At 39.6% G+C, this 71,930-nt stretch overlaps 2 protein-coding genes across 10 annotated transcripts in view; one reads left to right on the top strand and one right to left on the bottom strand.

The window, feature by feature from the left end:
- Positions 1–1,179, bottom strand: part of TECTB (tectorin beta) — an 8,498-nt gene extending 7,319 nt beyond the window's left edge. The window contains exons 1-2 of the mRNA XM_050975969.1: positions 1,145–1,179; positions 1–45 (exon numbers count right to left, since the gene is read on the bottom strand). The exon at positions 1–45 is cut by the window's left edge and continues 190 nt beyond it. Of these exons, the coding sequence (XP_050831926.1) occupies positions 1–45; positions 1,145–1,179 (80 nt within the window). The remainder of the gene's footprint in view (positions 46–1,144) is intronic.
- Positions 1,180–17,528: 16,349 nt separating this feature from the next.
- Positions 17,529–64,655, top strand: GPAM (glycerol-3-phosphate acyltransferase, mitochondrial). 9 transcript variants are annotated; one of them, XM_030240901.2, is made up of 23 exons: positions 17,529–17,876; positions 21,939–22,011; positions 34,887–35,040; positions 36,453–36,583; positions 38,520–38,642; positions 41,621–41,694; positions 44,571–44,684; positions 45,893–46,042; positions 46,684–46,780; positions 47,791–47,927; positions 49,237–49,336; positions 50,058–50,270; positions 50,652–50,765; positions 52,725–52,810; positions 53,725–53,840; positions 54,660–54,730; positions 55,876–56,140; positions 56,641–56,783; positions 58,108–58,185; positions 58,951–59,091; positions 59,816–60,005; positions 60,107–60,165; positions 61,344–64,655. In XM_030240901.2, exons 4-23 carry the CDS (start codon positions 36,482–36,484, stop codon positions 61,458–61,460), a joined length of 2,490 nt encoding a protein of 829 aa, XP_030096761.1. In that variant the 5' UTR covers positions 17,529–17,876; positions 21,939–22,011; positions 34,887–35,040; positions 36,453–36,481; the 3' UTR covers positions 61,461–64,655. The 9 variants fall into 9 exon arrangements, with proteins under 9 accessions (XP_030096761.1, XP_030096765.1, XP_030096766.1 ...); XM_030240905.2 differs by having other exon boundaries at positions 17,535–17,876; positions 34,887–34,988; XM_030240906.2 differs by having other exon boundaries at positions 17,535–17,876; positions 58,954–59,091.
- The last annotated feature ends 7,275 nt before the right edge of the window (positions 64,656–71,930 follow it).

Below are 71,930 nucleotides of genomic sequence, written 5' to 3'. Positions count from 1 at the left end.
TCTGGAAGGAAAATGATAGACCTGGAGTTATTCAGTAGTAATTTCCTTTCAAAGAGGTGGGTCCACCCACTTACTTTCCATTGGGCTTAACCTTCTGTGAACAGGGGTGTGTGCTGGAAGGTCCCCTAATGAGAGCAGCTTTTGCTACACAAAACAGACCTTTAAGTTGTTAAATTCTGTCCTCTTTGGAAGAGTTTAGCCTTTGCCTTCTAATCAATGCAGAACGTTGTGAAAATTTTTTATCTTTCTGGAATAGCCAATTGAAAAGCAGAAACACTGGTGAGAAACCTGAAGTAAAAAAGGACTGCACTGAAAATGTCTCATTAACTTATGCTGCAAAGCTGGCTTCTGTAACACCACTGACTCTGTAAAAATAATACTGGTGAGGTTGTTTGGTAGGATTTGTAGATCTGCACTGTTTTGTACTGGGGTATAAATCTTGGCCACAATAGATATTCTGTCTTTTCTCCTCTTGGACTGGCACTGTAGTGCCAGTACAACCTAAATTTTTCCAATTGTCAAGTCAAAAGCCAAGATTTAAAACTGAACTGAAGAATCTAGGCCTGCTAACAGCAATAGGAAATGACCCAAACTCCCAGCCCTGTTAACATCAGTGCTGTGTATTTCCAAACATGGTGATTGCTAATATACACATGAATGCTGAACATCATAACAGACAGACTGATAGCTTCATGATAGCAGAATTTGATATTTTTCACAGGCACAGCTAATTTGAATGTCCAGTGGAAATTTTAAGGGCAAATATTGACTAAGCATTAGTGACCTGAAAACTGGGGAAGACTTCCAATTACTACAGTGAGAAAAAAAGGTACCCTCCCTGGAATTATTCAGTTATTTCTTTTAAAGCCCTTGCCACTCTCATTTTTTTCTACTAAAAGCCTCATTTTGCAGCCTTTCCATGTCTGCTAGGGAATAATCTTGGAAAGTCAAGTAGAGACATTAACAATTTGCTTTTTCTGATTAACAAACCTTCAGCACACGCAAGCTGATTCTGCTTGTATTAATGCTCAGATTTAAAACTGGCAACTTTAGAGCTATGAAAATTCCTACAGTTAAGGGAAACTGCTTGTGCAAATAAAGGTACTGAAATAAATGGCTAGAGGGCCAAATACTTTAGATATACCATGAAATGACTGACAGCAACCTGACAGCAGTCATGCACTAAAAAGCAAACACTGAATTGAGGCATATCCCAACAGATTTCTAGAGCACATTTTGTAATTGTAGTGAAATCTGTTTTACAGGTCTGTCAGGCATCAGATCACTTCAGTTTCTAGGCACTAATCAGTGTGCAATTGGAGCCTTACCTTCAATCATTTTTGTAATTTTATTGCTTTATTATAACGGTTTGGTTCACGAGTTCAGCCCAGCACATTCAATCACCACTGGCAATCTGACTGTAGTCTGTGGGACTAAAACCCAGTTTGAGCAGCAAAGATCTGCTGCATCTAGCCTGCATCTAATTTTCTGTACTATTACAGAAAATTTCTAATTGTTTTTGTTCCCTTTGCTATTTTATGCTTTTGTGATTAACTTTCTTGCACGATGATTATTGCACAGGATTAGCTACATGCCAAATTCTTTGTGGGGTTAGGACTTGTATGGAACATTCTTTACTGTGCTAGCTCAAAGCAGGTCAATAAAAGAAATTTAAGGACTTGCTCTACAGAATCCACAGTTTAACTTTCTGAAGGAAAACCTTTTGATTTTGAATGAAAAAACCCTGTGGCATCTTAACTACAGGAGAAGATCTTAGGAGATTTAAGTTATTTTACCTGCTTTATTTGGAGTGCAAGGCCCTGCAAGAGCTCGAGCCAAGATGACCAGCAGATAAATAGCAAGAGTCACCATTTCTTGCAATGATCTGAGGACACAGGAAATAAAAGCTGAAAATGTCTTAAAAAGTGGAAATAAAAACAGTGCATTGTCTGCAGTCCTGAGCTTGTCCTAGCTACTGTAAAAATATCATTTTTGCAGAGAGAAAAAATAACATTACTGATATCCTGTCACCCAATTTAATTGCAACTACAGGGTAAATCTTTCAAAGACCATTGCTATAACTGTGACTATTGTGACAATTTTACCATTTCAGTTTAGTGGTGGCTTTTAATTATTCTAGTTTGGTTTCTTGCAAATAGTCTAAACCTGAAGTGTTACTATAACCAAATGAAGCAGTGGGATTTGAAAAAAGAGGGAATAGCAATTACTAGAAGAAATATGACACAAGAACATATATAATGTGCTTAAAATTTAGTGCTGAAACTATTCTCTGTGGAGATTGGTATTCTGATGCATATAAACTTAAGATAGCTCAGTTTTGGTGAATTATGCATTTTCTCCTTTGCTGCTAAATGTTGAGTTTTGAGGAAAACATCCATAGAAGTTATTTGCATTTACATTTTAGGCTTCCAACCTGAAAACTATTTCCCACATTGGAAAAACATATACAGCCTGTGGGATTGGGACTGCAGTTCTCATATTTTCCCTTTGAAGACACTCTTTAGTATCAGCCCTCATACACACATCACTAAGCAGACTGAGTCAGAAGAAAGAAATATCATTTACAGGAAAAAAAAATCATTCCAATTCAGTAATTCTAACAAAACCAATCACTCTCAACATTTTCACTCAGCCTCTATTTAAAAATATATAAATATATATGAGTTTATAAAAGGGTCTTAAAGTACATTTCAGTGACAATTCGTTCTAATTATCATCCTATGCATTCTACAAGAAATTAAGGGTTATACCTACGAGACAGGACGGAGGTAATTATTTCAGATTTTCATTCCAGTCTTATTCCAAAAGCAGCCCTGTCAGCTCTTTCCAAGATGTCCTCTTTCAAATGAACCCAGCTGGTGTTATCTTCGCTTTATATAAGCAATCTTGTAAAAGGAGCCCATCTCTGGTTAAATCTCAACCTGCCAGTATTGTCCAGTGTGAGAGGAAAAAAAAAAGAGTTATAGAAAAGCAGTTCTCTTCCCCTAGGTGAGTCTGCATTGCTGCTATTTGATTTTTACAAATCTTTCTACAGCGTTTTTTTACAGATATTGCAAACAAGTGAACAGAAACCTGCTGAAGGTACAATTTTTTTTGTTGTTGTTTGTGAGTTTATTAGGAAAATGTAGAATTTCTGGAGAGGTGAAGCTACAACTGCCTGCTAGAATTCTGTGAAAATATATTTATAGTAATTAGTTGCTTCTCTTAAATGGCTTATTGAGAATGTCAAGCTTTTGTGCCATACAAATGAACAAAAGTAATGGCAACAGATCATATACTACCTTTGGAGTTGGTTTTTTTACTTATTTTTTCCTAAAAGCTCAGGCAGGTAATCTGAGTTTAGGTAGGCTCTTCCATATGCCTTAGCATTATGCTACATAATAATAGAATATAATACTAAATGCTTGTAAGATTTTGTAATATACATTGAATATTAAACTATAGATTGTGTAAAATTTACCATTGCACAGAAAACTGGAACAAATTTACTCTTTGCATGACCACCAGTCAAGAAGATGCCTGTGAAAGTCTTGTCTAGCTGGTAGGATTTTCTGGTGCCCCATTACATCCTGTTTGTGTCAGCTTATAGGGAAAGGCCCAGAAAAAGTAGTGGGTGCACTACTGCTATTTTATACAGAATATGGGCTTTAAACAGTCTTGCCATGGGAGCTGCAGGCTCAGCTTTGGGCACTGTGTCCCAAACCCTGCCCAGCCCCGTGTGCTGTTGAACCACTCATGCTCTGATACCTGTCCTGTGTCCCTAAACACCTCTGGGACCCAGTCCTATGGGGCTCCTCACACATGGTCTGGGGTAGCTCCTCTTGTGCAGAACCTTGTTCTGCCCCATCCACAGCAGGACTTTGGTGTGGATTTGCCTTCTCTCAGGCAGTTTTTGGCATACAGGGTGGCACAGTAATAAAGCTGTACCAGTTGTCAGTAGTCTGGAGTTTTTGAAGGAAAGAGTGGAATGGAAGAGAACAGTGGCCCTGACCTAAACCTGAAATGCTCAACAAGGAGTTTTTAGCTGGCTTGTGAGTGAGATTTATAGGAACACCTTGAGGACAGCATTCACTACAAGAAGTGTCTCAAGCCAGAAGACCTGAGCAAAGCAGGGCCATGGGTGCACCTGCACTGTGAGGGCTGTTTGGTGATGGTCATGTGCAGGTGAATCCGCAGTGACATGAAGAATTAAGTGACCAGGGTGACTTCTGCTGGCAAACTGATCCAAAGCCCTAAGCAAAGGTTGAAAAGGCTACACATGTTGGTGCTTAACTTCAAACATCAAGTCTGAACCAAGATGTGAGGAGTTGATCTTATTGTTCTAATGAGCCTGCAAGCCACCACATCCTGATTTAAATGAGATTACTTAAAGATGGACACATGGATAAAATCCTCTGGGCAGGGTTTGTTGTTATTTTAATTGAATTAAAGAACAATCCACTGAACAAGAACCAAAGCTCATCAATCATTTGGTGTGATCTCCCTAACTAGAGATTATCCTCATCAGAAACCCTAGAGCAAGGAAGATTTAACTCCAGGTGTCTGTTTTATAGCCTCACCCCAAATCCTGCAGGGATTCAGGCCTAATTTTGATTTCCTAAGGCTAAATCTAAATATACACTATGTCAATGGGCACTATTTTTTGTCTTTCTGTGTGTGAGTGTGTATTTGGTCTGCAAGAAGAAACCAGGGTTTCTGGTGAGACTTTATGATCAACCCTGTTGACAAGAATATATAGCCCAGAAACCAGGGGAGGCCTGCAGGAGAGGGCTTGTGACTTTGGGCATGAGAAAGGAATCATGGCTGTGAACAAGCTAATTCTTCAAACTCAAGGAATCAGATTCATTCCCAGGCTTGGACTTGGCCTATCAAGCCTGCACACACAGGGCAGATTTGGAGCATAAGATATTTGGCTAACCTTGATTAGGCATAATGTAAATGCCTTGCTAAAAATTATGTAAGTGGTCCACCTCTCCATAACATTAACAAAGCTCTTGAAACACAGATTAGCTTTTTACTGATAATTTTTAGCAAATACTCTAATTAAATTATCATTGGTATAACAGTACAGGTTTCAGTGGAATTACTCCAAAATGGATCTAATCCCATAATTTGTATGAGAAAATGAATCTCTCACTATCTTCTCACAGAAAACTTATCTCCATGTACATAATACTCCTTTTAGGCAAAAGGTAGAAAACAGAATGAAAACCATGAAACAAATTTGGCAGTGGTGCCAGCTGGTGTATAGCAGTTTGCATTTGCATGAGAAACAAGCACAAAATGTACCTAGGCCAACCAGCATTTGATACCTGCACTGATCAGAGGTGAAGGCTGGGGAAGGGTTAGGTTTCTCTCAGTAAGTGCACACACAGAAAAAGGAAAGCCATTAACTTGCAAAGCAGACCATTGAGGATTGTTGTAGTTCCCTGAGTCTTTCCAAGACCATTGAATAATCTCAGCAACCTAAGTATTTGTACAGATTTCAACCAAGAGCAAATGAAGGCTTTATTGTGGATTCCACCTACAAGGGCAGCTTGTGTCTCCAGCCTTGTTCCTCACATTGTGATGGAAAGCTGTGTGAGTATCAACTGTCTGGCTCTTACATGAAGCAAATGAGGTTCTGCTGTTTGAACCTGCAAGGGATATTGCAACATCCAATTTTCATTGGTTTTGGACAAAACAATAAACCTGAAAAGTCCCTTAGCTATATGGAAGAACTTATAAGATAATGAGGATCAATGGAGAGAGGCAGCTGATTCCAGGGGAAGGCAGATCAGCTCACACTCATCTAGAGGCTGCAATGTGTAAATGATGGTGTTTCCATGTACCAAAACCTGGTAGACTCAGTTTTGTTTGAGATAAAGGATTTATTTATCCCACAGGCATAGCAGACATCCATGCTGGGTCTGGAAGCATAGCAGCTGTATTTATATTTGGCCTGATCTGAGTGAGTGGATCCTCTTGGAAGTGCACCACTGTGTTGGTACAATCAAATTTTCTTGAAGCCTGATTGAGCTGTGCTGTGTAGACTTGTTCCCTCAAGTCATAAATACCTTAGGGATTTAAGATTCTTTTGCCTTTTACAGTGTAAATACCTTTCCAGTGGTTTATTACTCATGGCACGTGGCTGGTCACTCACTTCAGCACATGACTGAGTCACCATCCCTGGAGGTACGTGCAGATGTGGCACTAAAGGACATGGTTAGTGGTGGTCTTGGCAGTTAGGACAGTTGGACTTCAAGATCTTTTTCCAACCTAAATGATTCTACAATTCTATTCTATGAATGTTTTAGCCTCGTGAGCAGATTATAGAGGAATGCATGTACGTACAGAGAGCCTGGGACACACAGATCTCCTGCACCCCAAGTCCCCAAGTGGCTGATATTCTTCAGTAACTGCACAAGACCTATCAGAAGAAGGGGAAATCAAAGGAAACTCTCATTGTGGAAAAGCCACATAAAAAAACAGAGATGGATGTTCAGGCCACTGGAAGAGACAATCTTCTGCTCTTGACTTACTCATGTGTTAGCTCTCTGTCTGTGTAACTACGCAACACTGAATCATAGTTTTTCAGCAATCACCTGCAGCCATGAGCTTGGTGAGACAGTGCTGCTGCCGGTACACGCACTCCTGGGGTAGGAGAGAGGACAGTCTCTCAGCTGAAGAAGCCTTCATAATTCTGCAGTTCAAGACTGATAGTTACAACAACAAATCTTGCTGAACGCAAAATTGTGGCTGAAGTCAAGAATCATATTTCATGTTCACTTGAATGCCTGATTCTATTGCTGTTTAGCTTTGCCAGCATATTTAATGTTCTTTGGATGCTTCTCCAGCAAAATCCTGCCTGTTTTGCAGTTTGTTGCTGTTGGAACAGAACTTCAGTTTGCAGCTGAGTTTCCTTGAAGCCTTTGTGTGGGTAAGTGCTTTTTTTGTTGTAATTGTTTAGGGGAGGTCTTGAAGCTGGCTAGTTATGAAGAATAAGGCTTTGGAGCTTGATTTAATAAAGACATGGTGCTTGATTTAATGAATGTATGAGACATGTAAAACAGGTCATGCGAGACCAGAACTGATGACTAACACTGGTCATGTGAGACCTCACTCTTCCTTGGGCTGCCTCTAGTTGGAGATGCCTAAACTTGCCATGTACTTAATTAATTTGTCTAAATGAGGCATGTATTGCATTAGCAAGTGCTGTAAGGTGGCCAAGATATCTGCACAGGTTTCTGTAAGGTGCCCAAGATATCCTGTGACACGGGACCTCTGGGACACTCAGGCACTTTTGGAGTGGGAACTGGAAGCCAAGGATAGTCAGGAGATCTTAAATGACACTGGATGTCTGTGTGTGGGCAGCTGAGTGGAGACCAGCCAGACACACTGCTCTGGTTGGCTTGGCATTCATTTTTGCTTGCCTTGGGAGCCCGAGCAGCCCTGCAAGCTCAGCAGCACACATGCCTGTGCCTGCTCCAGCACCCCCCAATTACTCACTGGGTGCCCAAGGACAGCTTCAAGGCAGAAGCTGGAGCACTTCTGGGGAAAGATAGCTTTGATCTCAACAAGTAGGAATTGCATCTGGGTCTCCTGTAATCCTGGGCGAGGGCTCTGACCACCAGTCTGCTCCAGTTGTTCTTTGAAGAGGGTGTGGCTGTGGCTGTTGGGCTCCACTGTGTCCAGAGCTGCTGTCCCATCTGGGATCTGTCAGAGCTGCTGAGAACACAGGGACTGAGTATTTTGTAATGGCTGGTTACTGCTGTGGAATAGCATTCTGTAATCACCTGCATGTGGCCTGAATGGCTTCTGAGGTACATAAGTGCTTTTTTGGATCTCAGTCATGCCATCCTGTATAACATCTTGTAAACCCTTTAGTTCTTTTTATCTCAACAACGGGTCTTGATCTCTTGGCAGTGTGGGTGAGGATCTCACCTCAGTGTGGGGGAGGATTTTAAGAAGAAGGTGAGAAAAAAGGAAGAATGGACTCTTTGTGACATTCATTAGTTTAATCTTCTCAGTTTGGCAGCTGGCTCTGACACAGTGACCATTCTCTTCTTGCTCCAGTAATGCTCTCTTTTCTGGGTATTATCCCACTGGTGCTGGGAAGGTTGCTGAAATATGCTGTTTCTCAGTTTGGGTTGGGGTATGTCACCCCAGCAGATGTCTGATCTTCTGCCTCATTCTTGGCCATGTGTGTTGGCCATAAATAATGCTGCTCACCCAGCCTGCATGCTTTGCCACTTAAAACCTGACAAAAACAGGACTGCAGTGCAGTGAAACATAAAGTGTATACTAAAGGCAAATTGATCCTCTGGGGTCCCTCAGTGGTAATTCCATTGACTGCTGCGAAACTGATCCTAAATGTATGCTGCTCATTTAAAAAATATGGTTAAGGAAGAAAAAAGCAAAACGAAGACAAAAGAAGGGGCTAACTGATAAAGATATTTCAGAAGCAGGAGGAATGCTGAATTACAGTAAAGAACTTGATTGCCATGTAGCTTGGAAGTGCCCCATATTCCCAAGCCCAGAAACCTTTCCTCAGACTTGCAATCTGTATCGCCCTGGGAGCCTGGAGTGCTCCTGCTCCCTCTTTAACCCCTCTACCCTTACCTGAGCAACAGAGCCCTTCTCCAGCTTCCTTAGTTCTCCATGGTCTGATCCAGCTGAATTATAAACCTGCTTTGTGGGATCCAGATAGAATTGCACACATGAAGGACTGGTAAAAATCATGTGTTTGAAATGCTCACCATAAATTCATATCCTTTGAAGAATTAAGATCCATTTGTTTTCCCTATGAAGTAAAATTTCAGTATCTGTAGTGCTGCAGTCTCAAATCAAACACAAACCTTTGCACTTCTATAAATGGCAGCTGCTGATTAAAATCACAGTTTTGGTTTCCCAAGCTACATAATCCTGCTAGTTCAATCTTAGACCTACTTTTCTCAGCACACTGTATCCATTATACCAGTGTTGTCCTCATTTTTGAAAGTTTGTGATTTTTGGCAGTCTGATAGCATCATCCTTGGAGACAGTCTCCTTTGCTGTGAAAGGGATCTGTTTGTTGTAAAGAGTTATGTGGCTCTGAGAGCTACATGTATCAAACTTAGCTGCATTAATTAGCTGGTGCTGTGCTTGTAAACTGATCATAATGATGCTTATCACAATCTTAGTACCGTTATCTCTGTTTTGCAGATAATGGAACTGAGCCACAGAATGGCAAAGCTCAGTGTAGGGTTCTTGAGCTGCCCATCCTGCTCTTACTTCTCCTTTGCCACTGAAACAGTAAGCAGCTTGGAGCAGAAAGTGTCCAAGCAAACTCTGGATGGGTTTGTCTGTGAATGAGAAAAGCTTTCTGGGAAGCTGTGGAACGATTGCTTGGAGTGCCAGGCCATGTTTTCTGGAACAGAGGACTCACATGTCAGAGGCTCTTTTGCCACCTAAAGTCCTAAACTCCATTTACCATTTACCAAAGGCCAGTTTACCATTTCCACTGGCCTTTATGGCTTTTTGACAATGATTTGGTGACTTGATTACCAGTTGAGTGTCTCAGTGGATTTGCCTCTTCTGATGCCATAAACAAAGCTTCTCACTTAGTCAAGACACATTCTTTAGCATTCAACCTCCAAAAAGGTCACTTTCTGAGACTTCTCACAGATAACAGACCAATTTTCAGATCAGTTAAAGGGTATTGTTTTCTTCAAATTGCACCAACACACAATTGATGGCATCCACTGAGATGGTTCTTTCCATTCACCATGTTTCATAGTAGAAGAGAAATGTAACCATGGAACAGAGCAGAGCAATTGATCTAAAAATTTCAGTCACTCAGTTGGGTTTTAATTTCCTTGTTGCATTAGGACTCAACCAACACCAGATAAAATCCAGATCTTACTTTTTTAATTGGCTGGATCATTAATTTTAATTATTATTAAAATTTTATCTTATTATTAATTTTAATTACTTCTTACAGAAAACACAGAGGTGGCAGTGGTACTGCCCATGTACAATTCTTCAGAGATTTTCATGGGCTCCCTCTGATAGTCAGGTTTGAGAAAGCTGACACCTCTGTGTTTTCTTCTGCTGAGCTGTAGATGGTGTTGTATTGATCACTCAAAATCAATTCACCCATCCCGGGCAAAAGTACTGTTTGCTAGCTTTTAAAATGACAGTTTCTCTCTTCTGATGTAGCTTCCAGTAATGTAATTGGAGGAAATACTCGGTCTGAAGCAAACCATCATTTTGATCTAAGCTGGCTGAACAGAGCATTGTGGTCATCTAAAAATGTTTGCAATTATGATACCAATGGCATTCATGTACTATTTCCTACAAGCTATTCCAGAAAGTATGACACTTTAGTTCCCTTTTATGAAAATCCCTTAGGAATACAAGAATGTGATTCCAAGGGATTCATAGAGTTGTTCTCCTCAGTAACCCACTACCGCCCAAGTACTCAATCCTCCAGGACAGACTGTGCTCAAGACTCCAGATTGATTATGCTGTTAATGACTCAGGATGCTCTGCTCTGTTTGTTTATTCTAAGATTAGCTAAAATTAGAAGTTGACCTTATGTTCCTGAATTAATTTAAAGGTAAAAATTCAAGTTACTGATTCTGATTTCTTTTCTGGAAATATGATCTTAAAAGCCAAAGCTCCTTCAGGTGTGAGTTAGTTCTTAAGTGATTTTGAAATGAAAGTAGTCTGGCCCAATTGATATATAGGAGCAATAAACCCTGAGCAATCTCCAAGGTAATACCTTTACATGTATACTGGGCATCTACAGATATATAGGATTTTGAAAGATCAAGATGTCAAATCCTAGTTTTAAATGCTTGAAAACAGCTGGATAAATTCAGTAAACAGCAGTCAGAACTGCTGACTGCTTGGATATACCAAAAGCACATGAAGTTGAGGAGATACTCTTTGCATCTCTGGATGGTCTTGACAGCTTAAAAAAAAAAAAAAAAAGAGAATAAGAAGAGCAGGGAATACTGAATCTTTTACAGCAATAGATTGTTAAGATACATTATTGATGTTTCAGAAAGTGTGTAAGGCTTAAAGTGCTCACTGCCTTTTTCTTAATATCAGTTTTGGTTTTTCTCAGAGGGCTCCAAAACAAAGTATACCTTAATACATCAGTTGATAGTCAGTTCTGAAAATGTAAGCTGATTTGAGAGTATTCTGATACATCTTCCTGGAATCCCTTTGGGAAAAAAGAATGTAGCTGGGATGCCCACATTCTACATCTAATTCTGGGGGTGAGCATGGTATTATTTTGGCACAGGTGAAATCAGTGGATATGAATGTATAGAAGAAATGGCAACAATGGCATTTTCTGTGATAGCAATACAATTTATTTCAGGCTCTCTGAGACCTCCGTAAAGATTTTAGTCCAGACACCAACTGGCCAGGAGATGGTGTTAGTGATGTACTATAGACAGACACAGGTGGCACAGAAAGGCAAAGTGACTCATGAAATCTGATGAAGACATCTCACCCTGCTCTGAATGGTGACCATCTTTTGGAGATTTCTTTGGCCTCTTCTGATTATTTTCATTGTCTATAATAATTATTATTTAGCGGTGTTGTTTCAATATGGCAAGCAAGCAATCATATAAGGGCAAACATAATTTTCTTGTTTCTTTGTCAAAACATTCATTAACTAATAATATAGATAAATTATTAACAGATAATTAAAAATAGAATAGATCAAAGCCTACATCACTCAGGAATAGCAGATGTGAAATAAGTTCAATCATCCAGACCTTTTTTAACTTCTCTTCCAAGCCTTAATCTTGCGGCTAGAAACAAGTCGTTTGTAAAGATGTTCCTCTATAGGACAACAAATGCTGAATATTTCTTTCCTTCTGCACCTCCTGTCAGGAGCCAGCTCAGCTGAGATCCTCAAGCCTTTCAGTCAGCTTTTTGAATTCCTGTACCAGTTCATTTCTCCACTTCCCAGTCTTCATATTCCTCATGTGATTGCAACCCTTATGGTCTGTCCAATATGCCACTAAACCCACAATGTCTGAAGGTGTTACTATGTAATGTCACCTTCTGGTATTCTCACCTTCCCACCTCTTTCCATATTTCCTGCCCCACCACCTCTCTGTGCACTTACCCCTTCCACTGAGCTCAGCAAACACTGCTGCTCAATCAATCTCCTTCGTTTCATGACTTTGCCCACGCTACTTAAATATTCCTGTGTGTGAAATTTTGGTTGTAAATCTTTCCTTCCAACAGTCCTTTGCTTTGTGCAGGGTTTCCATGGTGGTTTCCTGCTGGCTTTTCACCTCTGCTCCTCTCACCAGCAGTATGACATTGGCCAAAAATGGCTTGGGCAGGCAGGAGCTGGTGTTGGGCAGGCAGTGGTGGTCAGCTAACATGATTCCTTGGCAGCAGGCTGCTGCTGTGATCTCAGGCTATACATGCATGGGTTTGCACTTTTTAAAGCTCTTTTGATCATGACTATCCAAAGAGAAGGAAATAAAGTCTCTTGTGCTTCCTGCGTTACTGCGCAGTCACAGCCAGCCTGGACCCTTTAGTCTCAGTCTAACCAGGCTCTCTTGAAGTGAAGTGAGGAGGCCAGGCTCCTGGCCCCAGGAACTCAAAGCATGAAGAGGGAAACTGTGCCTTGATATTTCATTTCTCTGCCTTCCTCAGGGAGGTTTCTGAAGCTCACTGTGCAAAGGGAACCCTCCCCTGCCTTCCCTGAGGTGTGGACTGCCCTTTCCTCTCAATTTGCGCACAGGAGGGGCAGTTCCTCTGGTTCTCTTATCTCTCATTTGCCTGTCCATGCCAAAGTTGGGGGCATCATGACTAGTGGGCAGTGTAGCTCAGGTGAAGGGACAAGGCCTGGTATTTGTATCTAAATGCTGGATATAGCCATCTTATCTACAATGGTTACTATCTTTTAGATGTAACAGACTGGACAGAGTGTCCTGGATGGCTTGGGAAAAGAGCCATTGGGATTAAAGGCCACTGAGATCAATCATACTGATGATTTATTTAAGTGCTTGACAATAGTGAGTTTTCTGCTTGGCAAGTATGCTTTTTTTTTTTTTTTTAAATTTTAAATTATGTAATATTCTCTACAAGACTTCCTGTTTATGAGCAAATATCTTAGGTCTAGGGAGCCTGGCACTTAAATACCTTTTAAAAATTGATCTAAGAGATTAAGATTACTAACTCAATTTTTTAAAAAAAAGTTATTTAGGAATCTAAATCTAGTTATTTTCAGGATTGCAAAACTGATGGACTTTCCTCCACTATTATTAGCACTGGAAAAGTGTCTTCCTCTATATTTGCCAAATAGATCTATTGAATTTTGAGTTTCATGCACTACAGCTTTTTAAAAATTAACTCCTATCTTTCACCAAGTACCTTTTCCAATGACACTACTTTGTCTGCAGTGACACTTTACAATGAGGCGTTTGAGCTCACCATGTATTCTTCAGATTGGTCTTTATCCTGCAAGTGCAGAAGCCTCCAGCACTGCTAAGGGCAGCTTAGAGTTATTGCCCTGAGAATACTGGCAGAGAGGGCATTTGGAAAAGCAGTGTTCACTCTGAAAAGGGTCTGTTGCCCTTAAGTTACTTAAAAATGAATACTGGTAAGGAGATAATGCTCCATCCCAACAGGAAAGTATATCTTTAGGATATATCTATAGTTCCATAGAATTCATTATTTCCATTTTTATACCAAATTCTATAGAGAATGAATGTGGAAATATTGCAGTGCTCTTCAGGATTGAAAGTCTGGTATTTGATCATTTGTGCTTATGCATCTGAAAGTACTTCTTGTTCGAGAAAGTTTTCTCTGTCACAGAATTCTCCGAAGCAGAACCCTTTTCTCCCAAGAGTAATATAGACTGAAATTAGGAAAAACACACTTATTTAGTGTGTTTTTTCTAAAGACTGCTCTTTAAGAAATTGAAAATGCCTGAGAGTGGGCATAAAATTGTGTTTGAATACAAAGGACTGGTTAATACAAAGTGAATACAAAAGTAGAAATTAGTGTATGAGAATGTAAAGAAGCAGAAAATAGGCAAATGTGGTCAGGGTACACACATATATGGAATCCTAAGGAAAACAGCAGTAGAATTCAGGAAATATTTAATCAGTGGTTTGACCATACCTTTGGCTCAAGCTTGGTAAATATGTGACTACTCAAGGTAAGGATGCCAGAGGAAGAACATTTTTAACAGGTCACTGACTGTTATTTTAAATGGACTCCTATCTTCATGACTCTCTTAGATATAATGTTAAGAAATTCCTTGTGTGGAATGGCATCCTGTTCTGTTGAAATATTTTATTATGTTTACCAGGCTGAAAAATCTTTGATTGCAATTTAATTTCATACAATTTAATTGCTACTAGTAGGATACCCTTCAGGAGTTTACTATCCTCACTCTTGCTGGAATTCCTGTTGCTGTAGTGATGATGTTTTCCAAACATTGTTTTGGAAAAAGAAATCTAGGGTTATTATTAATATATAATTATGGTAATGAATTACCATAGCTTCAGTTTGTCTTCCTGTAACACTGTGTGTGCATAGCTACAATAACATAAGAGCCTTTAGGTAACATTTACATTAATTATATTAATTAGAGAGTTGTTAGGGTAGCATTACTACTTTATAGCCCTTGTACTCACTATTTTGATAGCCCATGTGCAAGGACATTGCTTCCTCTAATTTTGGTGAATAAGGACTATCCCAGTTGCCTGGGAAGAGGACTGTGAGTGCACCTGTGGCTGTGCAGCAGAGGACCCCATGTCCAGTCATCCAAAATGACCAGTTTGAGGGCATGGCAGCCTTTACTTTCTTCTGCATGCATGATGAATGTGAAATATATTTCTGAGAAACTGGAAGAAATTCAGGAAATAAAAAATAATTTGCATGTATTGGCCAGAGACATTAAACTGCGTAAGACCCCAAATAAGACTGTGCTTATGTTTTGCAACATTGTAACTTTTCTCATTTTTCTTTTTTTTCCAGTTTGTCTTTTAGTGCTCATAGTTATTGAACTTGAGAGTGTTAACTGCATCCATTTAGACAGAAATTAAAGTGAAAAGTTCTCTTCTTTTTCCATTATATTGATAAGTTCTTTTTGTCACTGTGATGGAGGGTACATATCTACATGCAGAATACATTATAATTTTGGAAGATGGAATTAGTCCATTTTTTATTCATTTCCCTCTTATTGATAGTGTTAAAAAGACTGCAGGATTAGCACCAACATTACAGTTGATTGAATGGCCTTGGTGGAACTTCAACCACAGTTAAAACAGATTCTGTTGCATGAAAGGCCAAGGATAGGAAATTACAGAGCCTGGTTTAGTGAAGGATTTAAGACTGGTACAGGTATGCATGGAGAACTAGGGTGCCAAAGCAAGCTGGAGAACTCTGGAGTGGTCTGGTAAGACAGAACTGGGATTCTGTCTGGTCTCCAAGACAGAACTGAATTCAACAGTTGTGTGCAAATCTTGATAGCTCAAAAAATACCATTTTTAAAATTATACAAAAGAAGTGTGGTTTCCTTTAATCATTATAGAAGGCTCTGAGACGCAGAGGTAAAGGAGAAAGGGGCAGGCTGATCAGTCCAGGCACTAATTAGGGCCAAGGTCTCTTTTGGAAGTTAATGAGTTTCTAAATAGCTAACAAGCAGCTGATAGGGATTGGAAGAAACTCAGCCTCTGCATCCTGCTTTTATTTCTGCCCAAAAATGAGAGATACCTTTGGGGGATACAGACAGTGTTTTGTGGTTAAAAGTCTTCTATAGAAATATCCGCTTCTCAGGTGAAAATCCTTTTCTTACACAATGCAAGGGATAATTTAAATACATTTTTAGTCTCCTGAGATTCTGAATGATTTCTTGAGTATTTATTGAGCCTTACTGCAGTGCTCAGGATAGGACTTGAGTGATTTTAACTTTTCTGGTCTCTCTGACCCTGCCTTTGTCTATGCTTCTGAAAGTGTCTGACATAACTGCTCTTGCTTGCACTTCTCCCTCATCCTTGTAAGCCAGATAGCTTTTGCCATCTTCCTGACCCTGCTGGGTAGACATTGCACTAACACAGCTTTTGCATAACATTCATTTGATCTTGAAAAACACTGAAAGGCAAAAGAAATGCAACCAGATAAGTGAATGAGAAAAAAGAAATAAAATGGGAAGCCAAGTGAGCACAAAGCAGGGGGGGATCTGCTCTTAGGGCAGACCAGAGAGGGTGTTCAGGCACTTCTTCAGTGTGTGCATGGCTGTGCAGACACGTTGTCCTGAGCAGAGCCAGAGGTGAGGTCTGGTGTGTGTGTGTTGAGCTGTGAATGTGATACACCCTTAGCTAAGCACCCACCTGGGATACAGCCATCAGGAATCAGCCATGCAGAGACAGTGGGGATTTACTCACTCCAGTTCCCAGCTTAGAAGGGTCTGGGTATTCCTGAACCACTTGTACAACAGATCAGACTTCAGCAATTTTTCCCCCCACAAGATTCTCTGCTACTCATGTCTTAATAGGTATTTAATAACATGCATGAGTTAAGTAGAATATTCTTTCATCTGCTCTAAGATTCCCTTTTATTTTCACCACCTTCCTGGATGTGCATCAGGAAAGACCAGTGCATTTCTTTGCAGTTTGAAATACTTGTCATTCCTGTGGTGGCTCTTTTCTGAGTCACAGCTTTTCTAACCAATATAGAAGTAATACTAATATAGCAACAAGTAATTAAAAAAACCTGGAATCTATTTGGCTCACACTACAATTGAGTATGATTCCATAGCTGTAATTAACCAGGCAGTGTCTGGAAGTGTGTTACATCCACCACCTGCCTCTCCTGAGCTATATTTCTACTCCCTGTGTTGTTCTTACAAAGAGAAATGAAAAGCAAGGCTTGGAACAGAGACATTTCTTGATTGAATGCCATGGAGGCCAGGAATCCTCTTGTGATGTGTTGAAATGTCTTGTGCTGTTCTTGAAACAACCCACAGGGGTAGCTTAAGTCCTAGGATCTTAACACTGAGGGCATTCAGCCCTTCCAAAATTGCCTGCTACCTACTTTTTGGAAAAAATTAATTCTCTCCCATGTGTAAAACAGGTAGCTGCTAATTCACCTAAAGGTTATAGTCTATTTTTATGTGATGACAGTTTTTCTTAGATGTAATGGCCTAAAGATATGGTTTTACTTATGCCACGCTCATCCCTCTCTGGTAACTGCTTTTGGTTAATAATCTTTGGTTCAGGACTCTGGTTAGTAGACAGTACACATCACAGCCAACACCTGTGTAAAGTGGTCATCTGAACAGGATGTAGATGTCTGTATGGGCAGAATGTGAACTTCTATATAATTCCCTTTAAATTGCCATATGAAAGGGAATTTCCAATGAGTCATGTGCTATTTGCAGATTAGTTCTATCCAGAACCTGGTGCCAAGGAAACTGACTTATTCTCTGTTATTACTTTGCTATTCATTACATTGTGCAATATATCAATTGCAAACATAAATACATTGTGTAGTCCATGGATAGGAATAAATCTTGTTATGTTCAAGTACGTTCATGCCAGGTGCTAGCCCTGCACAGGGAATCGCACACATTGTGCAGTTTCCTTGGATTTTTCATGTTCTATTCATAGTACTTTGATGGTTTGGGTTTTTTGGGTTTTGTCTGGTTTTCTTTTTCATTTGGCTGCTTCATTTTTGAACTCAACTTTGAAGAAATGACTTGAACAAAATATTTTGAACTTTTTTCTGAAACTCACGGTGCTCACTGAGGGTCTCTCTTTCAGCCTCTGGGTATCTTTGACAGCTCCAGAAACTTTTGGGAGGACGTAATTTCCCCTTGACTTTCCCACCAAGGTTCTTCAGCTGAGGTATGTTTGTTTGTATTGTTTTTTTGTATTGGTTTTGTTAGGTGTAGAAGACTGAAAGACTCTGACATATTATGTAGAATATATTTCTGTTTTTTACATCTTCTTGTGTTCAGAATGCAAGAAATTGTGGAACTTTGGGGTAGAACAAAGCCCCTTTCCAGATCAGTGTGTCCAGTTGAGGAAGGACTGGTGCTTTTCCTTGGATCTCTCCTAGGGCTCACTCCTGATTTGTGCAATGGTTTCTGTAAAACAGCTTTCTGATCCAACTGGAGACTGCTCCAAACCCATTCCCACTGCTCCACTGCTGTTTCCATCAGTCCTTGGTTGTTGCTGGTGGGATCAGTCATTTAGCAGCAGATTCTGCCAGCTGTGCCCTTGCACTGATGGTGAACTTTGGCTTCATGTTAATTTAGGACAGTGAAAGACATAATTCCATGCAACCCTTTTTTCCCCTACAACCTCTAGAGGCCCTGGGCACAGGCCAGCTGTGTCACACAGATATGGAATATCACCCTGTGCCTTTGGCTGCCCTTCAGACTCTGCCTTATATTTTTAGCTTTAGTCCTCTTACCAGGAGAATTGTCTCTCCTTACAATATTTGTAGCACGCTGGGTGGATTAGCAGTTCTGCTCACTCCTCCTCTGCTCTCTAGTAAAAAGCATTCAAAAATGACTCTTAATTTTGATTAAGGAAGAATTGTACTTCCTAACACTTCCAAAACATCCTTGTTTAAAGGACTTTGTTTGAACTGGCATCTAAACTTGGAAGTCTCTGTCACACAGCAGGTGCTTCAGATCACTAATCTCCTGCAGTCCAAGCTGGTATTTATTCCTGTCCACTCTCAGATCCTTTTACTTGGCATAGCAAAGCATACCATGCACCCCACAAATTGTGCTGGTGAGCATATTTAATTGTACATCAGCAGATTACCTATAATTAACTCCATCACAGTGAGATCCTTGAATATCCTCTTTGGAAGGATTAATGTCTTCTCCAAGGACAGAAGCAACCCTGCAAGTAAGATGGAGCTGCAAAGTTCTGTTGGCAGAGATTTGAGATGGTTAAAGCCTTTGATGATCACTCTGAAGTTGTTTATATTTCAAAGTCCAGGCTTTGACTTCCTTGAGCTGTAGCACTGGGTAACTACAAATATCTCAGGGTTTCCTATCAGTCCTGTGCATGTAGATAAACTCTTCCTTGATTTGCTCTAATACCAGACTGCCAAGGTGGTCAGCTGGGATGAGGTTTGGCATGATTAGAAGTCAGTGGTTTGTCTATGGTTGGAATAGTCGCTTAAATTTTATATTCAGTGCAAAGATACTGGGTCCTTCAGAGCCTCTTATGAGTGATGCACCTGGATGCTTGAGGCATCTGCTCTGGGATCAGAAGGCCTGTGGCCCTAGAAATGAATGTTTCTTCCTAGTGGGAGAGACAGATATAAACATCTAGGCTTGGCTGGGTAAAGCTCACCCAATGCGTTGGTTCTCCAGTCCAGTTCAACTTTTCCTTAGCCTCTCAGTAATCCTTCAGTATTAGCAGGACTCAGCAGGACTTAGGACAATTTTTCTAGGCTGTAGGAGGCACAGACAAAGCAGATGAAAGACCAAGGTGTGACAAATCATTTATATCATTGAGACCTGTAAGTCCACTCCAGTTAAAGTTTTTTTAAAAAAACCTCCAAATAAATTATCACCCCTTCTGACTGTACCAGAGCACCACCTGCTACCTTGAAGACCTTGTAGGTCTCACAGATGCCCAGGGAGGCAGAATCACAGCTCCTCTCAAGAGCTGGGGCTACAATTGTGGTCACAAGGTATGCAATATGCCCCAGATGGTTAACTCCTCTGGATTAAGAACCCACAATGGTTTTCTGTGTTGCTATTTTAGACTTTCCCACTTGATTAGCACCACGTCTGTTTTCACTCATCTGAGTATCTACTAGATATATCAGCAAGTGGATTTTCCTAGGTAATAGTACATAATAATCTAATTTCTTATAGGGATATATTTAAGAAGATTAAATAATGAATCTTCTGTATAGGAGTGAGCTGTGTCTATCCTCCTATTTTGTCTTTTATTGCCATTGCATTTTCAATCTTATTCTTTCCAAAATTAATATCCAGGGGTTGAAATGGAAATTTCAAAGGCGTGTTGTGAACACTAAGGCATGCTGATGTAAAAATGTAAGAACCCCTCATAGCTTTCATTCTGCCTTGCTTCCTCTCCATGGAAGGTGCTGGTTTGAAGTATGGCACAGCAGCAGCCACCAGCTCATCCCAGCTGCTGTGGAGAGACTGTCTGCTGCAGTACATTGCTGTTACACTGGTGCTGAATGGTTGTAGGTTTTTGATGCCCCCTCTGCTGGATAGCTAACATGTGTGTGTCTGTGTGAGCCTGCAATTAGGACAGCTGAAACCACACATGCATAATGAGCTGGAAGTAGATTTCCAGCCTTGCACCATGGCTCCTGTGAGTAATGCATATGTCACAGGCTTCTTCAGCATCACTGAAATTCCTCTCCTTAGAGGGAACCATTCAGCTCAACAAGATTGAGGGTCAGGACTTTAATTTGTATTAATATAATCTATTAGTGCTTTTCTGCCTCAAGCTGCCCTGCACGTCCAAACTTACTGGAAATATTGCTCTGTGTGTGTGCAATGGTGTTCATGTAAACAGAACAGAGAAAAGTTTGTCTGTGATCACAAACTCATCCACAGATTTCAAAGAGAGAAAATTGAAAATCTTTTCTATTCAGAAATATCACTGCAGAGACCTGGGGAGATGCATTTAGCTTCATGGACTCCTATCTCAGACAAAATCTCTCAAGGTGCATTATACCAGGGCAGATGTTGCAGAACATATGACAAAGATCGTGGCATGGAGAGGGGAATGAAGGCAGGATGCTACCTTTGGACTGCATCTCTCCTCAAACACAATAATATTGTTGATATCAAGCTATCACTATTAAACTGTGAGCTCATCCTCTTTCTCCATAAGCGTTGCAGTATTTCTGACCTGACATCTTCATTTTTCAGCAAGTGATTGGGACAAAATTGCCCATATTTTTAGATTTAAATGAGAGATGATTAAGAACGAAAATTCCCCATAAAGATTAACTTTATGCAATAATTCTATCCATTCTTTCGTGCAAAAATATCCAACCAGCTCTAGTGCAAGACACTATTAAAACCTGTTAAAAACACTTTTGATTTGGTTGGCTCCTACATGTGATTGCACCATATTAAGGTTAGTGCATTAAATTAGCTTTAAAGCTTATATTGGCTATTGGCTGAAACAGCCAAGATATTTCAGCATGAAGATATGAAAGGCTTTCCAAAGTCACCTGAATGGGTGCATTGTGTGAAAGTCTCTAGCATCGTTGAAATCAGTTCCAGTCCAACCCCCCTGATTTTCATTAACCTTGAATTACCAGTAAAAGTTAAAATGTATTAAATACATGCTGGAAACATCCTTCACTACATTGCTGCAATGGTGCTGCTGCAGAATGTGTCTTTGGCACATTTGGTGCTCTGAGACTTCATGGCATTTGTTCTTGTATGCTTTTTCCTTGGTGCCTTTATATAGGTTTTCTGAGGGTTTTTCTCTAGGTAGCTACAACATACCCTTGTAGCTTTAGAATCAAGAATAAAATGATATAAATTGTCTTAGTGAAATTATTTTAAAAGCATTATCATGAAGTCTGAAGCAAATTAATGCTGATTAAGCCTGAACTTGAATTGGCATCAGAGAATAGTTCGGGTTGGAAGGGAGCTTTAGAGGTCATCTAGTCCAGCTTCCAAAAGATGAGCAATATAGTAATCCACTGTATTAGAAAGATGGTAGTGGATAAAAAATGTTTGGATGGGACTGTAAAATGAGGTGTTTTAAAGGAAACTATGTCAACATATGGGACACATTACTTTTCATTGACAGGTGTTATCCAAGCTTGTTATTAATTGAGCAATCCAGCCTTGCTTGTTTTTTGCTGTAAAGGCTGCAGAGGTGATGACATAGGTGTGTGTTAATCAAGTGTCAGTGGATCACATATTTCTCTCTCTGCAGGACTTAACATTCATCAGTCTAAGAGCATCTCAACATAACAGCTAATTCTCCTACCCAACATCCTACCAGGCTGGTAAGTATTCTGCCATTTTACAGATAGAGATAATTATAAAAATACTAAAAATTTCTGACTGGGAATCATAAACAGTTGCATTAAGAACATTCTCCCTCCACTTGTGGTAAAGCATCTGTATAGAATTTATGGACTACTCAGCCCAGCAGCAATGAGTACCTTTACAGGAGAAGCTACCAGCTGACATCCAGTCATCAAACTCAACTTACATCACTCAGAATAGATGGTAACGTGCCAGTGTCCCATGCAGAAAAGTCACTGCTGGCTGCAGTAAATTAACAAGATCATATTTATATATTTATAGTTTGGGGAGGACTTCTTCATGCATGTAAACAGGGATTTTTTGCTTCCAAATCAGTTTCAGGTATAATGTTCTCTTAAAATATTAACATTAATCAAACTGTGAAAACCTAGAGGCATGAGTAGCTTAACAACATCTTCATCTAATTAGAATTTTATGACCACATGGACAATGGGGGAAATACAGTCTTACTCAGCACTCTGTGATTAAAATGACTGACTGGAATGGACATTTAGAAGCCTTGTTATGGAATATATTTATCTTGACAACCATAGTGGAAGGGCAGTTGTTGTGCACTGAAAGATGTTGCTGCAAGTCATTTCAGCTGCTGGTTCATGTCCAGTAACACTTCCAAGATGGGACCTCTTGACTATTTTTGTATGAATGCTTGAGAAACAATTGGATGCTTTGAGAATGAGGTTAGGTGATGATTTATATAGGAATGGTCAACAAACACCATCTACCTATCAAGAGCATGTGAAGCTTATGCAATGATCTTCTTCACACTTCTGACCCAGGATAACCCATGTTATCAGTCCATCCCATTTGAGTGTTGTAAGAACAGCTGTAGGTCCTTATATATTCTGGTATCACAGTAATGGGAGCTGTAATTGCTTCAGCAAGATAGATAAAATAGCAGAGGACAGAGATCATCCCTGGCACCTCTCCTGGGTACCTTCTCTCCGTGGATGAATCATTCTTTATCCAGGTAGATTTTCTATATGTCCTTTCTCATGACCATATACATTTGGGGCTGGATTGGCACTGGTTATTTTGCTGTATTTTTTTTGCATGAAAGAAAATACAATTAGAGGTTCCATACAGTGCTCAGGATACTTGCAGAAAATAAATGAGAAAATAAATGTTTCTCAGGTATCTTAGAATGGAGCAATATGTGAAACAGAACTGCGTAAATTTTTTCTGAATCACTGCCTGTTTACAGTTATCTTTTTATGTGTTACTTCTTTGCTATTTTTTAATTGAACACGAGAAATCCCTGACTAAAAATAAGTCTGTGGAATGATGTTTGTATGTACCTGTCAGTTAAAACAATACAATTAGGATGTTGTAGATGACAGACAGTTCTGGAATAACCAGTACAAAGAACACTTAAAAAATTAAGATATGAAGGTCAGAAGATGATACATAAATGCTTCATCACATTTCCCAGATTTTTTTCTGTACTCACAGATCCTTTAGTTTGTAAGTAGAGGTTTAACTGAGCATATAGAGATAAAATGGCAGTTTGCCAACAGTAGGCAAGGAAAGAAGCCATCCTATATGGCAGCACACTGGTTTCCAAACTGTAGGTGGTAGAAACCACTTTGGAAACCTATTTCATTAAAGAAAGAATGATGTTCCTGTCAAACACAATTACAGTGTTCTCAAGCATGGCTGAATTGGATGTACCTTGTAGCAATACTTCAGGAAAACACCTTGATCAGGAAAAAAATGCTTTGGTGATTAATTCCATTGCTATTACTATTGCCTAAAGGGTTCTGACAAATGCAATGTAATTTTAATTAGGGAATTAATACAAATATATTCTGATAAATCTAATTGTTGGCATGAAAACAAACTGGTTTTATATTTCTTTTTTAACTGGGAATTTAAATGAGAGAAAAGACGTGTTATCAGTATTTAAGCTATTTTCCTGTTTTTATTCCCAGAAAACAAAATTAAACCCCAACTTGGATAATGATGTGAAAGATGTACTTTTTAAAGCCACAATTTGACATCATTCTCCATGAAGTCTGTTTTCATTCTGGGGCTCTCCCTCCCCCATGTTTATGCTCTCCTTCAATAACAGGAAACAATGCTACTCCTCACAAGCAATGGGATGTGATTGTGTGAGCACAGCTCAGACACCTCTTGCAATGGCTCTGCTACTCTGCACAGCTCCTGCCCCTCCCTCACCCTTCCACTGCCACTGTAGTTGTTCCAGTGATGGTTGATGAGGACTTCCCTTTCAGGTGGATCATTTCCCCTCTCTAGATCACTGCACACCTCCGTGATGAGAGGGATATCTTTTGCCACCAGCATGTTTTAACCAAAAAATCCCAAGAGAATGGTGTGTTTTCTTGAGAAGTGGGAATAAAATGGAAAAAGTGAGCAAGGAAGGCTCAGGTCTTCTTAAACCTGGTCTTTGGGCTTTGTTGGGTAGGGTTTTCAGGGACTGAATGTATTTATTTCAGCATTTCCAAGTGATTGTTTTTGAAGAGATGGAAGACTAAAACAGGATACTGGACAGGGCAAATAAACTGGTGGGTTAGAAGAAAAGTTGGATGGGTGGATTTTTATCAGGCTGTGAAAAAGATAAACCCCAAATTTCTTTCAGCTCTCCTATCCCCTTAATGCAGTCCAACCCCGTCTGCCTTAGTTATCCAGCATTATTATTTTATTGCTGTTTAAATATATTTGATTCAAAAATGTCACCTCTTTATGAACACATCAGTCAAGTAAGCAAGCAATGCCATAGACTAAAAAACACCACCTGTGTCTTATCTGAGGCCTGATGGTGTTTCAAATACTTGAATGTTTTCTAAAGATGTCACTTAGTTAAACAGTGATAAACTACTCATCTTTCAAGTAGAATTTCTGACCACATTGTTATGTCTTGCCATCCCTTGCATTCTTCTTGGCTGAGGAGAAAAAAATCTACTTTTTTATAGCAGTGGAAATCTGGAGTCATCCCAATCTCTATTGAAGTAAAAGGGAACAGAGTCTGTCCCATATAACACTTTGTATAGCACTTCAACTTCTGCACTGTGAAGTATCTAAAGTGGGGCTTGGAATGCTCCTTTCATTAAAAATGTAACATATTTATCAAGAAATTACATCAGCTTTAGAAAATATTCTGAAGGTAGTGCAAAGATAACAGATACCATTTCCTGAGTTTAGAATAGAGGTGTGGATAACCATAACTGCCTGACTTTAGGCATACCCTGCAACCTAAATTAACGTCTGAGATTAAAGTATTGCTTGAATTAACAGTTTTAATTAAAGGACACTAATAAGTTTTGTGCACTAAAAAATGGAATATGTTCTGTACCCCTGTACTAAATTTGAGAAAGTTGCAGTGCCCTGGCACCATGAAGACACACTCAGACATCAAACTCTAAGTGTCTGAACAGTGAGTGAAAAATGGGATGACAGGAGGAGAGAGGCCCAAGTAACCTCAGTGCACAAAAGTATCTGTTTGCTAATGAACTGTTTGTTTTAGACCAAAAGTTTATTATTGCAGTCAGTAAAGATATGAGTTGAATTGCACACACATTTTCTGGCAGTGTTGGTCAAAGTTTGTATTAAAAGGTTTTGAAGGATAAAAACTTCACAGTGAAAATCCACTTTGCAGCAGACTATTCAGGCCACCAGCAACAGAACTACAGAGAATCCCAGGAAATGGATTTAACACAAAAACCTGTTTTCTGCAGGTAGAATTTATTTTCTGGCACTGCTTTGATGATTACTCAAGATCCTGTGTGTGCCATGGGTTTTCATCTGCCGGTGGTGTTTGCATTAAGTTGTGTAACTGCTTCTTAATGCCTGTTACGTAAGGATGCAGAGATTGCAGCTCCCTGAGGTGTCCTGCACAAGTCACAGCTGATAGTGCGAGCCTGCTTCCAAAGGCCACTCTCGGCCGAATGAATTTTGCATTAAGTGCTCCCTCCTAAGTTATGTGCTCAGTTAATACAGAAGTGTGGAGTATAAGCTCAAGTAGGGCTCAGAAAGTGCCTGTGGTCGTCCTGTAGTAGAGTACATAAATTTTGTGATATTTATACCATACACCACACTGTGATGCAGCTTTCCTGGTCAAGGGGGGAGATTTGCTATTGGATTTTTGCCATGCTATGATTTTACCCCAAGGATCTCATGCTATACCAGCTGAAATACAAATAACTTGTAGATAGAGAGGAGATCAGAAGACACACAACATTCATGGAACATTCAAAAGAGGGGGTTTAAAATTTATTTTATACTAAGTTTACTGTTTTAGCCTTTTTATTTAATTTTATATGGCTAAGTCAGGATCCGTATGGAGGAAAAAGAGTAAAGATATCTTGGACACTGCACTAATACAGAATGAAGTGTAAAATGGAAGAAATTAAGAGAATGCAGATGAGAAATCTCTGTTAAGCAAAAATGAAAGTTTAAATCAGAAGGATTGTAGACACAGTTGGAATTGAAAATGTTTTAGCTATAACATTACCTTCTTTCCTTCTCTATCCTTAATTTAACACCTTTCTAAATGATTCATTTGAACTCCCATAGCAAACACAAGTTACATTTAAGGCACTTCTTCACTGGAGGGCTCTACCAGGTTATATTTACTAGTGTGATCCTCTGAAAGTGCACTCCTTACTTTGTATGCAGCCTCTTAAAATTCTGAATATTAACTGACCACAGGGATATCACATATATCTATGGTCAGGAAACATCTACATAGGGTCCCCAGAGGAACAGAAAAAGCAGAGAAGCAAAGACACAGTGGATCATGCTACTGACCACAAAGTTGCAAAATGGCACACAGACTCTTTAATTGTGCATTATTCTGCTTCCAAATATTCTAAGTATAGACATGGATGATTTTTTTTCTCCACATCTGCCTTTTTACGGGATTTAAAAATACCTAGATTAGAAAATAAATAACATTTCAAAATATATTGGCTCTTCTTTTGAGGGCTGATCAGAAGCAGATAAGGTATCTATGCCAGTCCTTGAAGTATTAGTTAAAATATAGTAACCAAGTTATTTTTAGTAGCAGGTATTGCTTGGGTAAACAAGCTATGAAATTTTGCTTCATGTTTCATCATACTGGGTAGGATAACTGATGATACCTCCTGGTCCATACATACCAATGATCTACCAGAAAAGCTGAAACTGAATGAGGAATGGTCAAAAATGTCAGATGATGCCATAATGTAGGTTGGACTTGGGGCTGATTTTTGCAACATATCTCTTTTGGAAGGCTGCTCCAGAAATAACTTGCTAAGTGCACAGGAGCCTTCTCCAGTTTCCAATCTGGCTGGTGCTTCCCAAGTATTTTTTATGCATTAATTTAATTAGCACATTCTAAGCAAGTAATAAATACAAACACTAACTATTCACAAAATTGTATCTGAGCAATGTCACAGGTGAAAATGCACAGAAAGTTCTGTGAAACGTGAAAAAAGTTTGTGGGGAAACACAACTGAGCTTGATTGGAGAAGCTCAGTTTAATCTCAGAGACACTGCAGTAGCTCAGGATGAGAAGAACACTTTTTGCAAGGAAGAGCAATAGGCAAATTCATGCCCAGTATATTTTGACCACTAAAGCAGATTTCTGAATGCACATTCAAAGTGCACTGGTCTGCTCACTACTTTTTGTATTTCATATTATAAATATAACATAATTGTTGTTGTTGTTGTTATTGTTAAATTTACAAACTGAAAGAGGGGAAACTTTGTTTAGATATTAGGAAAATGTTCTTCACTGGGAGGGTGGTGAGATACTGGAAGAGGATGCTAAGGGAGGTTGTGGATGCCCCAACCCTAGAAGAGTTCAAGGCCAGATTGGATAAGGCCTTGAGCAATTTGGTCTACTGGGACATGTCCCTGCCCATGGTAGGGGTCTGGGTACTAGATAACCTGTAGGGTTCCTTCCTAACCCTTAAGATTCCATGAATCTATTACACCAGTATAGTCAATCCATGACATTAATTAAAAAGTTCTGTCAGAAAATGCACAAATGGTTACCTGCAGTTTGCTAATGTTTTTCCTCAGAAGAAATAAGACACTGTGGCTTCAAGAGGCTCCTGTTCTTGTCTTTCAGCCTGAGCTCTACTGCCTGTTAACAGCAATTCTAGTTTACCTGAACTACTGTGACGCTTTCAGTAAATCATGCTGATAAACAGGTGCTCAAATTTGCTCAATTTTTTTATGCTGGATGAAATGTTTTTTCTTTGTAACTTTGTGCCTCTGAAAGACAGGGCTTTTAAAGCCAAAAATCTGATATAATCTTCACTTGTACCTCAGGTAAAGTTGATGACATTAAGTTGATTACAAAGGCACCAGTCACTTCTCTCCCTCAAAAGACCTGGCTCAAAACATGCCTGTCCTACAGCTTGGGGTACTTTGCTTCTGGAAATATTTAGTCTCTCTTTGTAGGTAAAGGTAAAATAAACAAGAACCCTCCAGAAACCACTCTTGCTTTATTCATCCTGTAGAAATAATGAAAGGGGAAAGTGTAGTAAGAATAAAGTCAGCATGTATGACACACCATTATCCTAAATCTGAAAGAGCTGTGGGGTGACTTAGTCCACAAGCAGCTTTATGCATCCAGCCTGTCATGCTGTGACCCATGCAAGTTTCCTGAAGCAATGGCTGGTCATGTGTGAAATACCAAGATAGTAATATGTTGTGTTGTTTTATAAAGGGGAAAGACAGGACCTGACCTGCAAAAACATCACCTTCTAGAAAGTGATTATAACCTTTCCAAGGCCTCTGCCACCTCACGTGAACATCCTGCAATAACTATGCAAGATTTTAGGGTATACAAATAAAAATATTTGTGTTCTCATTAAGGTATAAGATACTTAGGAAAGTATTAGGTTATGCTTCAAACAGTGAAAAAAAAAAAAACTGTGTAAGATTTTATCATGATATGAACTGAATATCTGTAATTTAGTAACTGAAAAAGTAGACTTTTGCTGGGTCAGTTGGTATAGTTTTGGTCAAATGATCACCCACAGTTTTTGAAATCTATCATTGTAATACAAGTTCAATGGTTGGCTGGATCTTAGGACTTAAGGACATTTTTCTGCAGTTCCCAGATGCAAGAGACACATAAGTGGGAGTGGGAAAAATGCCTTTGGAAAACACACTGTGGGAAAATTGCTCAACATGATTTGAGTGTCAGAATTGGAATGTAACTGGTGTAGCCAGATTAGTGCAGAAAGAGGGCCAGAAGCAAAAAACTGCTTTTTGTCAGGGTTCTCAGTTAATTTTGTCATGCTGAGACATCATTTATAGTTTGCTTTTTGTTGATTGTGTTCATAGATAAAATTTCAGTTACATAAAATTAGTTATGTATATCTATGGAAAACTAAAGCATGGAGACCTTCTATTTTTTAGTGAAACTGACTTAAACAAAGGAAATACATCGAGACATCTATGGGGATTTTTAGTTCCTTTGTGCTTTTTGCAAAGCCAAAATCAGCAAATCTATTTTGTTTGCTTGGATAATCTGGGGAGCAGGGAGTGTTGCCCTTTGTAGGTGTCTCTCTGTTCATCTATATGAGATAATCACATAAGGGATTGGGAGTGTAAAGCCTTCATTGGAATATGTGGCAGACTGCACCAGGACCATTGCATCAGAGCAGAATGATGCCCAGACACTTTGATAACTCTGCCAGGTTGTTTCAGAAGATGTCCCCAAAATTCTGTGGAAATTTCCCAACCATCAGGTCTTGTGTCTTTCACTGCAAAGGCATTAAGACTCTTCCAGTATCCCTCCAGCAATGCCTTGATTATGGTCTCAAATACCTGAAAATGAGGGGAGGGGTGGGATATAGTCCCAAATACCTGAAAATGAGGGGAGGGGTGGGATATGGTCCCAAATACCTGAAAATGAGGGGAGGGGTGGGAAATCATATGACTCAACACCTGGGTCACACAATCTGTTGCAAAGCCTCTGGTGCACAGTTGTTGAAAGAGCTGTCTGTGATCCCAACCTGCAGTATCTACAGTACTTTACAAGATGTGACAAGTCCTTCTAAAGCCAACAGCTGCACAATAGAGCAAAACTGAGCAGTGAAAAGTGCCTCCTTTTGAGATACTGATGAAACACTTGCCTAGAACCTCCTATTAATTAGGGGGTGTGTTATTCTAGAAAAATTCTCAGTTCTGTTACTCAAGGATAACTCACAGAAAATTTGATAAAATCACAAATTTGTGATTTTTCTAGGAAATGCCATTTTTTTTCAAAATGGCCCATACTGCCCTTAGCTCTTAGATTTCTCCATTTTCTATTATATTCCTTGCTTTCTTTTTTTGGAAGGGTAGCAAGCAGTTCTGGATTCCTGGAGAGGGAACTAGATGAGAAGAAAGTCTTTGCTTTTTGCAGAGAAATTGACAAGAACAAGTTTATTTGGCTTGACAATAGTTAGTAGTGAAACTTGAAGTACCTGCAAATGCAATGTATCCTTTAAACACCAGAGTCCCCCACACAGATCAATTTTTAATGATTTACAAGTGGATAATAATTTGGAATAGCTAACTACTTAGGGCCTATATGCAGTAAATTATTTGCTTCATCTGTTGTTTTTTACATAAAATCAGCTCTTGGATAGAATGTCAGCTTTGCAAATATCCTCAAGAAACAAAAGTGGAAAAGTGGAACCACCCTTATAATACATGCCCCTTGCTCACAGCAGGCAGGGGGAAGCCTGTATTGTTATGGCAGATAATTGCTCAAGGCACAAGTATGGGAGAATCTTGTTCCAAATTCTGCCATTCCTCATTGCTAAATTTAAAATTTTGGCAAATCCCTTTGGATAGTTAGGATTTTCTGACTTGTACAAAATGCAAGTATGTGTGTAATTTCTTGACAGAAAAATGGTGCTAAGTTTAAAGTGTAAAAGTTAGTAATAATGGTTTTAATTCAGTTATAGCAGATCTTTTTGTTAGAACAAAAGCCTTTTTTGTACTAATGTGAGTAACAAGTTCAAGGGAAAAGCTAGGAGCAGCTTGGGCCAAAATGCCCTTATCTTTTCAAAATTACAGAAACACAATATATTTCATAGGAGAGAGTCACTGTACTCCTAATGAATTTTGTATTTGTTCTCAAGATAAGGGCAATGAAATAGAAAAGAAAAAAATCATTTGTCTTGAAAGGAGATATTAAGTATACCCAAAGCATTTTTACATACAATCTTATCAGCCCATTTTGTGGCCACTTGCCACTCTCAGATGCTCTTAATATATTGTATACCAAAGGCAATAATGCTGACACTGAGTTCTGCCACTGCCAAACTGCATATTCATTATTGTTCATAGTCATGTGAGGTCAAGTTCGGTCACTGCAAACAAAGAACCTTTGTCTGGATCTTTACTCCCTCCTCACACAGTTTTTAGTTTCCTAACTTTTGTAATGCTCCCCAAGTTGAAAGTTTCTTTTTAAAGAGGATGCTCTGTACTCTTTTGTAAACATGTCTCCATTACTAAAAGTGACATCATGGGAATCGCTGGAAATGAGCTCAGAGAACAGAGCCAGGGTAGAGCCGATGTAAAAAGAAGTCCCCTTGTCCCTGCTCCCTCCTCCTCTGCACAGAATTGTCCTGCAAACAGGTACTTTGTTGAACTCTGCTGGAAGCTTCGTGAGGAATTTAAACATAGGAAGGACTAATCATTATTTTAGAAAAAAGAGAGTCCTGCCAGCTCTTTCTCCTCTGCAGGCTGCTATGCACGAATGTGGTCAGCAGCTTATTCACACAAAGCCAGGGTTCTGCTCATTTGCCATCATATGCAAATCACCTCCCTGGACTCTTTGGCACGGCAAACACTTCAGTTTAAGGACTTTAAAAAGATGGATTGCAAAACACAGGCATGCTCCCGCTCCTACTGAGATCAGTGGCAAGCTTCCCATTGGCTTCAATGGAAGCAGGACAGAATCTCCCTTTTCTGAAGTGAAAACCCAGCAGTATCTGGGCTTTTTGGAGCACATGCAGCTCTGAAAGTCTGTTCCTTCAGGGCATTCCAAATTTTTTCCCATTTGCTTGATTCCATGGCAACACAACATCACCATCAAGCTTTCAATACTGAAATGAGATTTTACTACTAAGCCCGAGGATTTATACAAGTATAAAAAGAGCTTGCTAAGCTGCAATTCCCATTAGACCAATTCAGGATCCTTTTCAAGTGAGTGACAAAATTATCTCTGGATTTATTTTACAATAAGCCAAGATTTTTTTAAGGTTAGAAAAATGGGAAAATTGCTCTACAATCATGCAAGAAACATTCTTTCATTATTACACAGAATCAATATGTTTAAGTAAAACATTGTATCTATTTACTATTCTTTTCAAAACAGTCTAAAGAATAGCCTAAGCAGTTTTCTCATAAATGATACTAAAATCAGACTCTAGAGACTGCACAGAACTACAACAAAGCCACTAAGGTTTTTCTTCTGATTTTTGTGTTACTTATATCACAAAAATAACACTTGCAACCAGAAAAAAAAAATACCAGTGTAAAAGTGTACAATGAAAAAACATGCCCAAAGCTTCATGTTAGCTTTTAAATGTACTATAGTTCATATTTAATAGAGGGAAGCAAAGCTGGCTTTACACTCAGTGATTGTTTGCTCTGAGTTACACCGTAGCACACTGAAAACAAGTCCCCTCTTTGATCCCCTATTTTTATGAGTGGAAGGGGAAAAATCAATAAAAAAAATCTCCACACCTAGAGAAGGTTGTGTGTATGCAGTATTAAGGGTCTTTTATAAAGTACCTACTAAAAAACTCACAAACAACAACACAAATGCAGTGAAACAATTAAATTATTCAACATCAGGAAGAATTTTAAGGGCCTTATGTTTCCTGCATTTTCGTAGGCTTGATATATAATTTCCATCTCTGTTATATTCAGTTTTCATGTAATCCAGCTCTTGAATCATCTCCTTCAATGTCATTTCTAAGATGATTCAAGCTCTGACTCCCCTCACTGCACATAGACTCAGGCTGGAAGCAATGATCAGGATGTAGGCTGCAGCATTTTATTGGGACTTTGCTTCTGTGATCTGCTCCTTGTACAAGGAGAGTTACAAAACCACAGGATGTAACACTGGAATTCACTTTTCTGAGTGGAATTCAGAGCTTCCCCTTTTGATGCTTCCAACACCTCTGGGTCAAACCCTGAGTGTGGGATGTGGCCCTGCTGCTGATCACCAGATCAAAGACACAAATACTGGAGTGCTTATTGCCCAGAAATACAAACTTTATATGAGTTGTATATTTCATATTACTACATTTCATAGTTGTACACTTCTAGCCCATATCTTATTGTATTTTTTATTTTGAAAAGTAGGTGTCTTTTGTTCCAACACTCACGTTGCAACAAAATAAAGTATTTTTCCTTGCTAAAGGAGGAAAATTCAGACTCAAAATCCCTTCTGACCCACAAACTGCAGAGTGCTCTTAGTAAACTACCAGCTCCAATACTCCAGTGGTATTCCCTGGAGGCACTCAGCTGTGGGAACTAGGGCAGTTCTCCTATGCATGCAGCAGTTAGGTTTCTGTCTATCACCTCTTACGCATTTTCTTTTATGTGTGAAAGACAGTTGTAATTCCTACAATTCTCATTTGTAATAATTTCAAAACATCTAGTAGGAAGACCTCAAGGGGAAAACTAACACCTTGTACCACTTAAATCTCTAAGCAGAGTATTTGCATTCGTACAAACACTGTCTTTTATTTTGTCACTTTTTTCCTGTATTGCACTGCTGTGATTTGGACATTCAAAGAAAAAATGTAGGCACGAGCCTTCCTGCTGAGCTGTAACTCAAGCCACAGAGAAACTGTCTTTAAATAGCCCAGGAATGCCAAAGCCAAAAAATACTCTCGCCCTTGTCTGGTTACATGCAGCAATCTCAATCAACATTTACTTTTGCGCTCAGTAAAAGGCAAACTGGCACTGCTGCAAGGCCGGGTGGGGAGATCGATACCTGTCCCGAAACTTCCGCGATTGCTCGCAGCGGCAACTCTGAGTCGCTGCAAACCCATTTAAAGACCACTTCACATCACTTTTCCAGCGTTTTCCTGTTCAGCAGCTTAGATTTGAAAGCTAAACAGCCGTGAGTCGCTGCTCTCTCTGGGCTGGGGGAGGAGGGCGATGGAAGCAGTTGTTGAACCATGCGGCGGCTGCGCCAGGGCCCCGGCAGGGCTGGGCACGGCCGTGCTGCGAGGGCTCTGAGGGCGGCAGGGCAGCGCCGGGGCCCGGGGCAGGGCAGGGCCGCGCCGCGGGCCGGGCGCTCAGGAAGTCGCGTCAGGCGCGGCGCCGCCGCGGGCCCGGAGGGAGGGCTGGGGCAGCAGCGGAGCCCGCGGTGAGCGCGGGCCCGAGGCCGGCGGCCGTGCGGGGCAGAGCGGTGAACGGCGGGCAGCGCTCACGGGCCGGGCGGCAGCTGGAGGCGGAGCGGGCCGGGCCGCGCGGGCGGTGCTGCCCCCGGCGGCGGGGCGGGGCAGCGCAGCGGCTGCCGCGTGGCGGGAGGGGCGGTGCGGCCGGGGCAGCGCGGGGCAGCCAGCGGAGCGGCAGCAGCAGCAGCGGCGGCGGCGGCGGTGGCGGTGTGGTAGGGCGCGGGCCGGCTGAGGGGCGGCGCGGGCCGGGCGGCGGGCGCGGGGCCAGGTGGCCTTGGGGAGCCTCGGCCGTCCCCGCGGCGCTCCGGGGGTCGGTGCCGGCGGCTGCCTGCGGCCGGCGGCTGCCTGCGGCCGGCGCCCGCCCCTCGCGGCGGCCGGGGAGGCGCGGGGCGGCCCCTTGGCAGCGGCGGTGCCCGGGGCACTGCGCACCCCCACTGCGCTCAGCGCCGCGGTTTTATTTATAGCAGGTCTGGTGAGCGGCGGGGCTGGAGCCCGGAGCGCTGCTGAGAGAGCCCTCGTGAGCCCGGAGCGCTGCTGGAGCCCGCGGGGATGGCGGTGGCCGGCAGGTGAACAGCGCCAGCGCCGCAGCGGGCGCTCGGGGGGCGGGTTGGCTCACAGGTAGGTATGCGGCGGCTGCTGCTGCTGCTGCTTTTGAAACAGGCTTTTAATTGCGTATTTTTTAAAGTTCATATTTGTATATACCGGTGCAGCCAAGGTCACCTTGAGCACGAGCGGGACGCATTTCGGTTCCAGCATTTGAGGTCTCTCTAGGCAATTTTTTTTGTGTTTATTGGGAGGGTTACGTAGTAATTTGCCTGAGGACTAATTTAAATAAAAGGCGGATTGAATGTAACAGCCAGCAAAGATGAAGGGATGACTTCGGTACTTAGGCTGTGCAAGGATATGCATGGTCTGCACGGTTTCTTCTACTGGCTCCGACTCCAGGTTGTAGTGGAAGCTCTGCGTGCACGTATTACGGGATGGATTTGTGGCAACTTAGGGAGGGCACTAGGAAAGGCAAAAAAGGTGGACTAGAGTTTTAGGTCTTGCTGTTGCAGATGTTAGCTTAGGATGGGAATAATTTTGTTCCTGATGGCCCACAGCTTGGCCAGGATAGAAATTTCCTTGCAGTGACAGATGCAAGAAGAGGTATTGCCTCTTTACAGTTTCTGTTGGTGAAAATGCTGGGATTCTTATTTCAGTGGCTCTCAATAACAAAGCAGTTTAATTTGTAGTCTTTTGCAAATACACTGTACAACACTAAGTTGTTTTAGTATGTTTACTATTCCTTTTACCTTTGGCCAAGGGAGAATTATTTACTGTGCTCATTAGATGAGCTACAAAACTTCCATTTCAAAATAATTAATCAGGTTGAGATTTCTTTACTGCTCTTTAATCCCAAAAGACTGAAATGTCACTTGTCAGCAGCATTTTCACATTTGGAGGTGTGCTTTTTTATAGAGCACTCCTTCTTCGCAAGGAATTTGCAAACTGGTTTGACTACAGCTAGACCAGATACGAAATATATTCTGTGAGATAGGATTAGGTGAGAACATTAATGACAGTTTTTGTAGATCATAGGTGTCCTTGAGAAGCAAATTATGAAAGAGCAAGGTCAGAGTGCAAGAGAATAGTAAACTTAGGAAAGTGTCTGACATGCATATCCTTATGGCTTCAGGGTGTAAACCATGCGGTAAAGAGCAGTGGAAAATTACAAGTGGACTATAGTGACCTGTTAAGGAAAGAAGAGCAGGGCTAGAAAAGCATGCAGGATGCTGGTTGGTGTGCTGTGTTTTTGGAAGTCAAATGTGCTGGGATTTTTAGCATATTAAAATCATGCCAATTTCTAGCCTCAAGGAAGCATCTTTATAACTGAACTTTTACTGAAGGGTGAATACCAGTTTGCTAATTTATTGCTAGATGCCCATCACTGAAATTAGGTGTGTATTTCTGTGCATGCATATAAATACATGAATATACAGATAAAAAGAATATATATATGTATATGCACACATGTTATTATTTTGCAGTTTGTGATCTTCAGTCCAATTCCTGTGTCATGGATGAAACTGCTTTGTCCCTTGGAACAATAGATGTTTCCTATTTATCCACCTCAGCAGACTGCAGCATCAGTAGATGTAAGCATTCCACTGAAGAGTGGGTAAGTAAAAACTGGGAATGTTACTGGCCCTTTTTATCTAATTATTTCTTCAACCTGAAGGTGGACTTTTTATTGTTATGAAGAATGAAGATAAGGAATTATGTCTCTCATGCTTGATACAGTTTGGTTTTAATTTAACTTGAAACATGAGGAGGAACATACAGTTCAATTCTGTGGCAAAGAGTAATGTTGCTAGAAAAGAAAAATCCTGCCAAACTCTATTGATAGTCTTACAGTCGTCTGGTGTGATGTTGCTAATCATTTTATATAGAGAGAATCCCATTCTGGAGTAGCCAAAGTCAAACAGAAAGTCAAACAGGAAGCTTGTTCCTCTTCTGGGTGATGTTGTTTAAAGTGTGCAGGTGAAAAGGAGCTTGATGCTGAAGTTGCAGTCATATAGGCATTGAAGCTGGAGCAGGAGTGCAATCCAGGAGGCAGAAAATATTGGTGGATATAAATAAGGAGCCTATTAAAAGTCTGTGTCCTCCATTGAGTGAGTCTTGGGATTTGGAGGGGACAAAGGAGACATCAGACTGGTCTGCGTGGAGCCAAAAGAGCCACATGGGGACTGGGGTGGTGGTAGATGGTTTAGCAGCATAGGTCAGGAGGAATTAGACGTGGATCTGGAGAGGAGGAGCTTGAACTTGATACAGAAGAAGAATTGGAAACATGGCCAGAGTTGAGGGAAAGGGCAGATGTCTTGGCAGCTGGGATTTCTATCTAGCTAGATCTAAGTTCCATGGAACAGCGAGCTGCAGTATCAAGAGGTCTGTGAGAAAGTGGAATAAGGGCAGGCAAGTCAGAAGAGATAGAAAAGAGGTTTTGTAAGAGAATGCTGGAGAGGTATGTCAGGGGTTGGAGGCAAGCAGAAGGAAGATGACATTGTTACAAAGTTGGTTTATTTTGGAGTTAGTATTAAAGGAGGTGGTAGAGGAGGGATTATGGCAGGTTTAACATCTTGATACTTATTTCAGATGGAAGAGTTAGCCTTGGAACATTTGCCAGTTTGTGCTGCTTGCCAAATGTGATACATGCACAATTTAGTTTTTAAGCATTTTCAGCATTGTTTTTGACTTTCTGGGAGTTTCTCACTGGGCTGAATATGTGATGACCTGCATTTGTGTCTTCCAGTCTTAGTTCTACCCTATTGCTCTGCCACATAAAAGTTCTATTTTAAACAACATTTTGGTTTTGGTTTGGTTTGTTTCTGTAACTTTTAACACTGGAAGTAACTTTCTTAATAAAATATGTGGTTTAAAAATGGCAACCCAGTTCTCATTCTCAGTCAGCAATAATTCAGTAGACTTTAATGGAAATAAATCAGGATACATAAAATAAAATACACTTAACTACAGTTTTTGCATTATGTCCTAACATAGAGAATGAGTTCTGTGAACGCAGTCACTCTGGGTTTTTTTGTTCTGTAATCTTCAGATAGACAGTGTAAATTTGGAGAAGTCACAGGGGTTCCTTTTTCATATCACTCTGCTTGGAACTGCTGAAAGTGCCTACAGACTCCGTGGAGTTAATATTTTTGGTACATTGAGTCTTCTTGCAGCTTTACAGGGTGATATTCAGTTGAACTTGAAAATACATTGTTCATATTGCAAGCACCTTTACATTATTGAGAATGTAGTGTACTGTTAATTTCTTTCGGTTTTCTCAGCTGGCAGTTTCTTTGGTGTTTCTTAAGTACAATTATCATTCCTTTCAAAATTTTGTGTGTCAACCCATGCAGCAATGCTTACATAACTACAACACTGAGATTTTGCTTTTATTTTTTTAAATTTTAGAGAAATGTTAGAAAAAAAATTGTGCTTTACATAATTGAGGGTTAATTTTTTGTGTGTCTGACAGCTCCTCTTCCTCAAAGCTTTGCCATACACAGCAGAACACATATTTCTGCATATTTTCACAGTGGTCTTTTGTTCTGCAGGGAGAGTGTAACTCTCGTCCCACTCTGTTCCGATCTGCCACTTTAAGATGGAAGGAGGCTCTGCTGAGCAGGAAAAGGCCGTTTGTGGGACGATGTTGCTATGTATGCACTCCCCAGAGCCGGGTAAGAAGATTATGGAATGGATTATGTTTGACAATAATGCATAGTTGCAGTGTAATGAAGTTGCAGTAGTTTCCTTACTTTCAGAATTAAGGTCACAATGTTTTTTACTTTGTGAAGTGCTATAGTTTTTCACTGTTGTTTGTGGTTACATTTAATTTGTCACGGAATTAAAGGATGCCACACGCCTGTTTTGATGCTTAGTCTCCCACCTCTCAGTGCAGACTTACTCCTTGCACAAAACTCTCCAGCTCTTCAGAATTACTACTAGGAAATGGGATAGCAAAATTATCTAGTGTGTTAGATTAATAATAGGAATTTGGAACATATAAAAGTGTGAGAGTTTGCTTTTAGGACACTTTAATTTTCTATCCACAGAATAAATACAGTTTGGAAGCTAAGCAATATGCTTCCTTTCCAACTTGCTTAGTCCTATACTTGTGAGAACAAGTAAATTTTCTATACCTGACTGATTTTCTGCACCTGCCTCTTTGCCCAGCCTGGAAACAGGGACTGCCCGTTGTGATAGTGGGGATATTTGTCTACTGGGAACAGTGTCAGGATGGTGGCTCTCGAGAAGTTGTGCAAGCTGATTTAAAATGTGAACTTTATTGAATGGCATTGGGCAGGCTTTCTGTAAGCTCAAGATGCAAAATGCTGATAAATGGCACAATACAATTTGCAACCAGTTCATCATGTAATTTGGTTATGTGTACACCCTGAGCTTTAGATTGCACTCGGTTGCAACTTCATTGGCTGGGCTAGAGGGAAAATTTGCTTCCCTCTTTGACCAAAGAAAAGTTATTTCACTCTGTTCCTCTCTGCCAGAACAGAAAATTGCAGCAATGACATACAAATGGGGTATAGAAATCCAGATGCACTGTGAAGGCTGAGAATGATATGGGCAAAAAGACAAATAATTAGATAAACTGAGACTACTTCAAAAAGACAAGTCAAGTGTTTTGACTTGCAAAAAGGTGTGTGTGAATCCTCAGCTTAGAGCTTTATGCATTTAGTAATTAGCCTGTTAGTAATTAGGCTGTTCCTCTCAAACTGGGAATTATGCTTTAAAAATAAAAATCCTGTTCTGTATTTTGTCCATTTGATAGGAGACTAATTAATATCCTGAGATCCCACTTAAGAAAGGAGCATGACCTATTAAGCCCTTTGTTGCCTTCTGCTGTAAGGAAAAAAATACCATCCTTGCACAGCCAGTAACAAAGATAATCATCTCATTAGATTCTAAATACTTTTTTTGGAGCTGCCTTATTCATTGTTTTTCTTAAGAAAATAAATGAGTGAGGCAAATTTCCTAAAGTGTGCTGACCATACTAACAACTTGCCAATACTGAGAGTGGAAACTCTTGCTTCTCCCTCTCATTTTTCTTCCTGCTGTCCTGAGGGCTGATCAAGTTCACTAACCAAGCAGAAAACTACCTGCTTTATTAATTTAGTCTGTCTATCTTAGTTTTTTGTCTTGTCTGCCTGAAGTTGGGATGTTAAAGGGTGTAATGAATGCTAGAGGTGCTCTAAGAGGTGAGGCATAGAGATCAGCAGGAAAGGCCAGGATGTGGTGGTAGGAGCTGGGCTGCTTCTTTGTGCCAGCAGGGAAATCCTGTATTGGCTCAGTAGGTTTCACAGAACCCCATACTCTGCCTGACACAGGAGTGGAGAGGATTTAAATAAGGAAAAGCTAAAGTGTAACAGTACTGCTGGAGGATGAGTTTTGCAGTGAGGTTTAACCTGACACTGGGAGCCAGTGGTATGGACAGGTATAGACTGGCATTCAGTGCTGCTGTACTTTGTTGCTGATTGTTTGGGAGACCAAGAACAAGTCATCTTCTCTTTACCAGAACATGTCATCAGCTTATCACATCCACAAAAAGTCACCAGTGTATAGTCAAAGAAATTAGCATACCATTCAAGTTTCCTCTTAAGACCTTAGAGCAACAATTGGTTGATTGTACAGCATAGTTGTGCTTTAGCAGGGAGCAGAAGACTCTGCTCTCACTGTAGCACATAATGTCTACCTGATTTGCAAATGACATAGGACAGTCTTATATTTTAATTTTGTGGTAAATGGTATGTCCTAAACAAAATACAAACAAATGACTCTTACCTGACTCCCATTGCAGAATTGGTGGTGAGGCTGTTTTGCAGCTCTGCTCTTGCTGGTGACCATCTTTCTCCTTTGCTGTCCTTTTTTTTGTTTTCTTTGGCATGTACAGTTCTAGTAGTTTTAGCTGTAGTTCACTGCTGGCAAGGTACCAGTTTTATAATTACATATAGAAAGAAAGAACGGTAGAAAGAAATCAACCTCTTCATCAAGGTATTCACTTGGGCTATGGAAGAGTAGAATTTAGGTCTTCCTGCTAAGGAATATTTGTTGTGGAAGTGCTCTTAAACTCATCCCAGTTAATACCTTGGCATGTGGAGTTGTAACAAGGCTCTACAAGGCTGGACTGAGTTTGTTGTTCAGGCAGAGCAGGAATGTGGAGATTTGCAACCTAACCATGAATGGATATCCTGACCCTTGGGCTGTTGTTACACGATGCTTGTTCTGCTGGCAAACCGGATGCTACAGACTGAGCATCAAGTGCTCATGGTTACAGTAATGCCCAGTGTGGCTTAATAAAACTCTGTCTCAAAGATAAGTTCTGTTTTATGACAAGTTCTGGTTTACATTACATCAGAATCTGCTGAAATGTTGTGGCTTGAAGAGTGTAACCAGTGCAACCACACAGCAAAGCCTAGAGAATGCTTTGAAAGTATTGGACTTGGGAATAGTGATTAGAATTCCATTTTCATTTTAGGAGTTTGTGTACTGTCTAGGCACGTTCAACGCTTCTTTGATTTTGGCTTTGCATATAGTACAAATGAAAAACATTGCATTATCTTAAATGTTATGATGAATGCAACAGACAAAACTATTTTTATGTAATGAAATAATCCATCAATCTTTTTTTTTCTTGGTTTTACAGGATAACTTCTTCAATTCTAGTATTCCTTCTCTGGGTCTACGTAATGTCATATATATCAATGAAACACATACCAGGTATTGTAGCAAGTGTTTCTTTTGCTTTTAAAATTCAATGTGCTCTGATTTTATGACAGAGAAATCTTTATTATGATCTGGACTGAATTGATATATATTGTGGTCCTAAAATGCAGACATTTGGTGCTAACTTCAGTAATGTGCTTGTTAAATCTGGCTGTGTGTATTTGGGAACTGGGCAAAGTCCTCTGGTCTTATAGACAAAGAGTGCAGGGATCAAATGTGTTTCACAAAAAACCCAGAATTTTTACACAAAAAAGATTCTTTCTCCTTTCATGCAAATGGCAGCAGCATCTGTAGCATAATATTGAGGGCACCCAATTTATTCCCTTATGCAGAATGACTTCAGGCTGCCCTTTAATTTACTGAGCAGATCTGGCTCACAAGTTAGGTGTTGACTATTACCACTTATGGCAATTAACCTGAATATGTCTTATGAGTCTGTCTCTTCTCTGCCTCAGTGGCAGAGTGCAGCTTCTGAAAAGTGTGGTATAAATGAAAAAAAATCTGAAAAATGAGGATGGGTCTTTGCGCTATTGGAATCATATCTTGCGTTCTGGGATGAAGATATTGGAATTGCACAAAAATATTCTGTTCTTTGGAAAGTTAAAAATGCTTGCTAAGTTTTCCTTACAGTAATCATTAGCATAAGTAGGTCCTGCAGTATTTGTTGAAGAGTCAGTACAAACAAAGAGAGGCCAGCAGCCTGAAAGAAATGAGCCAAAGTGTCTGAGGGAAAGAAAGGCAGCATTGTGTGTGCTTGAGAGGGAGAAAGCTAATGTTAGAAGCCGTTCTTTATTAAATTTGTATTAATTATGTTTTTTTTAAGAGCTGAGTTTGTAGTTTAGAATACAGAAAAATAACAGAAGTACTGTTTAACTTTTAAAAAATCAGTTTCAAAAGTCTAATGCTTGAGTGGTTTGGAATGGTCAAAGTTACTTGAATTGGAAGTATTAGGAGAAAAAAATATGGGTTAATGAATTATTCTGAAATAAACACATCTAGCTCAGAATAGTGAGGAAGTATACTGTGAAAATGGGCAATTTTAATGAAGTTCTTATGTCTCATGGGGCTACATAGTCACAGTTCCCTGGCTTTAGAAAGCAAGAGAGGTTCTCTTTAACTGCCAGCATGCTGTAATTGTACTTATCTGAGGTACAACTGCCAGTTTTAAATGTCTCTTGTTTGGTCCACTCTTTGTCATTTTTGTCTTCTCTTATTGCTACATGATCAGAAAACAGATTTTTCCAATTAAACTACATTATGTGTAAGCTGTAAAATGAATGTAGAAGCCTTCATACCTTGACAGATCCCTGCAATAGCTGTGTGCTATTCTGATATGTTCATAGTTACCAAAAATTATTGTTGTCAGAAAGCATATCCTTTTCTTTGCTTTCTAGAAAAATCAGTAAGGCTCTCAAACTTTAAAAAGAAGGGGGATAAAGGAAAAAAACAGTTAAAACAGGGTCACCAGTCTTCTTCTCTGACAGCACCAATAGCTGGTCTGAAAATTTGTGTGATCATTTCATGCCACTCTGTGCCCATGGTTCGTGCATGTGCACCCATCTTAATTACAGTTCACTCTAGGGCTTTGGCCTTTTGCAGTGTAAAAGTTCTGTCTCATCTTTCCTTGCTGTTTTTAACACATGTATAAATTTACTGAAGTGTGTTAGGGAGGTTTAACAGCCAAGATCAGTAACTCGAGTGATGACAACGGGTGAGACGTTGGCAGGGCTCCAGCATGGAAACCACCATGAGCTTTGTCACCCACAGTTCAGTTTGGGACACTCACTGGAGCAGCAGCCAGGCATTGCACCAGCAGACCTCAGGATAGGAGTTTTGCATAATACTTACTGCTCTTAGAAATTACTGGGCTTAGAAATTGCCAGAATTTAATTTTTCATCTTGCTGTTAATTCTGCTCCATCACATCAGCTCTGCTGTTTGGGGGTTCCAGGTGTTTGGTTTGTGTAAATGGTGGCTTGTCCACTGCTGGCCTGGTAAATGAGGGAGGTGAAGAGAGAAATAGTGATGAATAACCATTGTGGGGGAAGGGGTGTAAGCCATTCCTCTGTCACAGGCATCTTCTGTGATGTTTGATATTCCAAATAACATTTTCTCAGGTGATTTCTGCTTGTATGACTGAAAGAATAGAGGACTGGTTTAATTAAAAAAGAAGGCTCTGTCTTCATAAGTTACCTTAAACACTTGAATTTTTAGTGAGATTTATTGATTATTTTGTCCTTATACTCTTGCTAAAACTTTGCTAGGAGAAGGAATGGAGAAGACACATAGGATTGGGTGTTTAAAGACACTGTGAAGGAAGAAAAGCTAACTAAAAAAGTGGGTTTAGTTTTGATGGCTAATGCAAACATATTTTCAAAAGTGTTTGTGAGAGTTTACCCTGTGCTTACGTGAGCAGCTTTCCCAAGAGGACTTGGTGTTCTTGAAGAAGTTGACAAACCTCTTAGCTGGGCATTTACTTTCCTTGGTGGAAAGGGGCACCAAATTGGAAATCAACACTATCACCTTTTGTGGCCTCGCTGACCTGGGTGCTGGTTCTAGGGGACAGACAAAATGTATATGCTGGTTAGATCACTATAGTCCTGTGATAATGTGGGTGTTTTAAGGCCATTGTCTCTGAGTTGAAGGGGTGCAGATGTTGGCTCAGATGTTCTGTGCTATGCATTAGTTGTTTCATCTATAACATGAAGATATTGGCAATTTACTAGGAGAAGCAGAAGCTTTTAGACAACCATTTATAAAATTTTACTTACTTTTGCTTCTTAATTGTATTTTTAGTTGTTTTTAATGCTATTGTTTTTGGAAGCAAAATATATTAAGGATCACACTGAAATGCCCTTCATATTTTTGTAGGTACAGAGGGTGGCTGGCAAGACGCTTTTGCTACGTCCTTTTTGTGCAAGAGAGGGATGTTCATAAGGGTATGTTTGCCAAGAATCTGACAGAAAATGTGCTGAATAGTAGCAGGTAAGATAACACAAAATTAACAATTTAAAAAATTTCTACTACATTAAAATATGCCTTCATTTAGAAACTGCAAGTTTCAAAAATCAGACTATTTAAAATACTAGTAGATGCAGTATCTTTAGCACAGCTTTCAATTTCTGTTGGAATAGTAAAAGAGGGGAGTTAAGGATTACAAGATTCTAGAGATTACATTCTAAATGAACGGTGTGTAGTGGGGGAACAGCAGACAGTACACAGAAAAATAAATTGATACATGAGAGCTCTTCAGACTTCTGTTTATCTAATTAATGTAAGTCATTACCACTGGAGTCATACTGCAGTCATCAGAAAATGTCAGTATTTCAGAAATAATAGGAAAGCAGCATTTTGGAGTGCCCTAAAAGTACACCTGGAGAGTGCAACAAAAAATGGAAAAAGGCTGTAGAATGGAGTATCCAGCCTTAACTTTTTGTAGCTTGTTTTCTGTTTCACATGCCATTCTAAATGGCATCTTGAGCCCCTGATCAGCTGTTCAGGTATCAGTTTTCCTTGAACACAAAGAAATTCAACCACCTGCTTGCTCCTTGAAGCTACTTTTGTCAGAGGGCACACACTACCTACATTAACATTGCTAATTCTCCTGAATTTTTAAAGCTTGAGTCACATCTGAAGATGATAATGTTGCTTTTGAAAAGTAAAGCAGACTGTGTTGTGCTACAGTTAGGGTGTGTTTTGAAGGGGGAAAATAGCCCTTATAAAATTTTGTTAGACTTGGTAAAACTGAGAATTCAAGGGCAAAAATAATCGAGAAGTTCAAAATAGCAACTGCATAAATCTGTCTAATGAGGTATGTGAAATTGCTGTGGCAGGAAAAAGAAAGCATTAATAAAAATGAGACTGCACCTGTTCCCCCCTGAATTTTAAACTTTATTACCATTTCAGAAAATTGGCAGTCACTTAATATTTTAATATTAGTACCTGTGAATTGTGTATTTACTGTTTCATGTAGTCACCTTTGAGCCCATTCAATCATCACCTGCCTCTTAAATTTGAGCTTATAAAACTGAATCAAGTTTAATGCATTTGGAGTACACAGTAGTTTAGTGTGGATGCTTTTTATGTTTGCAAGTTACTCCTGTAGTAATATGTAGCTCATTCCTAGCTGTTGTTGTCTGTGTTTTGGACTTCTGTTGTGGGGCTGTCTCATAAATTTCACTTTTTAATGTTAGAGTCCAGAAGGCCATTGTAGATGAAGCTTCTGAGCCAAGTACTCCTGGCAGTTTTGTTCAGACTGATCCTAAAGCTATCAACAAAGTGAAGAAAAAAGCTAGGAAAATTCTCCAGGAGATGGTAGCAAATGTATCACCTGCTTTAATCAGGTAAGAAAAATGTCTCATCAAAATTGTCAGTGAGTGGAGGAATGGACAAGCTCTTTATACTTAATGCCAAAAAGTAGTAGTTATTCTTCATTTTCAGATGCAGCAGAAGTCCTCTGCCTTTCCAAGGAATATATTTTATGATAAGATTAAATAAAAACTTTTCCTTTTCTCACAAAACTCGTTTTGGTGCTACTGTTTGAATCAGTATTGGCATCGTTTGTTGTTTCAGGCTCATGTGGGCAAGAACAGCTAACTGCAGCATCATAGACCAAAAGATAATTTTTCCATTAGCCTATTCAATGTTATAATTTGTAGATATAAATATTTCAGGAAGGGTTTTATTTTAGATAAAATCTTCTCCTGTGGTGTCTACATTTACTACTAAGGATGATTTTGTCTCTGTCACGTTCCTTATTCACAACCTTCACTGAGACTGATACAAGATTTGTGTCATAACTACAAGAGGTTGAAATGTGGCTACTAACCATAGGCAAAACCTTTCTTAGCAATTGGATTTAATGGTAATTTTGTTTGAATATAAGTTATCAGATTAACTGGCTTTGCCTTTAGGCATACAGAAGCAATATAAAACAGAGGCAGAAATAAATGAAGCTTTTTGAATTGTGTTTGTTTTCCCTTAGGTTGACTGGCTGGGTGTTACTGAAGTTGTTTAACAGCTTCTTCTGGAATATCCAGATCCACAGAGGTCAAATAGAAATGGTCAAAGCAGCAACAGAGGTAAGGGAGAGTGGGAAAATCCAGTAAGATAGATTTCTGAAGTAGTTTCTAATAATATTTGCAGCACTTCTCTTTTTGTGAGAGTTCTGCTAAGTCAGCATGAAATGCATTTGTAGGTAGAAATACAATAAGAACACTGTGAAACAGTGTTCTTAATTAAACATATGCTCCTAGAGTTGTGTAACCTAAAATACTATGTGAACTCTGGGTTTACCTTTGATTCAGGATCAAATTTTAACTATTAGGCTGAATGATTATCTCAGATGACCTTGCATCCAACATCATTTCCACTTTTTGAGCTGATGCAGCCAGCAATAAATTAGTAGATCTAGTCAGGATTTTTCACTTTCACTTTGATTTGGAATAAAAACTTTTAAGAAAAAACTTTCCCCATGTCTTACTAGCAATCTGTTTCCAGTTTTTCAATATCTATTGAAATTGGTCAAACAACCTCCTGAATGCTACCATTTTCTTTATGCTCAAATGAATTAACTTGTCATGCAGGATTTATCTTAGCAATATTGATTAGATGCATGAAACAAATAAAATAGTTCCTGTTCTTTTCTGGGTTTTTTTGAATATTGTGTTCAGGAAACCCACTATTCATAAATCCTTGCTAATATCTAATAGAAATACTAGTACTTTGGTGACAGTGAGGATTTTCCACATCACTTTAATTGTTTGATTAGTGTTTCAGGGCTGAGAGTCTGAAAAAGCTGGGAGTATTTGTATCCATTATATTAACAATAATAACATTGTTAAAGTAATGGATACAATTGAAAACTACAGTCCATGAAAACTATGACTAAAGACAAGTTGACTAAAATGTTCTCATTGTCCCAGCTGAAGGAAAACCAGGAGTAAACAAACTCAATTATGGTAACTGGAAAATACCATCAGTTTAGATAAGATGATGCTAGCAATCTTAACAGTGGATTTAAGAAAAGGAGTAATATTCCATGTTACTTACCAATTGATTTTTTTCTTATTTCCTTCTCTCCACACCATAGATGAATTTGCCTCTTATCTTTTTGCCTGTTCACAAATCCCACATTGACTATCTGCTGCTTACGTTCATTCTTTTCTGCCATAACATCAAAGCACCCTACATAGCTGCAGGGAACAATCTCAACATCCCCATCTTCAGGTAATAACCTTTCCTTATTTGAAAAAAGACTGAGGTGGTGGGATCTGATCTATTGCACAAAATGTCTTAAGTGTAAAATTACCTGACTGTTATTGGGCCATCATGTAGAACTTCTTTGGTTCCTATGACATGTTCAGAGAGGGAGCATCACAATACCCTTCTGAGAAGCTCTGTTACAACCTTAGTAGGGTAAGAAGAAAGGATATTCCTTTTATGGAGTCTCAAAGTGGTTGGATGACAATGGAAAGATGATATGAAAGAGTTGTCAATGGACAACTCTTCATGCAGTTTAGTGAGCTGGCTAACAAGCAGCAACAGTACTGGGTGGATAATACTTTGTGGAAAAGTATTCCACTTGCATCTGTGTTTAAATTATATTTCTGGTGGCTGAAGAACCTGAGGTATTTTAGGTAATATTTTGCCACTGAGACAGAATTTGGGCATATTTGGTATCTAAAGAATGACTGGATATTATAGGAAATGATGAGGAAAGAAGGGGAATGCCTTGACTTAAAGAGTGTTTTATACTATTAGGTGCAGGTCTGTAATAATCCCAGTGAAAAAGGCATTCATATAAATTAGCAATTGAAATGCTAGTTCTTAGTGCCAACAGAATAAAGAAAATTTAGCATAGATAATTTAACATTACTTTAGGCACTGGGCACCCTGAGTTCTGTGGCATTCAGCAGGCCCATGATCCACATATAGCATTGTGTCTGCAGAAAGGTGTACTCCTCTTTGGTCTTTTGAGCCAGTAAAGGATTTTGTTTCAAGAAAACAGCCCTATTCATCATTGCTTCTGTCAAGCAGAAGGATGTCCTCATGAGAACTTCTTGCTACACTATGAGATAAATGCAGGACCATGCAGGTGGTGTAATTGCTGGTGCCAAGTGGAAGCTGCCTGCAGATTGCTCTGTTAAAATCAGCTGGCTGAGCTGATTCTGCAGCTGAGGGGAATGTGCGTCATACCACGGGCATGCAGGCCATGCAGTCTGTGCAGCACAACATGGACTGGGGCCAGCTCAGGTGAACTCTTACATGGGTCACCAGCATCTCAGTGTGCAAGAACCTCCTGGTCAGTGACCTGTCAAGGCAGTGAAGTGGAGCAACACAGTGCAAAGAAGCCTGTTCATAAGTGAAATAGAGAAATATTTGTGTAGTCCCATCATCTGCAAGTAGTGTAATACAGTTTAGTCTTTAAGAATTTCAGTTATTTGAATCCCTGTTGTGTGCAAGAAATTATTTGTTGGAGATGTAGTAGTTTCCTGCAAGCTGAAATCAATAAGTATAATCTTTCTTTGGTGTGTAGCACATTGATCCGCAAGCTGGGAGGATTTTTCATTCGTCGGAAGTTGGATCAGAGCCCTGACGGTCGTAAGGATTTCCTCTACAGAGCTTTGCTCTATGTGGTGTGTATTTCTTGTCTTTCTTTCTGTGGTAGCATTTCACTCGTGGGGCAAGTGGGAAAAGTGAGTTCCATCACTCTGGAGATGTATTTATTGCTTTGAATTTGTCTTCAGTTTTATGCTGCAAAAGGAGATTCATTTTTGTATGAAGGTTTGAATTTATAGAATAAAGAAAACTGCATGCTCAGCTCTTTTGAGGATGAGCAGATATCCACCTTGCATAATCCTTATTAAAGAATGTGGAATTAATGCTCTCTGAGTTAATTTATACTTGTTTCACTGATGTCTTTTGTTGTGAAGCATCTCTACACTGATTCACTTAACACAAGGGAAGTCTCTGTTCATTATGGGCTGATGTAATCCTTTGTGCCATTCAGTGTAGTGGCTGTATTTGCATCTTGGAAGATGGGATGTGCTGGGGAACCAGAAGGAAAGATGAATGTGAATCAACTGCATCAACCATTGCTAGAGATGCATTTTGAACAAATGAATATACTGCTTGTATATTCATGCAAATTCAGTTGCACATAGGTCTGGGTTTGTGTCAGGCATTAATTAATTTCTGGGATTTTTTCCCACAAGTACTCATGCCAAGTCATGATCTTCCATTGCTTTTAAAAGGAAATGGTTCCCAACCTGAAATATAATTGTAGGTTGTTATATATATGTATGCCAGTATCATTAGATACTTATTTTTTTTCTTTTTCAATCTTTTTCTATTCAGCACATAGAAGAACTGTTGAGACAGCAGCAGTTTCTGGAAATATTCTTGGAAGGCACACGGTCTCGAAGTGGGAAGACCTCTGGAGCTAGAGCGGGTCTTCTGTCGGTGGTGGTGGATGCTCTCTTCTCAAATGCTACTCCCGATGTCCTAATTATTCCTGTGGGAATCTCCTATGATCGCATAATTGAAGGTCACTATAACAGTGAGCAGCTGGTAAGAGCAATCAAACAACTTGCCTTGCCTAGGGGATTTTCTGCTTATGTGCAGGAAAATGTGTTACATAGTTAAAGGTTGTGCTAGTCCTCTGTTCATGGACTCAGGGCTCGTGTTGAGCCATGAATCACAAAATGTTTTTGACAGGGAATGCTGAGGTACAGGTGACACACTTCTAAATGCAAATTCATGACATGACAAGTAATATGTTCAAGGTATGATATCTAAAGAGAAAAATAGTTCTCTAGATGTACTTGAAGTTATAAGGTGTGTCAAAAGCTTTGGACTTGCTTTGTCTGCTGTTGCATGCATTTTAATTTTAAACATAGCCTTTTAATTGCAAAGTGGAAGAAAAGCAAAACAACCACCTATGTTTTCTAGGGCAAGCCTAAGAAGAATGAAAGTCTTTGGAGTATAGCTAGAGGAGTCTTCAGAATGCTGCGGAAGAATTATGGGTGTGTCAGAGTAGATTTTGCACAACCATTTTCCTTAAGAGTAAGTTTGACATCTTGAAGGTCTTTTTGAAGGTTTGACATTTTTGGTGTTTCAATAGTGGGACACATTTATTTGGGTTTTCTCATTGTGGGTTATCATCACTAGCAAGCATTATCTGCTGCAGTCCATTCTGGCAGAACAGAAGTATTCCTGTTTTTGATGAATGTTTGAGTCTTTGGTCACATTTGTATTAAGCTGAAATAGTCTCAGCGTTGATATATTAGTTTTGAAATGGTCTAAGTATTCTTACTGGTGGGGTTCTTTGTTTAACAAGCAATGTGTAAAATGATCCTTATACTATTTAGTAATTCTTTACATTGTAGAGACATTTGGAGTTGAAGGAAGCTGAATACTGTTTTCCAGTTGAATTTAATGACATCTGCAATGGTTGAGGAAGGGTGTTTATCTCCCTGGATTTTTAAAATTGCTGAGCAAATTAGTAGCTATAAAAGTGTCATGGGTAATATATCATGAAAATATGTATATTCTTTGAAAGTCATCATTCATTATTAGTTCACAACTGTTACATACAGCACGTCACTGTATGCTGTTCTGTAGTTTCTCGGGAATGGGGTAGTGTGCCAGTATCTGCCTGTCCTCTGATTTTCTCAGATCTCCTTGCAGAATCTGCTGGTACTAACCTACAATTCACTAATCTGTATTCTGCCACAGTATACCTTATTTTTAGTGTGACTTTAATAAGATTAAGCACTGTAACAGCAACTTACTAGAACATTATTCAAATTAATTAGGTGTTCTTCTTTCTGCCCTACTTCTCTCAGAAAAAGCAGGAGGGTTGGAGAGCTTTGGAGGGTTCAGTTACCACAGCATGAAATTATTGTGACCGGCTGCACTGCATTATAATTAGTTTAGTAGGGAAAGATCCTAATTCACTTCCAAAGGAGAAGGCTTGGGCTATTCTTGGTAGGGAGTTAACAACTCTTCTTGGATCACTGTAAGGGAAAGAGGGTTATCTGCCCTCTTAATCTAGTGAAATGCTAATCACTCTGTACCTTCCCAGCAGCCTCTGTCAGGTCTCATTTGTACCTGTGTTCCTTATTGTGCTCTAGAATGGTGACAAATTACATAAATCCTTAAAGTGTGCCTTAGCTCACATTTGCAAAAGTGTAACTGTAGTTGTGTCACTGTAGGTTTTTCTAAAGCAAATGAGCTTTGGGGGTTTAATTTTCTGCATCTGCAGTTCTATGAGCACGGGCTTGGAAGCAGAAGAGAGTGTGAAAGAGGCTGTGAAAGTCTTTTAAGCAGCTTTCCTGGGAGGGAACTGTTTTCCTGACCAGCAGGTTAAGTGGCTCTTTAGTTTCCCACTCTTTACAGAAACTGAGGGAACACAGTGTCCTAAAAACTGAATAGTGTAAATTTTAACCTATAAGGAGAGGAGTTTAGCTTTTGAGAAATTTGGGATTCAGGAATTCCAAGCATGCAGTACCCTGCCTGCTTCCTGGGGGCTTTAGTTTGTGTCTTGCAACTGGAGTTTTGTACACTAGTGTTTCCCCTTAGAAGTTCTCTCTCCTGGCATTTGAGGAAGGCAGGAGTAAGCAATAATTACAGTCTCCATGCTGGTTCTGAATGGGTGCTAGGTTTTGCTCTCATTCATGTTAATGAGGCAGTTCTCATTAATTTAATCGTGGAACTCATCTCAAAGGGGTTGTTCACAGCTGGGTGCTGACAGAGGTTATGTGTTGTTTTCATTGCAAGTTTTTTTATGAAGTACAGATTCCTTGCTGTGGGAAGTCTACTTTTTTGCATAGAATAAAGTCAAAAGTGAATAAGCTGTCAAAAACTTTCGATTTCTCTGACCTTATTACTGCTTTTTTAGTGTGAGTTATTTTTAGTTAGTTGCATTTTTAAAAAATTGCCTTTTTCCTGTAATAGCATTATCAGTTGAATGCAAGAATAAGGTGGAAAAAGTACAAAAAATAATGAGCCCTTTTTTAACAGGAATATGTAAACAGCCAAAGCCAAAAACCTGTGCCTGCTCCTTTTTCTTTGGAACAAGCTTTGTTACCAGCTATACTTCCATCAAGGTAGAGATTTTTTTGGGTGTTGTTGAAAGGGGGGACAGGTTGGGATTTGTTTGTTCGTTTATCCTTTTAGGTTCTGTATTACATTCCAAGCAGTACTTGAACTCCCCATGGATAATCTAATGGTTTATAGAAAAGTGCTAAACTTAGGCAAGTCTAACTGCAATTTATTTTAATGAGTTACATTCTTCCTGATGAGCTCTGTTCAAATAAATTCAGGTAGCCTTTTTTTTTTTTTTTTTTTTTTTTTTGAGTAGCTTCTGTTGGTTTGTTTATAAATTTTATAGAATAATTTAGGGGGGGAAATGGCATGCTTAGGGAAAAGAACAGGATTTGTTTTTAAACTCCACAAATATTTCACAAGGTTTTTGGAATAATTCCAAAGCAAATAGGACCTGTGAGTGAGTACTCCTTGTTTTCAAGGAGGTGACTGTCAGAACTGCAGCACTGCTCAAGGGTTAGTTCTGCATTTGTTACATAGACTTTTTTTTTAGCTGCTTTTTTTAGGAGTTATACAAACCAGTGTGGTCCTAAGTGGGGGCAAAGTCCTGTACCTTTATAACGTTGTGAGTCCATACAAAAGATCATTTCTAGTTTGTAGAGAAACAGGGCTCTGTCTTTCAGACAAATTTGTTTTTTCTACTGTTGTCCATATTTGTTGAAGAAAAAAGAGCAATTTGTGCTACTGCAAGGTCATGAGTAGCCATAGAAAAAACTTGCATTTTTTTTTCTGCTAGTCTTATCATGGATTGTTGTGCAGTGCAAAGAAATAATCAGGAAACATTGGTAGAGCTTTTTTGCTGATAATATTTTCTGCCCTTACCAGACTGTAGTGGTATTTTGTGCTGTAGTTTATATTATTTTACATTTTGACCAGAATCTAAATGTCATCATGTTAATTTTTATTCTGCATTCAGACCTAATGATACTGTGGATGAGAGTGCAGAAGCCTCACTGCCCAACTCCAGGGATATCACCAGTGAACCCTTCAGAAGAGAGCTGATATCCAACTTGGCTGAGCACATTCTGTTCAGTAAGTGTTGAAGAGGATCACAGAATCATAGGGTGATGAGGATAGGAAGGGACCCTAAAGATCATCTCATTTCAACCTCCCTGCCATGGGCAGTGACACCTTCCACTGGAGCAGGTTGCTGTCAGCTGCCTGTTTGATTTTGCTGACAGCATGAATTTACTGTGTGGTAATGTCACACTTCCTTATTGTCTCCATCCAGGGGATCATTTCATGATCTTTTATATAAATCTTGACAAAAGATCATGAAATGATCTTTTATATAATCTTGACAATTCTTCATCCTTTGTCTCCCCCCATTCTTTTCAAAGTTTAATAAACTCTTTTTCTGATCAAGTAGATATTTTTATTCTGTTTGTTGGGCTAGTACACTAAACTTTCTGTACTTTGAATACTTTGAAGTGCTTGATTGTCATATTGATGCACTCATTGCTCATCTCTTCATGTAAGGAGCTATTGGACTGTCTTAATGGCATTATTTAAGCTCACACATGAACTCATCTAGCTGCATGGACCAGTGCTGCCAGTTTTTATAGGTTATGCTTCAGTCAGTAGATCTGTGGCTTATGGTACCAGAGATACACAGGAAGCACTACTTACCTTAGTAAATATTTGAGCTTTATTTGGCCTTCTTAGTCCAAGTTACTTTGATTACTTTAATATAGTTTCTAGACACACATAATACTCTTTGTATTTCATTCAGTGGGTACAGTTCTGTGCCTACATCAATGTTACTATTTTCTAAATAGTGGGTAGTCTTTCATTTGTAATGGTGTTTGGAATGTCTCAGATGCTTAGCAAGTTTATCTTGTTCACCTCTAGCTGCTGACAAGTCCTGTGCTGTGATGTCTACCCACATTGTTGCCTGTTTGTTGCTGTACAGACACAGGCAGGTAAGGTTTCTGTGTTGCTTAAATAGCCAAACATTGCTTTGGCCTTGTTAACTGTAAAAAAAAAAAAAAAAAAAAAAAAAAAAAAAAAAAAAAAAAAGTATGGATTTTACTATTGCATGATACTGATTAAAAAAGAAAGATGCATATAAATTAAAGAGAGTTTCAGGTAGTCTGAGTGTGTTAGTTAGCAGTGGGTGCTTGAACACAAGCTGTTATTGATGGGATGATAATAAGTGCTCATGTGGAAATAGATCTTTGTAATTCAAAATGTTATGCTTTTTTAAATGATTACATGGGTTTCATTTATTGTATTAGGGTTGTTTTTTATATCTCAAAACACATTCACTACTGAACATTCTAGAAACTGTTCTATTAATTTCCAAATTGATTTTACTCTTCCTCAGTGCTAAAATAATCTATCACACTTCAGAATGATACTAATGTTTACCTGAAGTCTTGTGCATGAAAGTTTGAAGAACTTTTTTTCCTCCTACAAGTTTGTTTTGGATTTTTTCTTAAAGTCCTTCAAATCTGAAGGTTTTATTGCTCGTAAATTGAGAAAAAATGGAAAAATATTGGTCACTTGTATAATCCTGCTTGTGGAGGAAGTTGTTACCATTCTCATCAGTCCAATCTTTCCAATTTCCTAAAATAGTGGAATCAGAGAAGCATTTTATAATGTGATATGACTCCATCTTGGGAGAAAACAAGAAAAGGATGTGCCTGAGGAAAGGCTTTTCCTCATGTTCCACATCAGTTGTTCCAGTCTGTTAAGTGCAATATTCCTAGCTAATTGATCATTCACTTTATAGCATAGGTAATGGAAACATGATATTTCTGACATGGTCTTGAGGTAACTTGAGGAATTCAGGTTTCTGCAGGCTGTGAAATAAACCAAGAAGCAAAGAAAAACCTTGCATTCCCAAATAGTTCCACAGCTGTTAAATATAATTGCATATCATTCAATACATGTGGAACTACTACATCAAAACCTCAGTGAAAATCAGTTTTTCTGATACGAGTGTTGTGCTTTGAATTATTGGCTGTTAGTGTACTGTGTTTGATATATGGCTGATTATGTGGCTTACTGATACATTCCTGTGGAGGAAAATTGTTTAACTCTGTGATTCTGTGTTTATTTGTAGGGAACTGATCTTTCCAGACTGGTAGAAGATTTCTTCTCTATGAAGGAGGAGGTCCTAGCCCGTGACTTTGACTTGGGATTTTCAGGGAACTCAGATGATGTTGTCATGCATGCCATCCACTTGTTGGGGAACTGTGTAAATATCACAAACACAAGCAGAAACAATGAGTTCTTCATCACTCCCAGCATCACCATACCTGCTGTCTTTGAGCTCAACTTCTACAGCAATGGAATACTTCATGTATTCATTAAAGAGGCTGTCATTGGTATGTTTTGGGATTTATCAAGGAAAGACTTTCTTGTAATCCTTGAAGTCAAAGTATCTGCACAAAAATACCCATCAGTTTCTCATGTATTTACTGTAATATATTTTTTTGTTTCTTGTTTCAACTCATGTTTACCTTAACAAACAATTTTAAGGCAAACTTGTATTTTGTTTGAGGAATGTTTCCATTCTTTTTCCCCCTCATCCTTTATCTTTCTTGGAAGTATTTGTGTATTGGTCACTGCCATAGACAAGGCACTATCAGAGTTCTGAGCCAACATGGTAAAACCTCTGTTTTGGTGACCAGTATTTTAATGAGATTTTGTTTGGATCTGACATTACTGGACAAAACATAGTGGTTAAGTCTGTCTTTATTCTTGAATGACATGTAATACTTGACTCCTTTTAGCCCCAGAAGTGGACAAAGCAGAAGTTTGATGTTTCCTTTGCCATAAAGCTCTTTGGAAAAATTAACTTTGCCTGTGTTTGTTTCTGCTCCAGCCTGCAGTCTTCATGCAATTCAGAGCAGGAGGTACAGAAATGGTACCAGTGGTGCTTCTCCCAGTTTAATCAGTCAAGAGCACCTGGTCAGAAAAGCTGCCAGCTTGTGCTACTTGCTTTCCAATGAATTCACTGTGTCTTTGGTAAGTAATTGCATTAATTGTCCAGTTTTTGTTCTGCTTGTTACTTAAAAATTACAGGATGCTATTTATGAGTGTCACAGCTCTGGTCTGTTCACTGTCAGTGCAGTGTGGTGGTGATGGGTATCAATGGCTGTCACACACTGAGTGCCACCTGCTGCTCCTGCCAGTGCTGAAGTGGGTGATGCTGGGATGGGCCTGGGACATTTCTGCTGTGCTTTAGGCCTTTTCTGAGAAAGGCAGCATTAAGAAGCCTACTTCAAGTTGTGGGAAGCTGAGTGAGCAGCTCCTTGAACTTATTTTGTGTCGTTCCTGTCATTAGATCATCACAGCTGTATTTGCATTCTGCCCAAACTGTTTATTTATTTATTTACCTAAAAAAACAAAAGTCTTTTTGAGTTCCCAGACTCTATGAGTTTGCACTGTTGAAATTGTGTTGGGTAGTAAGGCTCCATATTCTAAAGATATCCCTTATTTGCATAGGAGTGCAGTTCTCATGTTGTGCCCCACCTGGTACTTAGTGGAAATTTTAAACATGGCCTGACTTCAGTTTTTGTTGTTACAAAACACTGACAAGAGTTGCTGTTATCTCACTTTTCAGACCCTGCATACTTCCAATTTCAACTGCTAGATGTTATTTTTTCTTATGTGTAGAAGTTACTTAAAATTCTAGAGATTCTTCAATTGGTTCTTACATTTGTACTCATATTTGACTTGTGTATTTTTACAGAAGCATAAGCCAAATTTAGTATTTTTGAGTAGTAATGTTAGCTCATATACTGGAGTTCTTTAGTAATATTATCCTCTGCTTTCAGAGTTAATAATTTATTATTATTTTTTTAACTAAGAAAATATTTCCTAAATTATTATGAATAATGTAAAAGAATTTGGGTTTTTTATTCCATTTTAAAACACATAAGAGATATCTTGGAAGTGTAGTTTCCTTTAAATTGCAAATAGATCACTGTTATGAGTTTCAGTAATTTTAATTTTGTGATGATTTTATTCCAGAACTGTTAACAAACTAAAATTTGGTTAGAGGCTATTACAAAGGGAGAATATTTAATGTGGCTTTCTACCAGTGATAATACATTTTGGAAAAATCTTGGACATGTTTTAAATATCCTATTTCACTATAACTTTTTTTAATGTCTGCCAGGATAAACACAAGAGTGGTGCAGTGGGATTATGCTGATAAAAGTTAACAGCTTGCATAAAAGAAATAATACTGCTATATCTAAAACATTCATACTGAACAGGGAATGATGTTGCTGTAATGGATGTTATGGATGTGACTTTTTCACTGCATTCCTTTTATGTTGTACAGCCTTGCCAGGTGATCTATCAAGTTTGCCATGAGTCTGTGGAAAGGCTGATCCAGTATGGCATTCTCCTGGTGGCTGAGGTAAAGTGGCAGAGATACTGTAGGAGTGGTGTACTGTACTATAGGTGGTTTATGCTCCTTAGTTGTCAGACTTGTTCTAAGTATATGTTGTTACTGAAAGCTTGTACAATGTGTCCAGGACTGAGACTGCTTCACTCCTCTGTTCCTAAGTGTTAGACAGTTGGATACAGTCAGCCTGTGATGTTTCATGACTCTGTGTGTAAATTCATTTTACTAGTAAGGCTACTAAGGAAGACACCTATTTTTGTACTGTCTTCAAACTTGGGATTTATTTTATTATTAAAGCCATTTCAAATGTAGCATAACTATATGGATTTTTTACTTTCCACTCTACAGGAGTCAGGAGTCCAGACCTCTGGTCATTCTTTAATTCCTGTGTATTGATCTCAGAATTACTGTAAAACTCCTCAGCTTGCAGTTTTGGGATAGTAGGGGAGTCGCTGTGTGGTGCAGTTTGCCAGAGGTGCACAGTGCAAAGAAAACCTTAGGAGTGGAGGTAGCTGATTCAGCATATCTTTGTTTCATAAACTTCTTTTTGTGCACAGTAAACAAACCTAGGCACTCACAAGAAAAAACCCAGTCTTTTGTTCACCAAATGTCTCTTCTCTCTTCTTTTCTCAATGCTGCCTATAGTTGAGTCTCACCTGCATCCATTAAATGCTGGTTAATAAATGCATTAAGTCAGATGAGAGATTATAAAATAAACGGATCACTTGCCTGGATTTGAAGTTTTACCTATTTACCACCTTGGTTTTGAAATTTAAGCAGGATGATCAGGAGGATGTTAGCCCCAGTCTTACAGAACAGCAGTGGAATAAAAAACTCCCTGAGCCATTATCTTGGAGAAGTGATGAGGAAGATGAAGACAGTGATTTTGGAGAGGAGCAGAGAGATTGCTACCTGAAGGTAATATTTTCCTTATAATATTGAACCCTCTTGTGAGAGATGTAAATCTTTGCTTATCCAGGACAAGTACTGATAATTTTTTTGGGGGGGGTGAGTTTTTGTTGGTTTGCAGTGTTAGTATTTTTGTACAGTCTGTTTGTCTCCTTCACATGAGGAAAATAGCCTAAGAAACATAAACAATCTTTACAGGGAGGTGGAGGAGCAATGGGTTGGAGTCCTGAAAACTGATAAAGACTTAAGTACCTTGGCTTTATTCTTTACATGCAGTCTAAAAGGGACACATCCAGCTGGTGTTTATATTCATTCTGTGTTTCACTTCATAGATTGCTTACATTGATTTTAGATACATTACTAGTTTTCTCAGAGCTGACACGAGCAATCTTACGATATCTTGTTAAGACATGAAGCCTCCTGTCTGTGTCTGTGAATGTAGGGCAGCCCTTCTTCTGGCTGCAGAACAGCATGATGTCTTTAATTTTATCTTGGGCAAATAGTAATACCCTGGAGGAGGAAAAAATAGCATTGGTCTGTGATGTTCAGTGCCTGTTTTGTCCCTTGTGATAAACCTCTTTTTTTGCTATGCTCCCATATTATGCTGTGCCCCCACACTTGTTTTTGTTCAGGTTTTTGTGCTTTTGTTTTTATTTTTGTTTCAACACGTTATGCCTTGCAGATAGTTTCTGGTTTCCACTCTGTCGCTGAACCTTTTGTTGCCTTTTCTTAGGTGAGCCAGTCCCAAGAGCACCAGCAATACATCACTTTCCTGCAGAGGTTACTGGGACCATTACTGGAGGCATACAGCTCTGCTGTCATCTTTGTGCACAATTTTAGTGGTCCTGTTTTAGAGTCTGAATATATTCAGAAGCTACACAGGCACTTAATAAGCAGGACAGAGAGGAATGTTGCTGTGTATGGTATGTTAAACTGGTTTTGGGTTTGATTCATTCTGTTCTTTCTACCACAAGGTAGCCCAAATTGAATATGTTTGTTTATCTCTGGGTTTTCTCTCTTGCAGCTGAGAGTGCTACCTACAGTCATGTGAAAAATGCAGTGAAAGTCTTCAAGGAAATTGGAGTAAGTGTTTGGTGCTCAGAGCTGGGGACTGTTAAGTTTCAATTCAGTAATGAGCACAGTTTGGACATTTCAAGGACTCTGTTCAATGTCATTTTAAAATCAGTGATTGTATCTGTGGAAATATATTGTGGGTTTGGAGCATTTTGGTTTCCTTTAGGCTGAGGGCTGTATCAGAGACCACAAGCTGCAGAACAGGGCACTTCTTGCCCCTGGGAAGGCCTGTCTGGATGGATGGCTGACTAGACATTTTTATTCACAGCAAATGAAGTTCCTCTGTTCTACTCTGTGTCCCTGTTGAACAATATTGAAAGGCTGAGAGCATGTTCTGTGCTCAGTAACAGTTAAATTTAATTTTGAAGTCTACTTAAATCTTTAAAAAACCATTAGTTATTGAATTTTGGCTTAGCAGTGATTGATGCTCCAGAAGAGCCATCCTTATACACCTTCAGTGTTTTCCATGAGGATACGGGTCTTCTTTAGGAGAAATATTCAGTATTGCACTTTACCACTAGTATTTCAAATCATAAATCACCCACCTAGATTTTGCAAGTGAAGTGTTTTACTTTCATCAGACTGGCATGGATTCCTGAATGCCACAAAAGATATAGCATTATAATTTGGAAACTATTGACATTTAGGCAAAATGTTGCTGGGTATAGGTTTTGAAGTTTTTGCCTTTAAATTCTAATGTATTGAATAATCCAACAATAGTTGGCCAAGTAAAGCTGTCTTTCTGTAGACTGAATAGCTGTGAGGAAAGCACATACTGAATCCATCTTTTTCCAACAGCAGGATAAACTAGAATGAAAAGTGGAACTAGATAATGTTTGCTGAGCATCTTTTATAGCATAGCATCTGAATTCTTGTTTTTACAGTGCTTACACTTTCAGTTGGATGCCTTTGAGTGGTTGTTTTGTCCCTCACTGTTAAGATTTGGCTGTTTATCATGCTCTGTACTTAATTCTCAATTTTTTTTCTTCCATAACCCCTGAAGGGCTTCAACTTTGAGTGAGTTGTAATAATACCTAGAGGCATTGCCATCTAAGCTTTCAAGAAATGAAAAGAAAGAAGTCTTGTAAACGAGAGAAATCTTAGTATTGACCATAACATTTTAATCTCAGAAGAAAGAAGATTGCTTTAACATGGTGATGCTTACATGTGTTCATGCTGTGCTTCAGGTTTTCAAGCAGACTCAGCAAAGGAAAGACACCATTTTGGAACTTGGCACTACGTTCCTACCTCAGAGCAACAGGCAGAAACTGCTGGAATTCGTCATGAGCTTCATGGTGTTATAGACCACACACAGCACCTTTGTCCAGGGACACGAGGACAGGTTTTGAGACTGTGGCAAAGCCTGGGGACATTTGCTAATCCTTCAAAGTGTAAGGTGCCACTGTCTGGGTAAGGCCTTCTCTGACTTGAACTACTGGAAGACAAGTGCCTTCTTACGTGTGCTTTTATGGGTTTCTTACAGTCCCAGTCCTGTTGTAATGCAGCGATACTCAGATGACACTTTCGATACAAGCAATTTAACATGTTGCAAAAAATAAGTAAATTATTAGACTTAGATGTAAAAAAAGTTTTATCAGTGTTACATTTTAAATAAATTTTTAAAGACTGTAACAGATGCACAAGTACACCTATTGGTGTTCTGTAGCTAACCCTGAGATCTTGAGTTTAGTGGCAACACAGCTTATGGCTTAACCAAGTAACTTTCATTTGAATTCAGTTTTATTGTTTTAAAAAATGGCTCGAAAATTTTGCTTAGGCAAGAAGCTATATACTTCATGGATAAAGCCATAGTTTTTCATAAGTGTTAACATAAATGCCAACATTCTAATGAAAATTACAGGTACAGACATCTGAGAATAATGATCATGTAGCAGGTGATTGTGAGAAATGTCAGCAGGCACACCTTGCACTATTAACACTGTGTAGTGCACTGGTAAATTGCACTAATCACTGCTGTCAGGAAGAATGTGAGAGTAGTGTTCTTGCTTTTATTTTGGCATCTGTCATTCAGCCAGATAAGTCAGGAGACAGTTGCCTGAATGTGAATATCTTGTAAAATCTTAGATTATTATTTAATTGAAAAAAAAAAAAACCCCTTATAAGTTCAGGGGTTTTTTTGTTTGTTTTGGTTTCATTTGGGTTTTTTAATTAATAGGATGTCAGATTTTTTTAAGTGGAGTAAAGTCTCGATTTGGTGAAATAAGTTTTAATTTTGACACTAAATTTTCAGCAATAATTTAGTCAATTCTTTGGAAACAAGTGTTCATATTATATTCTGTTGTTGAGCAGACCTAAATTGGTATGAAGTAGTACCTCTAGAAACACAGAAATATAAACAATGTACTTTAGACTGTGATCTAACTGACTTACAAATAAAATTAATTCAGGCAAAACTGAATGATGAATAAATTCTGTCCTATGAAACAGGACTCTAGTGTTGCAATTTGATCCTTTTTCATGGAGAACTTGCACTGTAGATTTCATCTTCTCTTCATGTGAGGGCAGATTAGATTGCAACCTGTAGTCCTGTATTTTAGTACAGCAGATTTAGCTGAAGCAATAACTTGGTGGTATGTGAAGCTGATTTGCTTGTGAAATGTGTTTTCCCTCCTTTATGCCTTCTAGATGAGGGAAATTAAACATTTCCTTTGCTCCATTGCTTTGCTTGATTCTCACATCCTGGCCTTGTGAGCAGAAAATCCCCCAAACTTCATCATGTAATCTCTGTTGCTTAACATAAACATGGAAAATCATACTTGAATCCCAGCACTTGCACTGTTATGCCAGCACAAAACTGATGCACACAATTAGAGTTTGTGGCCAAGGAGCTTGCATTTGTACTGCACATTTGTCAACAAGAATATTTCTGTAAATTTTTTTATTAAATGCTATTAATATTTGAAAGCTGCAATTTATAGTTTATTAGCATTATACTGTTAGCACTGTGAGATGCATGTGTTTTGTCACTAAACCAGGTGCTCTACAACACTTAAAGAATTTCTGAACCAAAGCTACATTAATATGGATAAACACTGACCCTTGAGTCGCTTGTGTTCTTATGTCCTTCTGCTGTCTCAGCAGGACTGACTACATCACACATAATTTGTTTTGTGAAGGCTACCAGCTGTTTAGAAAACAGTTTCATCTCATACTCACTGATGTGCACTGTTCATCCGCCTGATGAATTCTCCATACAATGTTTGTTGCTGATGGCTTCCATTTAATATCAAAAAAAGTCTAGGTGCTTCTGAATAACAAGCTCTCATAGTTTACTGCACTTCAGCAGATCTGAAGTGTACTAACAGCAATGTTTGTACATAAAATTTTTTTTAAAAAATGAAGCAATATGAAGCAAACAAAACTTGAGTCATTTTACTAAGAATGTTTTGCCAACAGAGGTATTAGTTACCATAAAACCCAGGAGTACTGTGGTCACTGGAGTGCTCTGGCTAGGTGTTGCAACTAAAATAATTTATAGCTTACATTAAAAAAAAAAAATCAATAAATCTGGTTAACGTAAATCAATGAGTGGGTAATAATGCATGTAAATACACATTAATGGATACTTACATATGCAGCAGGAGGGCCACCTCTAAAACTGTTTTGGTTTTGTATGAAAAAACAAACCTGCATGTGATAGATTGGTACTATGAATCATATGCCACTGGAAGCCCTTGCATTCTGCAGCAAGTGTGTATGATGTATACATGTATATATGCTAGTATGTATGTTCTGACACACAACATCTATGCTTTTTCCTGAAATTAAAGCACAGAATGTAAAATTATCAGGCTGTAACAGTCAAAAAGACTAAAACCAACACTTGCACTGTATTTACACCTTCAGTGTCTTCTGATTTTATTAACTTTTCATGTTTGCTTTGCTGTTGAAATTCCAGGTCAAGTTGATTTCAGTAAAGTTAACCAGTAAAAGAGAAAGGACTGGCCCTGAATTACCACAGCTGTATTTTAAGACTTTATAAAGACTTACACGAGTCTCGTAATTCTTATGAGCATAATACTCAGGTGTGCAAGCCTTTTTGGGCCAGTGTCTTTTCATGCTATGAGAAATTTAACCTCTCCATGTCCATCCTGTAGATGTCCCATTTTTAGAGATGGAAATGTGGGATTGCACTCCCTGTGTTCCATGAGTTCACTGCCTGTAGTCTGGGCAAGGCATTGGCTCTGTGCTCTGGGCAGCACAGGGCTGCACTCACCACCCCTGATCAGGAAGCATAGACACACACTTGCATTCAGCTGCTCCTCAGAGAAGTGCCCCAAGCACCATGTGGAAGAAGGTTGAGCTGGGAGGTGATGTAAGGTACTGTTGTTTTTGTGTTTCTGTGCTGATGAGCCGGGAACTGCTGACTGGAGAATGTTATTACTGTGGTTTACCTGTTATGTGTAATGCGTGTTTGTTGTAGAAGCACAGAGGTGTACTGGAGTCATTTTAATAAATTAAACTGTTTGCTAATATGACATTTAACAAGCTCTTCTAGTGTTCTTTTGATTTTTTTTTTTTTGTTGTTGTTGTGGTTTTTTTAAAATAACTAGCTGAGGTAATTAATTTAATAACTTTGTTACACTGCAGGTAGTTTCTGAAATTAAACCATTAAAATATCTCAGTGTAGATGTGTCTCTACCAGTGTATGAGCTGGTGCAGAGACACTTAAAAAGCGGGTTGAAGTGACATCCCAACTCCTGAGCCACTGTTTTTTTGCAAAGTTGGAGGTGCCATTTTGCCTCTCTGTTCCCCCATCCCCACAAGGTTATTGCACATGGAGTTTTTTTGCAGCTCCTTTCTCCTCATGGGGGTGTTTGTGTGTCATTCAGGAGCCTGGGATGGCTCTGATGCTGCAGACTTCCCTTATGGTGATTTCAAGCTGACCTGGAGTGTAATAAACACCTGCCAGCAATTGTGACAGCATCTGGCAAATATGAATTAATTGGAATGGGGCTTTAATATAATAAAACCTGCATAGATGATCATTACCTAAATTGAGAAGGAGGGATGCTGCTTCAGTCTTCAGGAAAAAAAAGTTATAATCAGCTGATTCTGTAAGAGGCCTCTAGCAATGTTCACATGCAAGCAAGGCTCAATTAATTGACAACTCTAGGCTGAAGCAGGAAACTTTGAATTCAATTATTGTCAGTATCTTGAATTAAACCCAATTCTTGTTGGTGATGACCTTATGTGTTATTTCTGCAAATGTCTTCCTATTTCTCAGTCTTTTGAAATCCCAAATGCCAGATAAAGCACTTATCTCTAGTCTTTGCTTAATTCAGTTTTTCTATAATAAAAGCTTGTCAGGCTTATTTAGAAGAATCATTGCTTTGAGCTCTCTGCTTTGTTCTCTTATGGTACATCGTGTTTTGAGTAGCCCTGTGTTTTCAAGGTAAGATCCACATTGATCTGAGTTGCTGCTTGAACCATTTTCTTTTCAGTCTTTATTTATAGATGTTCCTTGTATTTTGCACTGCTGGGCAAGAATTATTGTCCTTATTTATTCTCCTGTAAGTTGGCCAACCTGTTAATGTAATTATCCAAAAGGTATTATCATAGTTGATTCTATCTTTAGAATAAGGGACTTTATGTCTTTTCTAAAGAAACATGTAGGAAATGTTGATCACTGTGTATTGTGCCAGAGTTCAGGCCTGAGAGACCATAAACCCCAAAAAAGATTTTCAGCTTTCGTAAAGCATTGGCAGTTTGAGAAACAAAAGCTATTTAATTAATTGCTGAGTAACCATTAGTTATAGAAATCTATGTGCATGTGATTATGCAGTGCAAAATTACAGTAAAAGACACATAGCATAATTGCTGTGAGTAATTTGCATTAAAAGGTTGTTCTTCAGCACAGTTATTGTGTTCGTTGCTAAGCTGACAGTGTTTGCAATGCCTTGGTCTCAGTTGTTTTCCAGAGTGACAGTCCCTGAGATGGGAGGAAACCCAGATATGGAGATCAGATGATGTAAATTAGGCTCAGATATTCACTGAACCCATGCATGGCCTTAGACACATCACTTCTGATGCTGTTTTCTATTTTCATTAAGAAGTCATTTGAGGAACTACATGTGTACAGGTATGAAGTAGATTTTTTCCTCTCCTTGAAACACAAGTCACAGCCAGAATTGAAAGAATTTTAGAGCTGAAGGATTACTATTAGGAGTGGACACTATTTTAGATCTGTTCTGAGTCTTGTCTGTTCAGTATCTTCATTAATGACCTTGGGAATGGAAGAGAATTTGCTCTTTACATTTGTAGGCACTAAGATCTGGGAGAGCCAGGTAGTCCAGTGGAGGACATCATGATCCCAGGGGTAATGATATGTTTTGGAAAGATCTGAAGGCAAAAAGAAGAAAGCCATTCCAGCCAGGGAAGTGCAGTGCATTACATCTGAGAGAGGACCAGCTGATGTACAGGCACAGGAGAGGAAATAAACCAGCTGTGTAGCAATTCTTTGGAGAAAACTCCAATTTACTGGCAGGCCACAAGCAGAAAGTGACTTAGAAGGGTCCTGCTGCCATGGAAAGGGCAGGTGTCATGTAATGATACCCTTACTCCTGCACATGAATGACAAACACAGGGCAAAACTTGGCCATGAGGTCTCAGCTGGGATACCATGTTCTGTTTGAAGGATGCTGCAGGCAAGATGGAAGGGGAAAAAAGGTTTTCCCTTCAGCCCCCTGTATGGAGGAGAAAAGAATCTGGATTATACCCTGGCCATGGGAGTACCCAGATTGGATAACAGTAGATAATTTAGTCTTCAGTTGCACTGAAAAGAACCAGGGTAGATATTGTAAAAATTTTTTACTGTGAGCAAAGAGAAGTGCTGATATAGATGGCCTGGGAGGGCTGATGTTTCCTTTTCCTGGGAAACACTGGGTCCCTGTGCCTGTTGGTTGGACCGTGCTGTGTGGTGTTGAGCAGAACAGACAGGTGAAGCTCTGCCTTCCTGGTCTGGGCGTCTTTCCTGGGCAAAGTAGAAATGGGTTTGTACCGAAACTGTTTGGTCTGGCTGCTTTGGCTGGTGGTCTGGTTGATTCTTTGTGTTTGAGATCAGGAGCAGCTGTAGTATGAATTACACTTCTCGTCCCTGTAATCATTGAGGAGTAAGATATAAGAGGGTTTTATTAAGGTTGTTCTGTAAAAATGTTTTCTTAATGTTTCTGCTGGTCAAAAAACAGATGGAGTGCCAGCAGGGAGCAGGAAAGGACTGGGGAAGAAATCAGACATCACATTGTCTGACTGTGTAGTGTGAGCCTTTTCAAAGGTGTAGGAGTCTCCTGCCTCAGCCTGTAGTAAAATCCCTGGTGACTGGAAAAGGGGTGAGGCGTTCTGCCCCTGGCATTTTCTTCTTCCAGAGTGTTCCTGGCAGATAACAATAATAAATTACAAATTAACCCTGTAATCTGTTAACAGTTTACAGTTTAACTCTGGCACTGCTTTGGAAATACTGAAAGCCAAGTGATATTTCCTGAGCTTTGGGTTTACTGCTGGTTTGACTATTGCAGTATCTCAGGAGTTCAGGCTCTAGTGATTGTATCTACACAAAGAAAACATTTATAAATGCCACAGAATTGACAGTGGCACTCTTTTAATGCATTTTCACTGGAAGAGTTTCCAGGATCCCCCCAAAAGTACTGAAGCAGCCTCTTTCAGAGAGCCCTGTGCTGTGTAATTGGTACCTGGGATGCTTTGTTGGCTGCTCACTGTGGTATGTCTGTAAAACCAATGTCACACCTATGATTTGGTGTCCCTCTTCAGATGAGGCTGAGGAAGGGCTGAGGTTTTGTTCCCAGTTAAACATTTTGTATATCTGTGGATGATTTCAGGGGCTCACCTTACAGCTGTGTTCATGTACAGTTTTTTTTAAATTTAGCTGAAATCTAATTTTAACCACGGTGTTCAGCTCTTTTAAAATCAGACTTCCTCTTGTCTCTGCAGGATGGAGAAGGCCAATTAAACTACTACCTGTCAGAAGGCAGTAAAAGCCTTTTTCTGTGTTTATATTTCCCCTTCATTAAACTAAATTACCATAGTTCACCACCTTTGCCTGCAAATCTCTCACTTTGTCTTGCTGGATGGCTGGCCATTTATAGCCTCCAGTTTCCTTAGTGTATCCTTGGAAAATGTTTTTTAATCCCCCAAAATAAATCATTGTGTGTAATAAAATGAATGTTCCCTTTTCTAGATGATGAGGAAGTTTAAACATGTTTTGTGTTTCCATTTTTGTAGTCATTAGATGTAATGTGAGTTAATTTTGGTACTGGGCTTTAAAACTTCTCCTTTCTTTCCTCAAACCTGCAGATTCTGTCCCTCTTACCCTGTAATGTTTCTTCTTGTCCAAGAAACATTACAGGGTAAGAGGGAAACAGAATAAGAAACATTTCCAGTCTAGGAAAACTGGTTTACATATTGGGAGAATTCCATCCCTTTACCAGCTGTAATCATTAACCCAGGTTGTAGTTTACAGAAGTCTAAAGCAAAGAAGCATGAAAATATTAGAAGCTGGTATTTCTGGGTACACTCCTGAGAGCTGGGAGAACAAACCAGGGCAGGAGGTTGTGTGTGTGTGTCTTTGGCTTTTAGCTGGTTTATATGAAGTTATCCCTTTGTCGATGCAGATGGCAGTAAAAATGAAAAATGTTAGAATCAGTGACACATGTAGTTAATTTTCTGAACTAAATAAATTAAGTACAAATTGGTTATTAATAATTCAAAGGAAAATGCTAGATAAGAAACTGGAGCAGCTTTTCTATCACTTTCAGCTAAAAGATTAGTCTGAGCACAGCAATCCAGAGCTCCCTTATCTCTTATTAAAGCCCCAATCCTTCATCTGTTAAAGAATCAGATCTAAATGATGCAGCAGGCCTGAGATATTGCTGCTGCAGTTGCCTGGTGTGTTGAGCTGGGCTGCAGATTCAGCTAAGCTGGAAGGTGGGATTGTGCAGGAAGTTTTGGGTGTGCAGGACCTCCTGGAGATAACAGTGACACAGTGAGACTCCTGGTCCAGCTAGCTCAGGGTGATTTTCTTCTTCAATACAGTCTCTCTTTCTTCAGTTCTCCCTGTTGCTCCTGTGACTACAGCAATGGCCTCTGTCCTCCCTGGTACACTGATTTCTTCCTCCCAGCTCATTCTCACACAAGGGGTTAATCCAGAGTCTGGCTGCTCATTGCTGTGTAAACAACATAAGGGGGTTCTCTTTAAATTTCCTAAAGAACACTCTTTACCCACTGTTTGCCTGCTTTAACATTCAGGCTGTACTTTCACAAATTTTGTCTCAGACCTATCACAGCCACCATAAAATTAAATAAAATCAGGATTTCCAAAGGAGTAGCTGCCACTTATGTCCATGAGTAGAAAAAATTTCTGATGGCTGTAAAAGGGGATTAAGGACTTTGCATTTAAAACTTTTTTTCTTTGGAGAATTATTGTTGTTTTTCTCATAGCAAAACACGGATGAGCCCAGCTCCATCCCCAGAATGTCCAGCAGATGGTGGTGGAGCTTCATCTACGGCTGCAGTTCCCTCGGAGGAACCGGGCACCACCATTCCCAAACCTCAGTCCCTGGGCTGTCCCTTAGAAACAAAACATCATTTCCTTGGCAGCCAGATATAGGAAACACTTCATTTGCAGCTGGTTTTATCTGTTGCTGTGATTGATTTTTATAGTCTCAGGAGTCGGGCTGTGTTTGACACCTGGCACAAACACCACCTTGAAAGACCATGTGGAGTTGACTTGCCTTCAAGTGAAAATGTGCTTTAGGAGAGAAGCTCTTCACCCATCTTCCTGCACTCTCTGGTGCAGACAGGCATTTTAAAGGAATGAAACTATCACTCCAAGACCAGACCTGAGCATGGCTCAGGTTTGGAACCATCCCAAATGCAAAACCAGAGTTCTGGGTTGAAGGTCTGTATCAGACCCCTCCCCTTGCACCGTGTAAACCAATGCCCCTTACAGCTGTGGGAGGCAGAGAACTGAAAGTTCAGCAAGGCAGGGGGAAAGGAGAGGCACTGGCAGGGCTGCCAGCTCAGCTTATCCCCCTTTAGATATAAACCTTCCTCTGATGCTGCAGGGCAGCTCCAATACTTTGTCTGAGTATGGGTACAAGGTGTTATCACAGTATCACATCATCTTCATAATTATTCTGCAAAGCATTACAAGCAATAATTTAATTTTAAAGTATTCTGCAAGCTTTTCCTTGTGAAGATAACCTCCTTGATCTCAAGCATCCCAGAAAGAAGCCATTTAAACACCAGTGAGCATGTTAATTCATCAGCACACAGAGGTTTTTATTTAAAAAATCTCCTGATGGCCCCTCTAATGCAAAGCAGATTTGAATCTGCCCTCCAGAAAAAGGGAGGAGCCCACTGAGTTTAAGAAATCCTTTAGGTAGGGGGGACAGTGCTGCCCAGCTCACAGATGTGGGGCTGGACAGGGAGATGGCTGAGGCTGTGCTGAGCATCATTGTCCCCATGTCCAGGTGGCTTTGTGCATCTCAGGAGATGTCACTCAGGTGCATGACTTGACAAGACTGTTGATCCCCACAAATTCTTCTCTTTCCCCTTCCCTCTTCCTCCTTAGTTTCTCCCCAGTGCTGTGTCCCCTCTTCTTGGCAGCTGGCTTGAGGCTTCCCTGGGAACACAGCTGAATGAAGTTCTGCACCTTCACCCCTTCCATCCCTTTTTTTATGGAATATTTTTCAGGTACATCAAAGTCCCAGCTCAGCTCCCTGCAAAGCACCTCTGGTCACTGTCAGAATGCTTCTGGACCAGAAACATGGAGCTGGCACCAGGGGAGGAAAGTGAAGGCAAGATGGGCCCACAAGTGTCCCACTCAGAGTTCAATCAGACTGTGCTGCCAAGGCACTGTGGTTTGGGAGCTTGGTCCAGTAATCTCTTGACTTGATACAGAGCAGGGACAAGATCACTCAAATGTCTGCAGGGTTCTGTCATACAGTTCTAGGCACTGTATGTCAAGAAATAAACCAACTTCCATCTTTCCATCTTAGAAGCACCTCATGCCTGCCCTCATCTCCTCACAAGGGGTGGGAGCAGCCTTGGATCACACAGCAGCAGGTGGCTGTGGGGACAGGCAGCCACACCCAGGAGCCCTGAGGAGCCTCAGGAAGCCTTTCCTGAGGGGCTGGAGGATGTCAGCACTGCCAACAGGGGCAGACAGCCCCAGGTTACTTGCTGAATTATGCCACATGCCATTGAATCATCCCACATTAGACAAATTCATGGGCTTGATGATTTCCCTTTTCCAGAACAGCTGAGTGGAGATGCAAACACACACACAATGCACTCTCTATAATTTTCCTCTGCATGGTGGATGTGACCTGAAAAATAAGCACATGTTTCCCTGTGGGCTGTGATGTTTCTCTGCCTGGTGTTGTGTTTGCCAGCTGTAGCACATCCCTTCCAGTCTGGTGCCCTTGCTGGGATCCCCACTGCACCTCTTTGGTAGTGCCCTGCAGCAGGGTGGGACCATTTCTCTCTGCTCCAGCCTCAGTTAAACAGGGCTTTATTTCTCTGCTGGCACCAAGAGCTGTTTGCCAGTGAGGCAGAGGTAGAAGCCTGGCATCATTGAGAGGCCTCAAGAGCCCCAGTCTGGTCTGATCTGCTTGGCAATTTTAAGGAATGAGGTTCTTCAGAGAGCTGGGATGTCTGTCTTCTTTTCCAGACCATTCCCAACCAACCTGCAGAAGCCTGGGTGCTTGCAGCTGTTCTAAGGAGCTCTCCTGCCC

This window comes from Serinus canaria, chromosome 6 (genome assembly GCF_022539315.1).
Source record: "Serinus canaria isolate serCan28SL12 chromosome 6, serCan2020, whole genome shotgun sequence".
Taxonomy (NCBI): Eukaryota; Metazoa; Chordata; class Aves; order Passeriformes; family Fringillidae; genus Serinus; species Serinus canaria.
Note: the sequence above shows the minus strand (reverse complement) of the source record. Positions and strands in the feature narration are given on the sequence as shown.

Bases quoted from the DNA above. Each gene is read 5' to 3' on its own strand.
- GPAM (XM_030240901.2), top strand. From the start codon at position 36,482: ATGGATGAAACTGCTTTGTCCCTTGGAACAATAGATGTTTCCTATTTA. The intron at 46,781-47,790 runs GTAAGGGAGAGT...TCCACACCATAG, and splicing joins TGGTCAAAGCAGCAACAGAG to ATGAATTTGCCTCTTATCTT. The intron at 49,337-50,057 runs GTGTGTATTTCT...TTTTCTATTCAG, and splicing joins ACAGAGCTTTGCTCTATGTG to CACATAGAAGAACTGTTGAG.